The sequence below is a fragment of the Chiroxiphia lanceolata genome, chromosome 2 (genome assembly GCF_009829145.1).
Source record: "Chiroxiphia lanceolata isolate bChiLan1 chromosome 2, bChiLan1.pri, whole genome shotgun sequence".
In the NCBI taxonomy this organism is placed as follows: domain Eukaryota; kingdom Metazoa; phylum Chordata; class Aves; order Passeriformes; family Pipridae; genus Chiroxiphia; species Chiroxiphia lanceolata.
Genome location: NC_045638.1, coordinates 7,837,968 through 7,901,695, shown reverse-complemented (window position 1 = coordinate 7,901,695; position 63,728 = coordinate 7,837,968). Strand labels below are relative to the sequence as shown.

The 63,728-nt window shown below is 41.4% G+C and overlaps 1 protein-coding gene across 2 annotated transcripts; it reads right to left on the bottom strand.

The window, feature by feature from the left end:
* Nucleotides 1–11,810: 11,810 nt before the first annotated feature.
* Nucleotides 11,811–45,905, bottom strand: MED14 (mediator complex subunit 14). Of its 2 annotated transcripts, none has more exons than XM_032679853.1 (31): nucleotides 45,715–45,905; nucleotides 43,652–43,678; nucleotides 40,428–40,533; nucleotides 39,599–39,772; nucleotides 39,040–39,169; nucleotides 37,182–37,310; nucleotides 36,707–36,814; nucleotides 35,741–35,873; nucleotides 35,044–35,194; nucleotides 32,523–32,634; nucleotides 31,758–31,883; nucleotides 30,826–30,904; nucleotides 29,101–29,260; nucleotides 28,547–28,741; nucleotides 27,837–27,971; nucleotides 27,332–27,408; nucleotides 25,713–25,873; nucleotides 25,288–25,434; nucleotides 25,105–25,196; nucleotides 23,774–23,926; nucleotides 23,301–23,570; nucleotides 21,919–22,074; nucleotides 21,276–21,387; nucleotides 20,533–20,664; nucleotides 19,325–19,507; nucleotides 18,421–18,659; nucleotides 17,557–17,736; nucleotides 17,254–17,361; nucleotides 16,717–16,842; nucleotides 15,918–16,107; nucleotides 11,811–12,425 (listed from the first exon to the last, which is right to left on the bottom strand). In XM_032679853.1, exons 1-31 carry the CDS (start codon nucleotides 45,888–45,890, stop codon nucleotides 12,352–12,354), a joined length of 4,341 nt encoding a protein of 1,446 aa, XP_032535744.1. In that variant the 5' UTR covers nucleotides 45,891–45,905; the 3' UTR covers nucleotides 11,811–12,351. The 2 variants fall into 2 exon arrangements, with proteins under 2 accessions (XP_032535744.1, XP_032535745.1); XM_032679854.1 differs by having other exon boundaries at nucleotides 18,421–18,656.
* Nucleotides 45,906–63,728: the final 17,823 nt, after the last annotated feature.

Sequence of the window (63,728 nt, the reverse complement as noted above, 5' to 3'; positions counted from 1 at the left end):
GTTGGCTTTGATGTGTGTTGCTTCTGTAGACAAACAAAATAACCCCTCAAAAATAAGCACAGGTTAATTAGGAAAATAAGCATCATGAACAGAAATAGCAAAGTGGCCCCGGTGTCAACCTGCAGCACAATGGTCACTTTAATTTTGCCTTTGTCCCTTAACTACTATGTTTTATCCAATGGAATGGAAGAGTCAGCACTAAAGGGAGTACAGAGGGAGTCACAGGGACCAGGCACAAGACTGAAAGAAATGGCAGCCCCCAGCCCACTTCTGCCTCCTCACACTTCCCCATGGCCCAAACGGCAGTGGAAAAACTAAACCTTTAGAAAGTGGTTTCAGGGCAGTGCTCTCTCCAAGTCTGCCTCCTCTGCCATCCCAGGGCAGAGCATGAGCCTCCTGTGCTCCTGTGGAGCAGCTAAACTGCCAGACAAGCTGCTCCATCCCGGGAACATCACTTGGAAAAGCAGCCTCTGAGATGTTGCAATAGGAGTCATGACCGTGTCATGAGACCAGCTTCCTGTCTTGGGCCGACTGTCCAGATTTAAACACCATAAGCAACCATTCTGCATTTTAGTTCTTCCTCTTTTCCCTTTTTTATTCCTTTTTTTCTTTTTTAATTCTTATTTTTTTCCTGTTAACCCAGAAGTTCCCAGGAATTCATCAACACAGGAGTCACCTGTATTTCTTCTCGTGTTTGGCCACTTTCACTCCACGAACCTTATTCTTCACAAATTCCACAGCTGCTGAAATATTCAGATTGTTGGCAGTGGTGAAACAAGTCCCACTTTCCATCATTTCCACTCTTTTGTAGGAGTCATTGGTTACTGTAGCCTACAAATTAACTATTTGGCAGGGAAGTAAGAAATCTAAAAAGCTAACGTCTACTATTGCCCGCCAAATTCCTTTACAAATTTCCCTGTAACATGCAGCATAACCTTAGCAGGAAAATAAACATATTTGCATTTTTACCTTCTTTTTTTTTTTCCTCAAGCTCTTCCTCTCTGGTCTCTGTTAAAATTTGGTTTTGGTCACGTTTCCATTTTTCAAAGCGTTGTAGCCTCTGGACTCCTGTCCTTCAAAAGTTCTTTATAATCTGCATCTCTTGCAAGCATTGGAGTAGCACAAATAGACGAGAATATCCTGGTGGAACAACATATTACTACATAAAGTGCCTAATTTTCCAGATATCTGATGTCTAATGTGAAAATGTGTGTTCTTTAGACAGAAATAAACACTTCTGATCTTGGAATCTCCCATGAACTGCAATAGAAATAAAATATAATGATTTTGAAAGCTAGAAATCAGAGCGGGGATCTAGAACAGACAAAAATACAGGACACATCTGAAACAACCATGTTACAGAGATGGCAGGTTGTTTAACACCTCCTGGTGTAAAAAACCACGTAGGCTGTGACTGAGCAGCTCTGGGACATTTTTGTGGCCACCTCTGGGCCATTTCCATGGTCAGCATTTACCACAGGCTGTTGTGAAAGCAGAGGCTTGGTAAGATGTTGGCTGTGGTGCGAAAGATCCAGTTGTTTCTCAGCCCACCAAAATCAGACAAAACACACAACTGCCCTGCTTTGCCACGGTGCTGACCCAGCTGCCCATGGCACGAACTATTCATCTTCTCACTTGGAATCATAGAATTATGGAATCATCTGGGTTGGAAAAGACCTTTAGGGTCACCAAGTCCATTAACCCAGCACTGCCATGTCCCCCACTAAACCATGTCCCCAAGTGTCACATCTACACATCTTTTAAATACATCCAGGGATGGTGACTCCACCGCTTCCCAGCCTGTTCCAGTGCTTGACAATCCTTTCTATGAAGAAATTTTTCCTGATATCCAATCTAAACCTCGCCTGGCACAACCTGGGGCTGTTTCCTCTCATCCTGTCACTTGTTATCTGGAAGAAGAGACCAGCCCACGCCTTGCTACAATCTCCTCTCTTGGAATTTTGGAGAGCAACAGTGTCCCCTGAGCTTCCTTTTCTCCAGGCTGAACAACCCCAGCTCCCTCAGCTGCTCCTCATGGCACTTGTGTTCCAGACCCTTCACCAGCTCCATTTTTCTTCTGTGGCCACGTTCCAGCACCTCGATTTTGTAATTTACCTCCATAACTGAACGTACTGTTGCATGTGGAGTCCCCCCCACCAGACGAGGGGGACAATCTCAGCTGTCCTTGCCCTAATTTTTGGCTGTGTCCCACAGCACGTGGCAAGGGGAATGGAAGCAGAAAACCCCTCCCACACAACATCTTGGTTTTGAAATACTGAAAATATTCCATCTGAAGGGATACTTCTGTGTCCCTACCGAGTACACGCAGTGCCAGAGAGCAAGTAACTGTCATATATTAAATAGTTAAAGGGAAAAATATTTATTTTCATTTTCTTTCTGATCCAGGTATGCCCAAAGTAACTGTGAGGTTAAAAGTGCTTACAGAAATTTAAAACCCACTACAAATTTTAGAAAAATATATGTAATGCAGAGAAAGCTAGGCTGGAGGATATTTTTCCCCAGAAAAATAACACTTCCATTTAAAAGAACATTTCCACTGTCATTATAAGAATTGCTGTTTAAAACAACAACAAGAAGAAAAAACAAGAACAAAAAACACCGCCCCACTTGCTAAAGGTAAAATTAGATTTGTTCTATCAAATAATCTGTGGCAATAGAAGAGTGGAGGAGGAGGAAATTCCACATTTGCTAAAAGCTTGTTTTTAACTCCCGATCTATGGAGAAAAACAACCCAGAGCTGTGCAGGGAGCAGGGCTGGAGGAAGATGTGAGCCAGAAAATGGCACAGACTGCTAAACCCAGAGTCTTATTTAGAGCCGGGAAATGGAGTTCTGACAGCACAGTTTTTGTAACTGTGTAACCAAAATTAGAGGTCAGAAATCACCTACAGGGCAGGCTTGGTAGGACTGGACCCCAGCTATTATTTGCCTTTCTGTTTCCATGGCTCCCACGTCATCTTCTGCCCAAAGACTTCAAGGTACAAGAATGAAATACAGGTAAGGAAAAAGAAATAAAGACCAAATTTGTCTGTGTAAAACATTATCAAAGCAGACAAACACAGTCACAATTGGGACAAGGCTGCAATGTCCAGCAAATGGGTTCACCTAAAGTAAAAATTGTGTGTGTGTGTGTATGTCAAGCGTCCTTCCACTGCTGGAAATTTAAGGGTTAAACATATCTTCCTTTCCCCCTGAGTTCAAAGCCACATTTTTATCAAAAAAAATTATTTTTTTCTCCACAGTCAAAGTGGTGTTCAAGAGGGCTCTGTCCAGCCCTGGGTCCAGACCTGTTCTTGCCAAGACAAGTCTCCTCCTGTGCTCCTTCAGGTGCCAGTCAGGAACAGGCTCCTCAGGACATCTCTTGCTCAAGAGGACACATGAATTAATTCTCCAGGGCTGGTCTGTTCCTGCACAGCTCACACTATCTTCATTTCATCAGCCTTAACCTGCCCTCTGCCAGTCCCTGAACCAGGCTGAGCCCCCATGTTTTAAGCACATGGGACACCCTGGCAAGGACCTGGGATAGGATGGAGGATGTTGCTTTTATTTATTTATTTATTTATTTATTTATTTATTTATTTGAATGCCTGTGCAGCTCATATGGGGAGGAAAATTTAGAAAAGCAAAAAGAATCAGAGTAAGATTTTGACCTCTTTCCTTAAAAATTAAGGCATAGAAAGCACTAAAGCAAAACAATCATACAGGGAGGGCATTTCTGTTCCCTCCCAGTCGCAGGTTGCAGGGTGGGTGTCCCAGCACCTGGGCTTGGAGGGAGGCCATGGGGAAAGAGGGAAGAAGCAGCCAGGGACTCTCCCGCTATCCAGCCCGTGGTGAGTCTTCTGCAGATGCTGAGCACCTCTAGACCAGTCTGTGCTGTACTTCTTTCTCTGGCTCCCTCCACTTCTCCCTAACTTCAAGATTGGTCTTTGAAAGAGTTGTGGCTGGGTGAATTTTGTTGTTGTTCTTTTTGCAAAAGAAAGAAACAAGATGCTTCTAAAGTCACAATTTAACAGCTGCTGCCTGACCGTGGTCCTAACTGCCCAAAGTGACTGGAGCACGGAGACAAGAAGGGAAAAGGGTAGTTTTGCCTTGAATGTATGCAAATAGCACCTCATGCTCACACTTTTCTGTGGCTGACATAATCTCTGTACTGCACTCCAAAGATCATAATGAGGATCTCCAAGAGCCTCATTCCCTGGGGATACTGGGAGGACTTGTGAGTTTAGGCAAAAGCTCGTAGCTTTAAGACAGAGACAGCCAAGTTTATAAACAGCATTTTACGGTGATTGCCTACAATGGTTCCGGATTTGGAGACACAGGAGACTACTTCCAGCCCTAGATTTCTCATGGAATGCAAAGCAGAACCCTTTGTTTCACCTTCTTTTATAGCTGTACAAGCAGTGGCATCTTCTGCAACGCACACAGTGAATCTCAGGTCTCCCTCCCAAAAACCCCTTTGGCTATGAGGAAGAAGAAACATTCATTTCTGCAGGACACATCAGTTCACTGAGGTCTCCAATCCCCCAAGGAGAAGGTGAAGAGCAGCAGCAGTGCCACTGCAGTGCTCAGCACTTGTGCTGCTGCCCACAAACACCCTGCACAGTGTAGGGCTGGACTGCACTACCCGTTAGAAAAGAGGACTCCTTGGAAATACTCTGGTCAGGATGACCTCTATGACTTCCTTTCTGCTGATGTCTGCCCCTGAGGCAGTCCTGAAAGTTAAAAAGATGGAGGAGAACTGCTGGGCTTCACCAAACTAGTCGAAAAACTTTCATCTGCCCACAAGCCACATGAATCTGCACAACAAAACCAACAAAACCCACACGGCTGATGGGTCACCCTGGCCTTCAGCTGCAAACTCTGTCTGGAGTCACTGCCCTACAGTGATGCCACTGATGTTCCAAGGTCATATCATCTGAAGTAAACGAAACAAACTGGAATAATCCTTCTCCAGGATGTCCAGGATGTGCTTTTTGCATGCTGCAAACAAAAGCATGTTTGAATAAAAGGATGATTCCTTCAGACTTAAATAATTCTTTCCCTGTTTGAGCAGCTGACTCTTGGGTAAGAGTTGCACAAGGATGGTATCATGCTGTGCTGAGCTGTGCAGTGAGCAAGAGGTGGGTGGTGTGCAGGCAAACTTAGTTTTTTTTTAAAGCACCCACCTGCAACAAACCAAAGCAGAAAAACAAATGAGAAGTGTGTAGAGGAAACAACTTAAGAACCTGATTCCAGGACTACCCACGTGTGCCTTCAAATCTGAGACAAACTCAAGTTGACTATGACCGGCTGCGGATCGACCTGGGCACCTGGAGCATAGAAAAGAACTAATTTATTTCTAAAGCTTGCCCTGGTCCCTGTCTGTGAGATGCCAGGAGAGGAAAGGCACTACCCAGCACAGCAGTTGCTCCCAAGGTAAATTCCAGCCCACAGGAATCAAAAGGAATGTATTGTTTCCAAGCATCCAGAGCTACACCGAATGTGCATATTATGCCTGTACCTTCAGGACGGAGCTCCTGGAGCTCCATGGAGGTGAGGGACTGAGAGGGGCAGGACCCAGTCTGGGCCTCTGGGACAATCACAGCCCTGAGATAAGCTGGGTTGGTTAGAGCATGGTGCTAATAACACCAAAGTTGTGGATTTGACCCCTCTATGGGCCATTCACTTAAGAATTGGACTTGATGATCCTTGTGGGTCCCTTCCAACTCAGAACATTCCGTGATTCTGTGATCCCTGACTGGCTCACACCCACACACCACACCCACCCTTAGCCAGCGCAGCTTGTGGAGAGTTCTGTGAGAGACTGAAATGTTAATGGTTAATGGTTCAAAACAATCACTCATTTGCGGAGGGTGCTTTGCTTGGGCCAGGTTTTCACCGCCGGAGAAGGAGGACGTTTTTCGGTGTGGGGAGGTAACTTTTTGGATATGTGGAGGTAAAGACAGAGGCGGTGAGCAGCCACCCACCACCGGAGGCTACAAGCCCGGCTTTGAATCAGAGGAGAAGCAGACCCCGCCGAGACAGGATGGTGACTTTTATCATGCCAATTGTCCTCCTTAACACCCCCTGGGGAAGGTTGCACTCAAACGGGACATTCACATTCACACAAAGGTCTGAAGGTACTAATCCCTTCTGATGGGGCATGACTGGTTCAACTACACTGATGTGAGAGGCAGCTGTCATGTCATAAAACATCAAAACCCCCCAAAGAGCCCCCAGACTAATTTCTGGGGCCTTCCACCAGAGGAATGCAAGTGATCCAAAGGTGCTGCAACAGATTCACAGCGTAAATCCCATCGGACTTCGTGTTTCACGGCTTCTACCACCCCCAATGGATCAAGACTGCAATCATCACTTCGACCAACAGACATCAAAAGTGCAACAATCAAGTCTGGTGAAACAATCAAGTCTTGTCAGGGGATCCATGGGTGAGATCTTTCCACTCTTATCCTTTCTTTCTCTTGCTTACTTGCTTTCTTTTCCCTTATACATTTTCTTAAGTGATATTTTTATGCTTTTATACTATATATATTACAATGTATAATAACCAAAAAGGCTACATACCTCTTTTCCGTTGCAACCAAATTGTTCTAAAATGAACCCTATATGTATTATATATAATATATATATATAAAATATATATTATATATTTTATATATATATATAAACACTGATCATTCAGTGTTGTTTCACTCTAATCCACCCCAGGAATGGCTGCTGGAGCACTGCAATGGTGGGAAACACAAGAGGGGTTTTTTTCCATGGCAGCAGCTGCCAGAAGAGCTGCTCAGTGAACAGCTTCTCCTATGGTGTCCTGACAACTGAGAGCTGAACTGGAAAACTCGAACCCAAGAGTGCAGAGTAGGTGGAAAGGGTAGAGCTGGGTTCAAGTACAGGTTCGGTCTCAGCTAGGAGCTGGCAGTTCTCCTCTGGGCCCTGAGGTGACAGCTGAGCAGGGCTCATGACTGAGCTGGGCTCAACCAGCTGCTTCAGTGAGGGGGGAGGATGTCTCAGTAGCATTTGAAGTTACACTTCAGTTCTCACACAATACTGTTACTAAAATAGCTATTTTAACATAACCAAATCCCTAGGAATCAGTCAGCTTTGCAGGCTGTCCAAATAGGCATGTATCCTATTTTACCTTTTCTTTTTTACTTAAAGCTCATTGGTAACACATGTATACAAACACCTCTTTTCTTTGCATTTTCCTAGTCCTTCTTTTGATGGGAGGATCAAAGATAAATGGAATTAAACAAGATGTAGTCTGTCCTGCTCGCTGATGTTTTACACAGATCAGCAAAGTGTTGGCTCTTATTTCATAGCACCAGTGTGTGATAATTGCAGTCTTCAGAGTTGTGGAATAGCTTCTGTGGGGGTACATACACAGTGAACAACGGGGCTTCTCAGCTGTGCATGGAGATCACAACACATTCCTAGATTACAGCACGTCAAAAAAAGAGGCCTGGTAATGAGTATAATGAGGAGTGGTTGGAGGGCAGCCCTGCAGGACGGGATCTAGGAGCGCAGCAGTTTATGGTGAGTCATCAGTGTGTGCTCTGACACCCAGGAGAGCAAACCCCATCCCACTGTACTCTGTTGGGCCCCACCATCTAAGGACGTTGAAGTCCTTGAATGTGTCCAGAGGAGGGGCAACAAATCTGGTGAAAAGGCTCAAAGGAATGTCCTGTGAGGAGGGGCTGAGGACTCCGGACTTGTCTTCCCTGAAAAGGAGGCTGACAGGCAACCTCATTGCTCTTTGCAGCTTCCTGAGGAGGGTACATGCAGAGGGAGGTGCTGATCTCTTCTCCCTGGGATTCAGTGACAGGATGTACAGGAACAATTCAAAGCTGCATCATTAGGAGATGTTTAGACAACATTAGCAAGCATTTCTTTACTGAGAAGGTAAAAGAAGTCAAACATTGGAAGAGACTTCCTGAAGAGGTGGTCAGTGCCCCAAGTGGGGCATTTGGACTATGCCCTTAACATGATTTAACTGAGCTGGTCAGGTAGTTGAACTAGATGATCCTTGTAGACATTCTCTTAACTGAAACAGTCTATCCTATCCTATCCTATGTAACCTCGAAGAGCAAAGCAGGAGCTTATGTACAGAGTAGCACCACAGACACCACCGGCAGCTCCCAGCTCTGTTCCAGGCTGGCTCTGTCCCTGCTTTACGGATTGACATTGCAGGACCACAGGACAGGAAAAGCACAGCAGGACCCAGGCTGGCCTGCAGCCCCTCAGCTGCCCCCTCACTCCTTCTGCTGCAACATCAGCTTCAAAGGATGGGAATGCTTTTCTCTGTCTCTTTTAAATGGAGCTTTGTCAGCTGCTTTCAACATTACTTGTCAAGGAGGAAGCACATCCCCAGGTGTGGCAAAGGAGAGGGAAGGAACCCCTTCTGGCCTGAACCCACTCTGCCCTGGAAGCTGCCTGCCCTACCACAGGGAATGGATGCCTGTAAAACCCTTCCCCACCCCAGAGCAGCCTATTTACATACCCCTTTTTTGTAGTTTCTGACAAGCTCCCCCTTTAGACTCTGCTCTCCAAAAGAGTCCCAGGTGCAGCTGAAATTCCCACTGCTCCAGTAGTTTCAGTCTCGATAATGGCCTTCCAAAGCCACATGTGGTGTGTGGGGGAATCATAGGAGGAGTAAACCCAGTCCATGACAAGCCTAAATACGACTCTTTTCCCAGTTTTCCTGGCTGTGTGCAGCAGGTCTCCAGCAAAGTGAGCGGGGGATGGTCCTGCTCCAGAGGCTCTGCTTCCACCGCCTCCAGGGGCCCCTCTGAACTCCATTTCTAGGGGCAGGAATTCAAGCCGTCCAGGCTTAAGCTGCTGGGGCTTTCCCATTCCTGCCTCCAGCACACGGGAGTACAACCGTTCCCCCCTCAGCCTCTCTTATCTTCCAGAGCAGCAGCCCGACATTTCCTGTCAAACCTATTCAGCGGGGTCATTTCCCAAAGAAGTTAAGTACTGCTCTGGGAGAAGGACGTGAGGGGCTGGGAGTACACGGGCAGAGCGTCATGCAGTGAAGGGGCAGCACAGCACCTGCTTCCCGGGTGTATGATCCTCCCTGAGCCAAAGTTAAGGCTTAAAAACATTCCCCAAAAACAATGATCTACCCGCTGAACCTCAAAGCACCAGCGGCTGTTGGAGCATCTGCAGAAAAGCGACGCGTATTTGAAGTAAAAAAGGATTTAATCTAAATGTGAACGACTCAATTATATTGGTATTACGGGGTTACACAGTCACAGCTTTGTAATTACAGCCTAGATGCTACCTACAGTTCATATAATTCAATTACAAGTTAACTTGTTGAAATACATTCTTACCTTAAAAACATTTGAAATTGTGCAGTAGGTGGAAAACTTGGGCTGGGAGAACAACTATAACCACTTGAGGTAAAATAACCAGTGTAGCACAATTTGTGAAGTGACACCTTTTAACAGATTAATCATAAATCTGAATAACATGACCCAAATATTCTCCTAGTAGTCTATTTTTCATACAGAAGATTTTGCTTTCAAATGCCTGCTAACCACTTTCAACTGACAGATGAAACCGAGCACATGCTTAGAGACAAACTGTAGCTCGTAAAGGAAAACAGCTTTTGGTTTTATGGAGCCTTCTTTTGTCTCAGCAGTTTATTATCAGAACTTGTTTCCCGCAGCCTTTGCAAACTCAGTTAAATATTTGCAGTCTCAAAGGACACTCAAACGTGTAAGGATAACAAGTAATTTAAACTTAGCTTCAAACCAACACCTCCCCACCCCAAAACCTTACCTGGATTCAGCTCCTTGTCTGAGTGTTTGCAGGGCTCAAAAAGGCTTCTCCACTCTTTTCCATATTGAGGAAACCTTTAACAGGATCAGTATTTGTTACCTGGAAAGCCACAAAGCCTGTGGTTGCCATCTGGGATGGCTTTTTGGATACCTAAAACGTATTCCCATTTAATCTCTGCTAACATTGCTATGCCAAAGTTGTGGATCAGCTCAGAACTGCTGTTTTTCCTCTGTATAATTCAATTCCCTCATCCTTGTACCACAGGTGGGTTGATGAGAAACCCAGAAACCTCCTCTAGAAGTATGTGGAGTCACTGCAGCACTTTTAGTTAAACAGATGGACAAACAAATCTCCTGTAAGGATGAAAATCTACAAATGGTCCCAATGCAGCAGATGGATACATCAGCAGGTGGATACACCAGCAAAATGGACTCAACACATGGAAAATTAAAATTAAAACTGCACTTGTAAATACACATAGTCATTGCCTTGAAAGGAACATGTGTCTCTGGTCAGTGGGAAATGCTTTTACCAGCAGCATTTTCCTTAAGATTTTAATTATTTAGGAGAAAGGTTTAAAATGTGATGTGTATCAGGAGTGGTGTGGGTTACATAAAATAAAATTCAATCTGCCCATCACCTCGGGTTTGGAGTGTCAGTCCACAACCCTCTGTCAGTACAAACATGTTTTCTATTCTCTGCCCTGTGGGGAGGCCTCTCCCCTCCCTTTAACTTTCAAGTGCCAAAGCTCTCAGCAGCCACAGGGGAGCCTTTGTCCAGCATCACACTCCCCCCTGCCCCTCAGCACAAAGGGCAGCAGGTACTTTTCTCTGTATCAAAAATCTGCTTTTAGGCATGGGAATGCTCACACCTTGAATCCAGAGCAGTAGCCAGCATAACAGCCAGTCTTTTTCAGACAATACTTGTATCACCTGTTAATTTTAAAACATCGGTTTAGTTGTGAAAAGACAGAAATACAGACTCTTTCCAACTGAGTAGCAAATAGGAACATTTAAAAGCTGCAGGGTTTCACTCCAGGTGATGAGTTCTGTATTTCAGAAGTAGAAACTGCATAACCATCTGTTATATACACACAGGTGAGAGAAGCAGTATTACAGAAGCCACACCCAAAACCGCAGGTTCATGGCTGAAATCTAAACTGGGCACCAACCAAAAGATGGTTTCTAATGGCAAGAGCTTTGAAAGAGACTCAATCATTCAGGGAAAAACAGTGTGACAGTTGTAGGGGCAATGGGGAGCCCTAAGACAGCAAGGCAGGCTGGAATACATCTACTAGAAGATATTTAAAATTAGTTTAAAGTACCTTTCAGCTGAGCAGGGAGTTGAAAGAGCTCTGAAGAGGCAGTGAGGCAGTAGAGCAGAAAGCCACACTTGCACGAAGTCAGGAAACCAACTTGAACTTGAGAAAAATTTGAGAATACTGATCCATGAGGGCAAATGGTTAAATGACAGAGTAATTCCTAAAGATGGTCATTTTATTCAGTTAGAAGAGCCTTTGGTAATCACTGACAAAGTTATTTACATACAACCAATAAAAAAAGTTAAATGTGAGGTTGTTTCTTTTTTGGATCTCTCCAATTTTGTGGTATGCAGTTCCAGCTCCTACTTTACCTGCTTCTACAAATAAGAATCTGTTATTACAGATTCCACGACAGATGAAAAAGGGTTATTTCTTCCACTAAACTTTGCTTTTGGGACGGAACAGGTGTAGTTCCTTGTGACTGGAAAGAAAAGAAGCACTGAAGTGATTAGTAATTATTTGTACAACCAGGAAAATGAACAAACTCTGTTCTACTCTGACTTAGAACAAATCAAACCCACAGAATAAATAAATAAAGGTTTGTTTGGGTTTTTAAGTTAGCATCACATGTGTGTGGTGTGTATGGAACCAAGATCACATACAGAGACAGTCAAGTAAGTGTGTACACACGAGATCTGGCCAGTGGCTACAGTGGAGAGGAATAAATTTGAAGATTATACAACATCCAGTTTAAGATTTTTTAATCCAGTTTATTAAATATTGCTTTTTGGGGACATGTTTACAACAAGCCCAAATAAATTGTTTAAGGATTCAAAGCAGTCATATTAAAATACAGCTTCAATATAAAGTTTGTCACAGTTTTACAGTATTCAAAAATGACAGACCTGCCTTAAAAAAAGACTATTACACCAAAACATAAGAAAAACAGAAAAACAAACAAGTTTGGCATTTTCATAATCTTTATAGTATAAAACAGAATATTAAATCTATTACCAGCAAGCTGATACTTCAATCTATTACCTAGTCTGAAGTGTCTCCCATTAAAACACACTATACAACAGCACTATACAAAAGTCGTGGTGATACTCATGTGATGAAAGTGCATCCCTGAAAGTTTGCCAGTTTATATTTAGCTCTTAGAAAAAAAGGTAAAATTAAAACGTCCTCTTTTAACCGAAGGCTTTATTTTTATTTTTTTTTATATATATATATTTTTTTTTTTTTTTGCTGTTTTGTCTCACTTTCAGCCTTCTTTTAAAAGTGTCTAGGGACGCCCCCCAGGGGGCAGCGTAAGATTAACCATCAAATCACGAACGGCTGCAAATATTGTGCATTCACCTGGAACAGGGAAAAGAGACAGGTTAGCACCGCGCCCCGGAAAGCCCTTCCTCGCTCTGGAACAGGGAAAAGAGACAGGTTAGTCCCGCACCCAGACAGCCCTTCCTCACCCTGACACCCCCCGGGACCCCCGCGGGGCAGGGGCTGAGGCTGCGCCACACACGGCAGATCCCAGCGACCTCCAAGGACTTTGGGATTTGTAACAGTTATTAGCTGAAGTAGCTCCGGCTTTCCCAGAAGGACTGCTCTGGTTGGTCACAAAATTGCAAGGAACTCCTTAACTTTTATTTGCTTTTGAATGTCAGATTGAATCTACGCTAGAATTTATTGCAGTCCGAATTTTTTTGTATGTTATTCATAAAAAGCACCACATCTTGTAAAGAAAATAACCCAACTTTTTCAAGTTTTATTTCTATTGATTATGAAAAGACACTAATCATTTCAAAAGGCTCAAGTCTGAAACAGCTGGAAGATGTTTTCTGTCCTAAGCCTAGTCTTGGAAACATTTCTAATTCCAAGACTGAGCAAAAGTCAGAAATCTGTTTCTTTCAACCACATTGCTCTGGCTCTACCCTTGACATCTAAACTTGCAAAATAAAATACAGAGCAAGTGGACTGTTGTTTCCAACAGCTGAGATCTAATACAGAGAGGAAAATCCAGCCACAGCTACCTTGAGTTTTGAATACCAGCACTTGTTGACAAAAACACACACATTCTGAATAGCTTAAAGAAATTAAAACTGACAGAAGCAAAAGGGTTTAATTAGAACAACAAAAGGTGAAGTATCAGGCAGCTGTGATTTTCATCTACTATTTCCTGGTAAGAGAATACAACTAATAGCTACTATCATACCCTGGTCACTGTGGGCTGAATTTTTCCTGCATATTTCAAGACACATCAATTAGAAGACACTGAATTTTGCTGCTGAAGGAGCAACAGTGTGAGCAAAGAGACAAGAGCAGAGCCTGTTGGGATGCATTAATCTTAACTGCCAAACTAGGGATTCCCAGGATTATTTTGGGCAAGTCATTATCATATCAAAGCTACAAATCTGGGCTAAGTAGCATCCACTGCATCAATGAAAATCAGACACTTAAAAATGTTAGTCGTGAAGTGCGTTAAGGAACATGAGTCCCTTGAGCTCCTCTCTAAGGGTGACCTCCAGCATCCTTAGGGACTTTCATTTCCTTACCAGATTGATGTCCACTACATACTTTGCAGATTGTAGACTTACAGCTCAAGTTTAAACCTATTATTCCAGGACATTGATTCCATCTCAGTTCATACAATTATTTTCCCAAAGTAAAGTACTTTTTCCCATGGAGGCATAGGTAAAGTGATCTCAGAAAGACAGTGTATTACTCACAAATAATCAACATTTTACTGTTAAACACAGCAGAATGTGTTTGCCCACAGATCTGAAAAGAAAACTCTTCCAGGAGAACTTACTTTTCAGGCACTACCATTTTATTAAGAGGAAAATTAAGCTGAATACAAAAGACTTTCTCAGAAAGAGAGAAAGGTAAAAAAGATACAGCCAGAATGAGGCAACACTGATTCCGGGTTACAACAAAAGTGCCAGTAATGTTGTACGTGCATGATGGGAGGCCCTGCTCCTTCCTGACTCCAACAGTGAAAAATTCCCTTGACCAAGCAGGTTGCAACTAGTGCAGCAGAAGAGCTAACAGGGAGGAGAATCCCAGGTACAGCACAATAGGATCAGAAAAGGAAGGATATGCATCTGGGATCTCCCGTGTACTGCTGTTGTAAAGAAGTCTCCCAGCTATCTACTTTCATCTGTTGGCTCCCCTCTCAGCGGCCAAGAAAAGAAGGTATCTTGCTCTCCTTTATCAGACATAATAATGTATATTTTGACAATAAAACCACAGGAAATTGCATTTCAAGTGCCCTCATGGAAGTTTATACTTTGGCTGGTGGTGGAAATTAATCAATCCATACAGACTCATTGTTTCTTTTAGAGTCAGAGGAAGGACTACTAGAAATGTCCCCTGCTGAACCAGCTACGTTCTTCTTTTCCTGGATAAGGTCCTGCTTGGGGCCACAAGCTCTTTTCCTATGCATTTTTCCCCTGTCTATACTCTGCTCCCTGTACTGCATTTCCAAACTGCTTCAAAACTTGCATGACAAACAAAAAATGTCTATTCTTACCTACCTAATGATCATCAGAAAGCATCTCACCTGGGATCTCAAGAGCAGCTTTGAACGTCACTCTCTATGCTGCGGCATTTTGTGGAGGGTTTACTTTAGAACACAACTTAGTACAACAACAAACAGCAAAGCAAGTATCTACCTTTCACCATGCCAGGGGACTTGGTGGGGAAGCACCTTCCAAAAGCAACACCTGAAGTTTAGTTAACCTATTTTGAAATAAAAGTGCTACACAAACAACAGCTCTGTACCACATACAGAACTCCCACAGGGAACCCCACATGCCCTCAAGGCTATTTTCTCTCCTATTTACCTACACTATTACTACATGTTAAACAGAAAAAGCATGTTAATTTAAATCCCATCACAACTTCCAGAAATGTATGCATACCCACACCAATTTAAGATAGACATTGCTCATGTTCTAGCAATCAAAATAATCCATCGAGCAGAGTTAAAATTACCACATAACAACAAGATGAATAATTATACAGAATAGAAGTAAGAGTCAACCTCTGGATTCACAACTTCAATCTATTCACTGGGTTATTGGAAAAATTTTGTTCTTCAGCAGAATTGAAAGTTATTGTTCTTATGAGCCATCTGTGTATTAGGACCCCGAACTACTGCTTACAGACAACATGCTGCCCAAAGAACCTGCTACTGTTGTTCAGTGTTTCATATACTAAAAAAAAAAAAGTAAAAAGCATGACAAACAAGAGAGAAAGCAAAGCACAACGTTGCTCACAGTGCACTACCTACAGGCCAATGAACATTCAGAACAGCCTAGCTCAAACACTTCACAGGATGTCTGGTGGACAGAACTGTATGCGCCTCTGCTGGTGGACACACTGACAAAGGAGTATACAGTCACTCCAATTACTTTTTAATCATTCACAGCACGTGGACAAGTTCTGATAACTATTTCAACATCCCTCTATATTCTACTGTTAAGCTGAATAACTTCATAATTAACCATGAAAACTGACACTTGACCATAGCATATTTCTTGTGACTCACTCTGGGCCCTGTTAAAAAGTGTGACTCCTACCGAGACACAAGACTTGGGCCAACAAGAGGTGCATTCTATCACCTGGGCCGAACAGCAAAACCCAGCCTGAATCATCAGTGCAACCTTCTGCTGTGTTGCCAGTACTTGCTATTAAGTTATGTACTGCCTGTCACAACAGGAGTTTGTAATTACTAAAGAAGTAAGATAGAAACCAAGAAGAATTCAGACTTAAGAGAGGTTTAGTTTTACACTGGAGATTTGTCACAGATGTCTGGGTGAAGAGAATATATCTACTGGACATGTACAGTACCTGGTCGTGGTGAATTCAGTTCAGCAAATCTCTTTAGAATATTGCTAACCATCATTGGAGCAGCAACAGAAGAGTTCTGCTGCCTGGGAATGTCAGCCTGTTGCGTTGTACCCGATGCCATATCATAAATAATTGGGACAATAATACTAACAGCTTCCTGTGGGACTGTTGTTTTCTGTGTTAGCTGGAGCTGTGGGGAAAAAAACCAGAAAGTGTGTTAAATTGAATGACCATGTAGTTCAGTGCAACTTCTGATACAATTAAACACTCCAGGCCTACAGACAGCATGTATTTCCAACCCCTCAGTTTTCAGACATCAATTCTGTAACAGAGAAATTATCAATCAGGTGGAGACTATTTTCTTCTCAAAAGCACCCTGCAGTGAGCATTGCCTCAGAGAAAACACTAATATGGATTTGTTCTAAACATCTAATTCCTGCTCCCAGGACCACTAATGTGCACATCAGCTAATCTAGGTGGTTAGTGCCTCAAAGAAGAACAAAACACACAGAAGTTGAGCGCTTGGAAGATGCAGCCCAGAGGGAGCTGAACTTTATATATTGTCAACATCTCCCCAAGAACACAAAACATGAGGAGCTGCCGTGCTTTTATAAAAGAGAGAATAGGAATACGAACCGAACTCGTTACAAGAGATGCACATAAATCCAGGCTTCCAAACAGCACAACACTTTCAGCTATTACAGCTGTCAGATGCAGTAGGTGTGTGTTTTGCTACCAACCCCTGATGATCTCAGAGACATGCAGCCCACAGAACTTTAAAACAGGTATCTCTACTTACGAAAAACAACATTTTGGATTTCAGCACAACGGCAGGTGTTCCTGGAGGTGCAATTGGCGGAGCACTGGGAGGGATTGTTAAACAGAACTGCACATTCCATTTCAGCTGACTTGCCTGATCAGGGAACTGTTCAGAAAGAGCAGCACAGGGAAAGAAATGCAAAGGTCTCATGTCAGTGACATACATGGCTATGAACCAGGGAAACATTATAAAGCAGAATGTGCCTCTTCAGCTAAACTTGCACGCGTTGCCAGGTTTAGCAAAGTCAGAATATCTCTTAAAGAACTGAGCATGGGGCAAACAAGAATCCAGTCAGCCTATGCATATGTCTGCTGTGCAGTAACATGGCTGCAGATTCCCAAATCATCAGTTCAAAGGAGAAACTTTGGGAATTTCCAGGAGAGCTAGCAGCAAAATGAAATTTAATAACATTAAGTAGTATATATATAAATTTGGAGTAATTCATGTGTTTGTAGATAAAGATACGACAGTTTTAAAAAAAATATAACCAAAGTACGGTGAACTACGTTAACTCACCAGCTCCAGTTTCATGATGTGTACACAGTCCCTCAGGATATGAGTGGGAGCCCCTAGTAATTTTGTGAAGGCTATCAGGGTGTTCGCTTTAAAAGGTGGTCCTGCAACCTAAAGAAAGACCCAGTTCAGTGGTGCCTATTTAGATAATAGCTATACCATTTAATATGTAACCAACATGCATAGCTGTTAATGTTGTATTTTGCAGCCTTTACACATGCCAGTGATCAGCAGTACCACTCCAAACACCACCAGAGATTAAAAGCAATGCACAAAAATTTAAACTTTCACAGTTTGAGTACATACCCTTGTTTCAAAGAACTTCTCCAACACTTGCAACTCCTCTGATTTCCACTGTCCTGTATTTTCAGGTGTTACTTTCAGCTGCAAGGTCTGGTTGGTTTTAGGATTGAGAGCAACCCTGCACTTCAGTGCCTCCGTCTTAAACATAATTACACCTGGTTCATTGGAGTTTATTAACTGTAGCTGCATAAAAAGAAGAACCACAGTCAATTAGTCACTCATTAAGTAGTGTGAACTCACACACACACATACACACACTCTCTCACTCCCTTCCCACAGTGCAGTGTTCAGCCTCTCTTTCCAGAAAGAAACACATGATATTTGAATAGAGGTAAAATTGCCTTGAGAATTAAATTTATGCAAGATTTGGCTTCTTTCTCTGTCACTGAATCCATGCCAAAGAAGTGAAGAGGCACACATTGTCTGTCCCAAATCCTAAAGCAACATTCCTGACCGAGTAGTTCAGTTAATGTCAACTGGTAACTAATTTCTTGGGCTGTCCTGCCAAGCAGTGGTTTCCACAGTAACCCTGTGGCTGTTCTAGTTAACTCCCAATGGACACGCTAAACTCACAGAAGCCATGGCATCTGAAAATCTGGTCACAGTCTTGCCATCATACCAGTTACCCAACTTCACCTCACCAAACAGGCTTTCCACTTCCAATTTGTGTGGAAAAGAAGCAGAACTAAATTATTTTTCTAAATTTAGCCGCTTTAGGTGGCAAAATTCAGAAGTACAGCAAAATGTCTAACAGCAAATAGTTATTATATTTGACGCATTTCGGTTTGTGCCCGATTTGAAAGACATGGGAGTACAGAAGCATGAAAAAGAAGAGTTGTTAAATAAGCTATTAAACTCAAACCGCACCGTTTCCTGTTGTATGATCCTTTGAAGATGCCTCCTCATAATAACCGATCCAAGGAATCGCTCAAGAGGGGAGCACAGGTAGCTGCCAGCTAGTCCTGGCACAAGCCCAGGGGTAGGAGAGGGCAACAGCAGGATATTCAAGGCACTGTGGGTGAGGATTGTAGGAATGGACGCAGCCCAGGAGCGCTGAGGTAGTTTCCGAGGCGGAGGCATGCTAGTCGGCATGGCTTGGGAACCTGCTGGGGCACAAAAAGGACTTGCAGTAAGGAAGGATTTAAGCTGAAACACAAGGAATGTGTTCACTTAAACTGGTGTCACTACACATCAATGAGTTCTCTGGGCCAAAGCTTAATAATTTAAGAATTTGGCTGCCTAGTGATAGGCATCAGATAGACAAAGAGTTAGTTTTGACCCTCCACCCATGCAAAGAATCTCAGTAACACTAAAACCCTACTCCCCTTTCCTCTCTCTGCAGCATGCCAGCGGACAGCAGGTTGGCACAACAAACTCAATGAGACGTAAAGATGGCTAAATCAGTCGTGCAAGAGCAGCATTACAAATCTATGATGTGAAAAGTTAGTATTTGGGTTGGCAAATGTGCCTTATCATTGCTTTCACTCTGAAGACTTTTTCTCAGTCACGGAGCTCAGTAGTTTCAGACTGACTTCTGCACTGCAACAAGAGGTATCAATCCTGCTGACGTTTGTGCTGTATGATTTGGCTCATTGTCAAATTTGTTACAGAAGATTTGAACTAGGATAGAATAAAGACTTAATCTCCTTAGATATTTTACTGCACAAGGGCACTAAGGACTGTTATGCTGACACACAACTACCAAAAGGAACAGAACTAGGAACGTTAAACATGAGTGTTTCACAGTTATAGCACTGATAAAGAAGCCTACTTGTTCCAGCTCGTGGGGAATGAGAGGCATCAGGGACAGGTGAATGAAGGGAAGGGTTGGCTGGTGACATTCCAGGCATCCGTGCTGCTGGTGATGGACCAGAGACCTGGGGAGATCCTGGCCAATTCCCTGCACGCTGACTGGGTGACATCATGGTGTATGGTGAGCTTGGGTCTATGGTACCTACAGATGTTACAAGACCATTGTTATTTCTTCAAAAAGTAAAAGGTTTTCTAATAGAGAAATCTAAAAAAGCTCTTACCAAAATCTGTAAAGTATGAAAGTGCCTGCAAGCTTTTAGACTGCATTTTACAACCACATAAAAAAACGTTAGTGGGGGTTTTCAGGTTGTATTTTTAAAAAAGTAAAATGCAATTGAATGTAAAGGAAAATTGTCACGTTCAACACATAACAGGTTCTAAACTAAAAGGAGCTCTTGCCTACAGACTTGGAATTCTACTGCTCCTTAGTAAATGGAAGCCTCAGCTAGACTGTTCCTCATCTATTCACTATCTGGCAATTATCTCTGCAAAAATATCTTTGGTTTTCTACTCTGCTATAGAGACTGATCAGAACAAGCTCCTTAAACAGTCTGTTGTAAATCTATCTCACTTTGTTCACCTTAACAGTTAAAGTGGTGTGCCAAAATTACCATCTGAACTGTTCATTTACTGCGATCTATAGAACAGTTTCCAATGCACTGTGATTACACAAACAATTGTTTTGGCAGCTTTCCAAAAAAACAACTTAATTAATAAAGGAAACAACCGAAAGGCATGTTGCTCACATATATGTATGTCAAATCAGCCAGACTTTGACAACATTTTCAAATTGCAAATATTTGAATTTCTAACCTGTTCCACTTATTTTTCCAGGAAACGTAAGCAGTGAAAATCCATTAACTAATCTAACAACAGACAATGCTCATTAAAAGCTGCAGCCACTGTTCTGCTACAAGACCACATGGAATTTCCCCACATTAGTAAGCAGAAAGGAGTGACTGATAGTCTATTTTTAAACGTTAGGAACACTTCAACATGCCATGCAGCTTATTTTCACTACTGTTAAGAGTTACACCCTCATACATGAAACCTTGAGCCAATTACAAAACATGAATTTTTCTAAATTAACTTAGGTCTGCCCAAGATTTCAGGAAGACAATCTGCTCTCCCTCTAATTATATATACACCTGTTAGTAAAGAACTCACCATGTGGGCTGGCAAAGTTAGCTGTTTGTCCCATTGTGATTCCAAGAGAGGAAGGTGAAGGAGTTGGACCAAAGGATGCTGGTGATGGTGCTCTTAAAGCCCCGCTAGGTGAGCTTGCAGCATGCAAATTTCCTGATCAAAGATATCACGTCACTTGACATACACATTTCCCATCTTTCTGTTCTAATTTTTTCTATCAGATGCTCCCTCCTTTTTAGGAAGACAGCAAACAAGATTCAAGAGAATTTGTTTTTGCAAAGGCTTAATTTTGTACATGCATGAGTGTTATATTTTTCAGATTGATTTACCACATAAAGGAAACTTCCCAAAATACTTGGCTTGAAGAATGGCATTTCCCCCCTTCCCAGTCCTTCTCTGAATTTAAATATTTTTCAGCTGTTGTGCTACAACAGCTGGGAGCAGAAAGCAGAGCTTTGTGATTAAAAGCTTTTCTGAAGAAACAGGTATTGAAAATTAGCAGTTTTTCACCTTAGCAAGTTATAAACTGTAAGAACAAAACAGTCCCAAGTATTACACAGCTAAAGATGACAGTTTCACTTCATGTTTCTTTTTTTAGCTTCAAAATGTACTTTCCAAAACATGCATGGCGGGACTTTGCTCTTTTTTGACACAGTGTAAAGTGCATTCTCTTGTCTAACTTGGGGCTAAACACAGCTCAAATAATAGAAAAAGCAGGCATGCACAAAGAGCTGCAGGTGCACACAGACTCCCAGCCATCCTACCTGGTGACTGCGTGTGCATCATGGACGGGGACGGCGTCACTGTGTTGTGGTAGGAGGTGGGTGGTGAAGTGAGAGGATACGCTCCCGATGCTCCTGCCTGTTTGGCAAATGGCTGAAATTGTCAACACAGGACAACAAAATTTTTTGATGATTTTGTACTAAAACTGAAGTTAAGCACGTGCAGAAGACTAATGAGAGTTGGGTCTTATAGGTCCACCAACATAAGTTGTTTGATTTTCTGTATCACATTGTTCAGTGTTTGCTATTATTTTCAGTTTCTTCTCAAGACATAACACCTCTGTACCTCGTTCCTTTTATGTGCCACCCCATAAGAGCAAAGCCTCGTGACTCCCCCTCCCATCTTTTATCTGAGACAGTTGTTTTCTCTCCCTCAGTCCTTCCCTTCTAGGCAGCAAGTCTCATGTGACCTTCCAAAGCTGCTGTTCATATGCTATGGGCTGTTTACACTGGAATGAGAAATGGCAAAATAAATTAATACATTTTGCCCGAAGGGGAATTCCACAGCAGAGCAGGTTTATAGTCTCCCTTTCCATTCTGTTACTGCTAATCCTTTTAGAACATAAAGTTCTTAGAAACCTACCGTTGTGCAAGACAATAAACATTTGTTTTGCCTGAAGGGTACCTGTTGTTGTGGTTGCTGTGGTGGCTGCTGGGGCTGAAGCTGTGATATCAAAGAATCCATCATGTCTCCTCCGATAGGAGAAGGTGGGTTATCATCTTCATTTACAGATCGTCTCCGTGCATCCTGATTGCTGTCCACAAACATGTTCAGGAATGTCTGTGGAAGAGTCAGTTTTGTTAGCAATTTCCCTGTTTAAAATTTATTACATAAATGAACACAGTATTTACCGAGTTTTAACACCATCTTTATTATCTACAGCATGTAAGAGACAGGCAGGTCTCTGGAACTAACTACTAGAGGGCATTCATTAATTACAGTATAATTAGTTTTCAAAATATATCAATTCATAAACAGAGACACCTTGCTCATTAACATGAATTATCTCCAGCCAATTGAAATACCAACATTTTTCTTTTCTCCTCAAAAATAGGGAAAACCCTACACCTGCAAATAGCTGTTCCAGAACAACTCTCAAGTAGCCAGAACCTACTGTATCACACCTAAAATTGCCCTGTTTGGGTAGGAACACCCAGGTCACCTCCTCCATAGAACTCTCTTGTACCCAGAGGAACTTGCCAATTCTCTTGAATTACTTCCTCCTCTACCTTCACAATTTCATTCTCTTATACTTTCCACGGGTATTTACAATCCCCTTCCTATTCCCATTAGCTTTCCACTTGGAATTCACGGAAGAGATAGATGTTCAGGACCAGTTAAATGCAGTGCCAGAGAATCAGCATTCCGTTGCAACTGTCAGAAGAAAAAATTAGCAAAATAGCCTGTTTCTCTGTGGGTGCCACTTTCCAATATTTCAGTATAACTAGCACTGGTACAAGTTGCCCTCAGGTATTTTGTCAGCGTGCACAGATTCATTTTTCACAAAGAGCAGACCAGAGCTGCATTTAGAAGTAAAGCCACAGGTTTCTGCCACACACTGATGGGAACTATTTTAAAAGAGAAGTTTCTGTCTAGAATCCTCTGACATGGAGCATTTTCTGACCTGCAACGTATGAGCACTGTACTGCCACACATCATAGTTTGTGAGGAGCAGTTGTTAATCCTGGAGCATACACACAGCCTAGTCACAAAGCTTCACCAAGTTTTAACTGCCTGAAGCAGCCTCTAAGTTATTTTATTGTACCGATAAGAAAAAAAACCACAAACCCTAACACTTGATGTTAGTTTTCTGAAAGGAAATGTTTAAATTAAAACTAATTTAACAAATCTACTGATAAATCACAGACTTCCTTCTGTGCTCAGACTTCTGGAGAGAACAGCAGCTCTTCACAAAACAAGCTTCATGAAGCTCTTCACATCAGATCCATACTTCAAGTCAGAATCTCATTTTTTTACAACATGCCAGAAAACACAGAAACAGTCACCTTTAGTCCAGGTGCAGGGTAAAACCCTTCAACTATTTTGCTGTTGTCAAAGAGACTGTAGGCCCCGTCCCGTATGGCCACCACGCCGCGGCTCCGGCAGTAGATGTCAATGCAGTACATGTTCCTAAAAGCCAGCCTGATGTGTGTGGGGGACTGTGGCAGGATTGAGAAACACTGATAGGCAGTGTTGGTGCGTTGAGTCAGACCCAGCATGGGCACAGTTGGAAGTTTGTTGATGGCATTTAACGGAGCCTGAGTGTCAAACAAAACCTGAGGGAGAACAGATATTGAGAGATCAGGCAGCTTTACCAAAAAGTAAAAGTCAGGGAAAACAATCTTCCCCAAGACACCTTCTGGTAATGAGAACCATACAGAATCCTAACACATATGTAATTTTGAAGTGAACAGTTTAATCAGAATTCAGCTCTTAAATATCTTGCAATTTGCTTGAGAGAATTTTTTTAGAACATTACCTGTAACAACTGCACCACGTTCGGCGTTTTATTAAACATCTCCTGGAGCTGGTGCAGAATTGTGTTGTGACAGTTACTGCAACCTGAGTTTGGGCCAACAGTTCCCAGTGAAATGTGGAACTTCTGGAGTATTGAGTTCCACTGAATGCTGATCTGCAATGTCATGAACATAAAAAGGTCTTGGGAGCTAGAACAACTAGGATGTAATAACAAGAGGTTATAACAAGAAAAGCTGGTCTGATTTAATTTCCCCTCCCCCATTTTTCATCAAACTTCAGTAGATTCCTAATTCACCTTCCTCAAAAGTTGCTGAGGTTTTGAAGACAAAAAAATAGACCTGTTAGCTTTAATATCCATTTAGCCAGATGGATTGTTGGTAACCACAGAATTGGGCAATTATACTAGCAACTCAACCAAAAAGAAAAAAAGTCTTTTCTGCCAAAGGTGAGATGGAGAAAATTAAACTCAAGAGATTTGTGCTGTAGAAAACTGATTAATGAGTTGCTGGAGGTGGACTGGTTTTCCTAAATCATATCACACAAAAATGAAAATTGGACATACTACTATGTAAGGAAGTTACCTGCAAAATACACACTGCTGCTCTGGCTACCTAGATATATAGATATATAGATATGTACACATGCACACACACTTCCCAATAAAATGCTCATGAAAAATTCAGCTTAGAACATGAACACAAAAATCTTCTAGGAAGCAAATTTCAAGTGTGTGAGCTACTTTGCAGCAGTTGCACACAAAATTAGTCTGTAATAAATGTGCACTTACTTCCTCCTCTACCTTGCATTTAAGGCAAGGGTGTGAGCGAGTAATCAGTTATAAAAATAATTAACAAGCTGTAAATTCAAATATTACAGAGGAAGCTAGAGTTCTGAACAAGGGAACAGCACTGCTACAAAATAATTAAGGACCACTTCATTTGAAAGCACAGTACTGCATTTAAAACATTGTTAGAGTCCTCTGTTCTAAGGCAGAACTAGGCACTCAGCTTAAACGCATCCATATATCCAACTAAAGCAGTGACTGGTAACAACACTTAATTAAGTTTGTCAAAAAAAGGCTGCCACATCAGCTTTCACAATCAGAGGCACATAACTGTTCCTTCCACAATATAAAGTATCTTACAGAAATTCTCAAACATTCTGAACTTCTAGCAACCCAGCAAACCAGTAATGAAACATCTTCTATTTGTCTTTTTTATACTCATCTATATTAATTCCACAATAATGTAATACAAGCAAAATTCTGAGAACTCTAAGCCTACCCATTCTATTTTCAAGCATACACTTAAAGTGCTTTTAGGAATTACTTACTGAGCTCCCCTTGGTAGTTCCATAACAAAGGATAAGCTTTCGGTAATTGTAGATACGAACTTCTGAAAAAATGTTTAAGTGGTTGGGTATGTCTTTGAAGAGAGGAGGAAAGACAGTTAGAGTGAGAAAACCACAGTAATCTGTAAACCCATCACTTCAACACAAAGGAGGTGACTTCTGTACCTGGTAAGGACCGTGCAAACTCAAGGACACACTCGTACAGCCGAGCGATGCTGTTCCAGTCATTAAGGAACATCTCCACGACTTTGCGACCTCCAACTGGTTCAGACAACTGGTTTTCATACGTCAGGTAAACGTGACGGGTTGGTCCTGCAGTGTTAGGAGATGGCAAATACTGATCAAACTAGTGTTCCTGACCTGTGGCTTACAGACTCTGAGTAAACTGTAGCTAGTAACCATGAAGCAAATTTTAAACAACAAAAATGCACCAAATCAGCAGTCAAAATTTTGATTTGGGTACACCGTGGTTTATTAGAAACCTCAGGAGCAGACAGCCGTCCAGGAACTCCAAGACATTAAAACTACTGGAACAGACAATGCAAAGCACCAAGAAACAAAAATTATCAGTATTCCTAAATGAAACTTGCCTTGCTCCCTGGATGAAGTGCTATTAAGCGGGCAGTTTGCAAACACCAGCTCGGCCACCCACGTGCGATTATTTCTACCTTGTAATCGGAAAGTGCAATCAAGAAGAGATCGGTCCAGAGCCTTCTGCGTTTCCTCGTTTACACCTTTACAGGGAGGAATTCTATACAAGATAAAACCCAAAACCCCAGTTAGACACAGTACAGTTTCAAAAGCAACAATGGTACCTTCTAGTATTTCCTAAAGGACTTCCAAGTCTGGACATGAAAGAATGAACAAATCAACAGCAGAGGCACCTGGACTGCACAGTGAGATATCCTATTGCTCTTCAAGAACTAAATGTGTCACAAAAGCTTTCTGAGTTAAGACCAATTTTTATATGCATTCAACACATGGAAATTATAAACTGTTAAGAGATCTGTTGAATTGCCCTTCTCTCCTGATGAACTAAGAGCCCACCAATATAAAGCTCTTATACAGAGAAACAAGCCAAAAAAGATGAAAATAAGTAAGTTCTATGGCAAACGGAATTAATTCACCTTGTAGAACAAGCTTGCCTCAAATGCAATGAACAACCTGGCAGTTGTCTTAGTACTCACTAATTTATTCATATCACAATGTGTGAGTGGAGCTCAGGGGACAGACTAAATAAAGCTTAAGTAAAAACATGACAAACTCTTTTTTCAAATCCCTTGAGAATCTATCCAGGAATTTCATGTTCCACCCTTAACTTCAGCTCACAAGTTCTCTGCTCCTATGCAAAGATAAAAAGAGAAGGCCTGATGCATTTAGAGACTGATTCCTTTATGTCAGTACACATTTCTGCAGCATAAAAGGAGTTATGATGCTTTTACTCAAGGAGGTGTCTTCGGGGTTTGTGGTTTTTTGTTTTAAACTGATTTGTTACAGGTCCAGTTAGTAGCTGGTTCTGGTTGGCATTCCTCAGAGTTAACACAGAGGTTAACAATACTATTGGCCTACTATTAATGATTTCAACATATGATACAAAGGAATAGTAAGTCTGCAGATAATGCCAAACTGAAGGGAGCTGGAGGACAGGGCTGCCATTCAGATGACCCTTGGAGGTTGGGAAATGCAGCTGATCAACCCTGCTTTGAGCAGAAGGTTGGAGCAGATGATCTCCACAGGTCCCTTCCACTCTTAAATTACTGTATGGTTCACAGATGTTTCCTCTACAAGTTCTCTACCCTGCAATTGTCTTTTCTGGGATTCCTCACATTTTTCCCTGCAGTATCACATTGTGAAACAACATGTGGAGTATGTAGGCCTCTGATCTGATCTAAAATTGCATGTTCATGAATCATCACTGTATCTTCCTTAGCACTGCCTGGATTCTATGATTGAGGACTGTCAGACTGTTTTCAGAGCTCCCCAGTTAAGGCCAATGAAAGAAACAACTGCAGTTGGCTCTTTTTCTACTCTTATTTATACTCTTCTGTAGCCCCACTTCACATCCAAGATACACAATAATTAAAAAAATCCTAAACCAATCACAACCCCCCCCCCCAAAAAAAAAATCCTGCCCCAGTTCTGATAGTTTTAGTGTTACTCTCCATAACGAAGAAATAATAAAATGAAACACAGGGGGATATCCTCTTACTTTAATAAACGTATTGCATGGCTGAAGCCATCTCCTTCTACTTGTACTCCCTGGTGAGGAATGTCCATATTAGATAACTAGGAATGAACAAAGAAAAATGTTATCCCAAGCAAAAAGTCCAGCAAAGAACCTGCAACTTTTTCAAGGATTTTTTTTCCCCCCAAGGGTAACAGACATTTCACATCCTCAAGTACTGGAAAGCCAAAAAAATGGTCTGTGCAAATCTAGTATCAAGTTGTCTCCCAGTCCCACCCACAAGTGTGTCTTTCATTTTCATTTTCCCCTTTCTCTAGACTTTTCAAGCTTTTTGCAGTGCTTGGTGTTAGAGAACCAGCTCTAACAAGAGGAGAGCAACTCAGTGTAGAACACTGAGTCACCAGGCTCAGCTGGCAGGGGAACTCCAGAGTGAGCACATGACCACAAGCTGGCCAAATAGTCATCTCTAGACACAAGAATCAGGAGTAGTAGAGGGGAGGAAGGAAACAAAGTATTTTTTAACACATACCTCTATCCGAAGCCCTATAAATGGCATATTTGTATCACACATGGCTACAATATGAGCTAGCACTTTATTGAAGGCACACATTTCTCCCGACCGTTTTGGCTTCTTGGGTTCTATGGAACATGGATCTCCAGATAACTAGAATTAAAATAAAGAAAAAAGTTCTCACATATCTGGAGCAAACAATTTGAAGAGATGTCAGAATAACCTCATTCATCGAAGTTATAAATGAATCACACCCTGAGCGCAAACACCTGAAAGGATCTGGTCCTCTTCAGGACTGAAGCAATTCAGTTAAAGACTGTCCTTAAAACAGTACTTATGTCTTACTAAGCCATTTCAGCCTGATCCCGAGAAGTAACTCTTATCAGCCCCTGCAACTCCTCCAAAGACTACACACAGTACAAAGTGTATCACACAGATACCACACCAGCACTCTGCATGTCCAAGCCACTCTGCATGTCCAAGCTGCCTCTGCACAGAGCTCTGCCTTGGCTAGAGCAGCAGAGAATTAAAAGCATGAATTAAAAAGACAACTGTTGCAAAACAGTTTCCCAGCATCTCCCTAGGGAAGAAGTCCAGAGAACCAATACAAGTAAGCTGTCAGCCACACAAACTTTGAAAACAATGCTACTAAAGCTGGCATTGATGCTCAGAACGTGTGTTGACCTTTCATGCACCTTCACTATCCCAGTGGCTCCTGGAGCACTTACCTTGCGCTTGACACCACTTTTCAACTGTTTCCCACTTTTTGTGTCTAGTACCAACTCTTCAATGTTTGGTTTGAACTGCTGTAGTAAAAGTGCAGTAGCAGGGCTGTCATCTCCTTCAGCATAGCTCACAGACAGGAAATGGTATTTGTACTCTAGTTCTGTGGGGTTGCCAGGAACATCAAACATCTCTACAACCTACATTTGAACAAAACAGTAAAACGAGAAAATTCTCAAGCTAACAGTATGTCTAATTCTGTTCCTATCCTCTCATCTTTTTCAACATATTAATACTATGGCTAGGAAAGGGATCCAAGATGAAAAGGGAGACCAAACCTTTAAGAAAACAGAGAATGGGAAGGTTGCTGGGTAATAAACCCATATGTGTTCTCTTCTCTATAAGCCTGAGGGCTTAACAAACCCACTGAATGGCAGAAGGGAGAGGGGAGAGTTGAGGATTACACCAATCACTTGAGTCCTAAAGTTCAGAGTACAACAAAATGTCTGGGATAACAATGACTGGGAACAAAAGACAGAAGTAGTTTTCAGTTACTTACAATGTAGTACTGCGGAAGGCGAGTGAGTTTGATAAACAACTTGTGTTTGGAAAGGTTTCCCACTGGATGGCTGGCATAATTAGCTAGTTGAAGAGTTTCACTGCTCACTGTAGGCAGATGTTTTATAGACTGTTTGCAACGCTGCTGTCCAAGCCAGAACCTTGCATTGAAATAAAGGTATTAGTACCCTGAGACTGGTTTACATTATTCTACTATAGTGCTGCGTAGAGTATTAGTGTCAAATGGTCAGACATATTCAAAGCCAACATCTATCATTGCTGCATGAGTTATATACAGAAAATCACATAGAAAATGTCATTACTTTATATTTCCTTATTACTATCTTTGCATCCTGTCTTCAGCTTAACAGACATCTGTTAATTCGAGAAAAGCCCTGAAATTATTCACTGAATTTTATATACTACAATATGAAATTACAACATAAAACAAAGAAGGGAAATGTTAAAACAGCATGTAGATTACAGTTATTTTACAATCTAGAATCTTCAATTACATTTTGGTACAGAAAACAAAATCTTTGCTCCCATATGCTAGTAAGCAATCCAGTAAAAAAAGTCACCAAAGCTGGATGTTACTCTGGATTATGTTATAAATAAACCCATTCACCTGAATAAGTTTAGACATGAAGAACCATATGCAAGACACCAAATTTATTCTCATGTTTGGAACTTAACTTTGTCCTACTCCAATGGATTTTGGCTATGGTGGCAAGGCCAGAAAGACTAGCTAGGCTTGAAAGGGGCTCAGAAACACTTGGTTTTCTGGTCAAAGTTCCACCGACAACAGCAGTGGAAAGTGTGGGTGTTCAGCATCTCTCCATCACATCATACCACAAATATGCTCATAGACACATGTCAGACACAGCTGTCTAAGAGATATTTTGTGGACTGATGAGCTTCCTCCAAAACTGCAGCACTACCCAGGCCATTATCTCAAGTACATTATTTATAACTAAGGGAGGTTGATTAGTTTCTCCAGGGTGCCAGTGCTTCATGCATCATCAAGCTTCTTTTAGAAGCAGAATTCCTCAAATAGAGATTTCACCCTGCAATTAACTCAGAGCACTGGGAATTTCCAAAATGACAGAGCAGGTGGAACTCAGTTTTCATGCAGATGCAAACTATGTTTGTATTATTTGGTACAATCTCTTACAGGAGCCAAATGTATCTTGTGCTCAAATCTCATGGCTTTATGGTAGGAAGATTAGAGGCTTAAACCAGCAAGGGCTGAAGTGTTAGAAGATAAACAGGTATTATTTAAATCATCCTAGGCCACTTCCTGGTTTTTCCTCTGTATTGGGATAAGGGAGATCATTCTTGCTGAGAAACAAGCAGAGTTCAGCTGCAGAAACAGAGTGGAATAAAGGAGATAGAAAATGAACATGAACAGCAAATGAGATCCTCAGGAAGCAAGTGGTCTGCACTGACTAAAAGTGAAAAGACTTCATGCAGAGTGTGCACACAGCAATGCATGAGGCCACATGCAAGGGGGAAAACTAAAGCAGGATTATGGAATCAACTCCAAGCAAAACCAGAGTTTCCTCAACTGTTTAGAGGAGATGGTAAATACTCAAGGTTGCTTAGAACAGTGAGAAAGTATAACCCCTACTGTGGTAAAACACAAAGCCATGCAAGTGTGATCATCCAAAATACAGTTGTGGTGATTCATTCTATGCAGACTAAGTGAATCATTCAAGTCACTTACTTGAGCTGTTGGAGCCAAGGAATGATGCGCTTCATATCATCATTAACAGACTTCTCTATGTCATCGAGTGTCAGTTGATCTGCAAGAACATTAGGGGAGTAAATGGTCTTAATATCTGTCCTTCAAACAGAATTTCAAACTTTCACTGAAAGTGCCTCATCTGATTAATTTCAGAATCACAAACAGCCCACAGTGGGGCTCGAAATGGGACCTTGAAAGATCATTTGGTCCAACCTTTTGTGGGAAAGGGAGCATAGATGAGATTATCTAACACCCTGTCCAACTGCATCTTGAAAACCTCCAGTGATGGGGACTCTGAGGGGGCTGTTCCAGGGATCAATTGTTTTCACTGCAAAAAACTGCTTTCTTATACTGAGATGAAACTTCTCCTGGTCCAATTTCTAATTGTTGCCCCTTGTCTCCTCCACAAGGCTCATTGTGAAGAGAGAAATCAGGGTACACAACAGATGATCCATATAATTTGTAAGACCACAGTAGTATGTTATTGTGCAAATAAACTAGAAGAACTCATTTTCCTTCTTAAGTAACCTGAAACCTGAAGTTAAGACTTGAATAGTAGTAACTCAAGATTTAAAAGGTCACATAATACAATTCTCAATCAGGTCCGTAGGAAATGACTGCAATCCATTAACAGCACAAGTCAGGAGTCATGAGTCATAAAGAATATGCATTGTATGGACCCCTAAAAATAATTAGTCTGCTGTCCTCTTAAAATATACCTAACTAAACTGTGACACTGAAGCACAAAGATCCTCTTCCCCATTCCTCAAACTCAAGTACCTCAGTGATGACCCAAGCGTGGTGTTCATTTGCTCACAGAACTTTGCAGATCTGACAAAATTGTTCACAGAAAATAACAATGCATGATTCTTGCAAGATATGAAATACATCCTGGCTTTGCATCTACTTACCAACACCATAAAGCATCAGTTGAAACATCCCAGAGTGGAGATCAACAAAGACATGCAGGCATTCTGATCGACCACATGGTTCCAAAATTGGAATTACAAGGGTTGGAAGAGCTGTCTCAATGAATGCTAAAGAAAAATTGATGTTGTCAATTTCACAGAAAATTCAAGTGAATTCAAATCCTATTAAAACTTAGCCTGTTATAATCACAAAACCTGTATGGTTTTATAGAAGCAATCTTCACTTGCACATTATTACACCGTTAACATAAAGAGGAAACTGAATGCAATTTCTATGTGAAAACAGTGACAAGCCAATGAGAGAAGACAGACCAAATTTGAAGGAGATTATTAATCCTTGAATATCTTTTAACTCACTATTTCATGATTATAAGATCACTTCAAATCCCAAAAGTTTCAACAGCAGTTTAAGGAAAGTTTAATTCAAAACTAGTTCAAAACAGTGAAAAATTTTCTTTCAATTCTGAAGACATACAAATTTTACAGTTGACAAATTTTAACCCTTCAACCCAGACTATAATGCTCTACCAGCTTCACCTATTATACTGCACTTAGAGGTCTGACTATTTTACAATTATCAATGTAGAATAATTTAAAGCTAAGTTTCGTTAATTCTGAAAACATTTCACCTCATTTTTTCATTATTTTTACTTGAATTAATGAAAACAAGAAACAGCAAGAAAAAAGGAAACCATTCCTAGACACAAATGGAAATTAACTTGAAAAACTTCAGCAGAAAATACATACAATTGTCATTAACGTTGTAGCTCTTCAGAATGGCTTTCAGCTCCTGGAGTTTTTGATGAGATCTTGCATGGACACTGTCTATTAGGAGTTTTTCTATTGATAGGTGGTCAATCTGTAAGAAAGGGATGTACTTGAGGAGGCTCATATTTGATGTGTAGAGTTACACTGGAACAAAGCTACTCAATAAAACAGTCACTTTAGAAATAATTTGTTTAGAACTGTGGTGAGCCAAATGAACTTGAGTATTTGGATCACTATAAAATACAGCAAGCTACCATAAGCTTCTGACTGAGCAGCAGGTAGTGTGAGGGTTTTTGATCTAAGATTAGAAGAAGATGTGAAAGAAGTTTCACAAACTATGCTGTTACCACTCCCTGTGCAGACCTACTTATTCTGGATCAAGGCTGGAGTATTTTCAGCTTAACTTGCACCCATTTCTAACTTGCTTAAGCTAAAGAAAACAAAACCTGCCCAAACACAGTCCCCCCAAAGCAACACTTTCTTAGGATATGGATGACTCTACACAAACACATATGCAGCTGTAACATGTAATCCAATACACTACATTAGTTTTAGTCCTGACAAAAGAGTAACAATGCAGTGGCAGACACTGAATAGGAGCAACTCTACTGAACCTAGGAGTATCTAGGGGCTTGTATCTACAGCCTGTTGCACTTCTGGTGCTGAAGCTCTAATGCCACCACTTATATGCACTGTAACTTACCTGTGCAATCTAAATTAAAGCATTTGCATTTATATCCATTCACATTACAGTCATATTATTTACATATTTTCCATAAGCAAAGTTACAGATTACTGCAAAACCTTTTTCTAGTTAACCTCACGTTGCTCTGAAAATGAATGAACTTCCCTAAAGACTAGCTTTCCAAGACATGGCCTTAAAAATCAAGTGTTTATCCATTCACAAGAGCATTTCAACTCAGCAGCTGCAATGGGTTAAATCTCCCTCACTAAGCAGTGACTACATGTTCTATAGCTCCATCCAATTTTCAGTAGGTTAATGCAGAATAACCTGCTTAGACAAACATATTTGTTTGTGCCACTGTTTTATACAGTATCTTAAGCACACAGAAACACAGTGTGCCATCAACGTCATTACAGCTGAGATCATTATTCAAACATACCAACAGCAGTGTATAGACCACAGCTGATAAGTTTTTTAAGCTCAGAACAAGTAGCTACAAAGGGAGTCAGCATTTAATTTGATAAATCTCAAATTTACAGAGGCCTTGTATCTTAATCTACAGACTGCAGACTTGAATCAGTGAGCTTAGACTGTGTCAGCTCCAGTGGATCTTCAGCAGATGTTTCAGATAAAGAGCATTTCCCTGGATTTACACATCAATACAGTATCTTCACTAAATTAATTGTATGTTTAGTAGCCTAAATATGCTAATTTAGGCTATTAAATGAGTAAATGTAGTATATATTTACTATACTAAAAGCAGAATTTCTACTCTAGAAGTAGAATAGAAGGCTATCAGGTTTCCCACATCTCTCTGTAGTTAAAACATGGGTAGTTCTCGACATTCACCACACAGAGACTTGTCTGTCAGCCCTGGTACACAAGATGGGCCAAGAGGCTCAAACAAAAAGTAAGTACAGGAGGGGAAAGCCACCATCAGTTGAAAGTTCTGTGAGACAGGTGAAGACTCAGAGCTGGGGAGTTTTTCCCTGTGGAAAAACTGTACTGGAAGTGTGAAGACTACACTGTTCACTCCAGTTTAACTCTCAAACCAAAACACTGTAAGAAATAACGACAAATCAACATCCTAATAATGCATCACAGCCAGATTTGCTGAGGACAGAGGACTTAAAAAACCCAGAGCACAGCTTCTCTTAGCTATCATTAATCAAGATCCAGAATTATCATCAGTGAAGCCTTATCCAAGTAGGAAGTTGACTGCAGTGCCTCATCTTGGATCACTTCAACAATCCCACCTTTAAAATACCGGAACTTGAACATTCAAATAGGCCATATGATATAATCTGGTTGGTGATAATGTAAAAGTAAGCTTCACCTAACACTTGTAACAAGCAAACTACATGAACTCCCTAGCACAAGATTTCCAAGTCACAATGTAAGATTTTCTGAAGTGGATAGCAGTGCAGGGTAACCAACTCGAGTGACGTGGAGAAACTGATTTTCAGAGGAAGTTTTTACAGCATCTCCAACACAAGAAAGGGAAGAATTGTCTATAAAGCATTTCAAGCCAAACCCTAGGAAGTGAAACTTTGCTGTTGTTTCTCCCCATCCTCAGCATTCTGTCTCAGAAGTGGCATATAATGAATGCACTGTGAAGTAGGTGTAATTTTTAAGATGAAGTCAAGGACAATAAATTGTAACAACAATTTGAGGTCCCAACATAAACACAACTAGAAATAACACAACTACTCACTAGAAATCTTAGAAACAGCTCTTTAAATAGAATCAAAGTGAAACAAACTGACCATGCAAAGCACTTCAGTATTTGATGCCTACTGCAAAGCAAACCTTTACCTTCATGGCTCTTTCCATCAGTTTGGAATCACAGGCTGGCAGTGGAGGCTCATGAGATATTTGTAAGGGTTTTGAGACATCAGTCTCATCAATCTTAATAGTGACCTTATGGACAGATGCAGTCCCTGTTTTCCTGCCAAGCACCTGTTGACTTAAAGTGAAGAGAATAATTAAACCATGCAACTAGAATAGCAGAAAATATGTTTTTCAGTAGCTAATTCTTGATTCTGAGTGCTCTGATTAAAAATATAATATTATGTTAGCTGAACTAAAAAAAGCATTTATTTCAGTTTTCATTTTAATGCAGAACTGTTGGTAAACTATAACTACATGAAGTTTTAGATGACTGCAGATTCAACACCACCAGAAGAGCATTTGGATCGCCTTAAAAAATTTTATCTAGTGCAAGTCAAGCAATAAACATAGTAAAAGACTGACAGAGAACTAATTAATTTTTAGGTATCTCTGTAAATACAAACTGATTTCTAACTGTATCCATTGGTCTCCTGTACACTAATGTAAAACCCTTACTTCTTTGCAAATCAAGCAACATGTTTAGGTACTTAATTACAAGAATTTATGAGCCTCAGGTCAAAAAGAAAGCAAAATTTTGAAATTATGGCTCAAGCTTGGTAAATATAACCTCTCCTGTTATTTCATTTATTGTTTGTCAACAGTCCCTTTGAAATCAACTTACTTCCAAACAGAAAGTGAGAGACATTTCCCCGCATGATATCGCTCCACTTGCACAAGGTCACCCCAGCGCTCTCGAATCAGCATTAGTGTTTGTGAATGCAAGACTTCCAACTGAAGGGCTAAGCAGAAGGAGTCTAATGCATGGAGTTAAGAAAATATAAGACCTTTAAAACATCTGTACACTACATAAACCCATTTCTGTACACTACATAAGTCCATTTGTCACCCAAGTCAAACAAGATGCTGTCCAAAAACACACTAATGTACTAATCCAGAGATAAAGACATATAAACAGCACCAAATATTTCTCAAAAGAGTTTTTTTTGGCTTTTTTAAAACTCTTATCTATGCCAGGTTGTTAGACAAGAGAGTCACAACAGCTTTGTTTTACAGATTTTTTTGCTGTCATCTTTTAATGATGACATAGTTACCACTAAACTCATCTCCCACAGTCACCCTAAAATAACATGATTCTCCCTGTTCCTGCAGAAACTGTTTCACTGAAAACGATTTCACACTGTCAAGTGATTTGCCCTTTGCAAGTAACAAATCCCTGCACATGCCTTATCTCCTCTCATTATTCACACAGGTACAATAAGTTAACACATCCCCCTCAACTGCACTTTGCAGTTCTTGGTAAGCAAGAACTGTCAGCTCCCAGAGCTTCCAAGTCAGCTCTGCATTCCATCTCTGAAATGAGCACGTGCAGCCAGCTGATGCTGCACTGACTTACCACACAACCTGCTGCCTTGAGCACCTCACCTTTACCTTCGCTGATTTAGTGTGTACAATCAAATTTTACACGCGGGCACCTGCAAATTATTGTTGCCAATGCCATCATTTTTTACTTCATGTCCAGACACTTTCCCCAAGCTTAATAGAGAATCCATCTTTCTTGACCTCCAGCTACTAAGAAGAGCAAGGCCACACTAAACAGTTCATTCAAAAACAACTTCCAGAAGGATACGTAGACAGTTGTACATGTCCTGAAGTGGCTTTTCATCGGCAAACAGCCGGGACTGGACCAGCTGATGGATGAAGTTGATCTGCATGCTGTGAACCAAGGCTCGACCATCTTTTGAAAATTAAAAATAATTCACATTAGACATCAGGAAACGAGGTGTTTAAAATAATTAAATAAATTCATAAACCAAAAATAAAAAAGGTACAACTGTACCGAGCAATTTCCATACCAGATTTTCTGATAAAACAACAAAATCCTTGGTTTACTCTGGAAATTTCAGTCTATTACACTGTGACACAGTACAGCATTGTTAAAGTATTAACAGCATATAAAGCAAGGCCAAAACAGGACAAGTATATATAACTTCATTCTCTGAAGTTGTGATATGCAAAAGACACAGCATAAATAAGACTTATACAGTGTCAGAGGCAAACATCATGTTAAAAACAAAGTGTAAAGGTTTGATTTTTTTCTTTACCACCAGTTTCCTTGTCTTCAACCAAAATTTCCAGCTTGAGAAGGCGCCAGGGGATGTCAGGGTCATCACCCATCACCGTCAAGGTGGCCTCAAACTCACCCTCAACTCGGAACTTCACACGGCCATTGGCTAAGGAAGACAAGAATGTTTCATTTCACTCAGTCTACTAAGATGCCTCAAAATATCAGTGTGAGAGCCTCTGGTACTCATAATGAATTATTTCCCTAATGTTTCTGCTCTGTTGCACATGTTTCTGTGCAACTCTGAAGACTTCACAGCTGCTTCTCAACAGACTCAGTGTCAATAAGCAGCACGGACAGAGGTACCAAACTGTCCTGAAGTTTACCTTTTAACTCTGATAACTTGTCAACACATAGGCTACTACAACACAGAGGAACACTGAGCTGACCAGCAGCCTGACAAACAAAACATCTGGCTGAATTTCTCCTATTCTTTGCTATTACCAACAATGAATGGTATTCATTGAGTATTTTGAGTACTGCAACAATACCCAAAAGTCATTCAGAACATGAATCTCAGCCCAAGCTGAAATCCAGCCCTGGAAACATATCTCACTGTAAAGTAGTTGTTCAACATTAATATATTATAACTCCATTTTCATGTGAGGAAGATAATATTTTGCATGATTTATATATAAGCACACAAGCGAAGATGATGCACCCTTTTTAATGAATTGACATATATATCCTCACATCTTTGTGAACACTGCTATCAGTTTAAAGAGCTGGGAGCAAAGACACAAGCGAGGACGTAAACAGACTGAGTGGCAGAGCAAACAATTTAAATTTAGTACAAGTCCTTACTTATAACCCAGGGGTCGACCTTCTTCTCAATCACTTAACAAACTATGCCATATCATATACATTTGCAATTAGAGACATAAAAAAATTTTCCTGTAAAAATTTTAACCATTTGACTCATTAAGCCTCATTTTCAAAAACATCCCAGACATGTGCTTAAAACTAACCACACTCCAAACCAGAAACTGATTGCCATTGAAATGTTTAGTTAACTGAAAAATCTCAAGAGCTTAGACACGTATCCACTTACGTTTCTGTTAGACAAAAATATGGCTCTAATACTGATACTGCAAGCATTCACACAGGGACTAGAGAAAACTAGTACTAAGATTTTTCATAAACATCTTTGATCTAGGTCTGTGGGGTATGGCTTACACATGGCTAACCCTCTCAGTTAAAAGCACGAACTAGGCCCACTCCTACCCTATTCTCTGTGATCCTGCAATAACCTAGTCCAGTTTATAGCCATCCTTCTGTCAAAAAGGTTGTCTTAATGTTTACCACTACTTAGGCTAAATGAAAACAGAGATCACAGAACAGATTAAGAGATCTGGCACCACAGTGGCCACAGAAAAAGAGGTATATATAGACATGAACAAATATTATGCCGGAACATGAATATCAAAACTAATTAAAAAAACAACATTAGAGTGACTTGTTTAAACTAAAGTTCAAAGAGTTTCTGCAGAAAGATCCAACAGTTTAATTAAGTGGCATTTTAAAATTAAATTAAGATAAAGTAGTCCTAAGAGTCTTTCATTTGCTGAAAGAGCAAGACAATGTCTACAACCTTTTGCCATTCCCTGCGTAGGATTCCTTCTGGAAAGTAAATAATATTTCAGCAATATTATCACTGCCTTAATTTTTCAAAAGGGGAAAACATATTTTGATGTCATACAGAGACAGGACCCCAGTCTTAATGGATGAAGTATCCTTAATGGTCTCACTTTAGCTTTTAGCTTTGCTTTAGCACTAAAGGAACAATTTTAAATCAGCCTGCAATAATGTATTCTTCAAAAAGCAATTCCAGTTCTTACCAACTGTAAGATTTGCCAGCTGTGGAGGGAGATCTGTAGTCACGAGTCGATGGCGAAGAATCTGGTTTAGCTGATGAAGTGTGGTTTGCTTCTCACTCTTTGTTATTGGGTCAGGAGGGATTATTTTATCCTGTTAAAATAAACACAAACAAGTCTTTATATCTCAAGCATGTATAACACATTGACAGTAGCAATTGTGAAAATTAGCCAGGTCAGAAGTCTGAAAATACAAATACTACAGGCCACTACATGGTGAAGTTTTGTATCTTATACTCAGATTTGTTTTCTGGTTGATTACATTTTACTCAAGACTGACCACTGAATAAAACCACTAAATTTGGCTCAATTAAAAAATCGGAGGGAAGATTTTACTGGGGAAAGTGTGATTTGTTCAAACAGCAAGTGTTCTGCATGAAAAACTGTCACTACAGAGATTTGGCACTAGGCCTGTAGTGAACTGCAGTTCATCTTTCACCTAGACAAACAGCTTCATTAAGGTGCATTTGATGCTGTACAGGGGATTTCCCCCCCCCACCCCCCACATGGCAGTGGTATTTACCCTAATGCAGGTGGGCAGCCGCGGGTAGGATCCAGTTGTCAGGACATCAATAGCATACGGGATAGCAAAACTGGGCAGACGAGCATGGACCAAAGCGTCCCTAGCTAGTGATGCCAGACGATCAGCAGTGTCCACAAACAGAATGGCCTGCTGATCTAAAAAACTGGATATCATCTGTAGAGGGCAAGGAGCAAAAGGAAGAAAGAAGTATGTGTTCAAAAAAATGCACAAATCAATGGCCCTTTATATTCAGTTTATCTGTCTCGCTTTCATTTCAAGTAACTACATTTACAAAACAAAGAAAGAATGGATATTCTAGCCCTGTCTTACATTCACATGCAAGGACACTTTAAATCCACGTGCCATTCCTGATGCTGTGTGGGATCTGTACAACCTCATAGCTCTTTATCTGCTGATTGCCACTGGAATGCAACCATACTTGTTTGTGAGCACCAGGGGCTTATTTTCTGCAACATTCTGGACTTTATTCTTATTTAACCAAGTGTGGGATGAAAGTGATAATAAGAACTAACACCCTGAGATCACCATCTTCCCGATCCTGTTACCTTCCCTACCCCAAAGCACTCCTGAAACTATGTGCAAACAAGCCTTTCATTTTTTGCCACTGCTGAGTTTTCGGGAACATGAACAGTTAAAAGCCTAGACTACACAATTTCTAAACAGGAAGAAATTGGTTATAACTGAATATTCATTTGCCTATGAAATGGATCTTAAAAAAAATAATTCTATAGTAGGAAGTAGTCAGGGTGTACCAAGATGCCATATCCCCCTAGAGATCGTTTCACACCAAACTCAGTCACTAACTTACCGCACATTTTTCCACCTTTCCAGCATTATTAGCCCATTTGACCAAGGCTAACAAACGAACAAACAGCTGACGAGTCCGACTTGCAAACTGCACTATTTCTATTTTTCTGGAAAGAAACACAAATGTACGTTAAGCCAGTGTTCAGATATAAATGTAGCTGCAATTTGACTGTGTGGTAATAAAAAAAAAAGCTGCAATGATAACTTCTAATTTTGTTAATGGAGGCATCAGTAATATGTGGCTTGTTTGATTAAAACATGGGGGGGAAAAAAGCTCACTGTTGTGACTATCTAAATGCTAAGCAAGATACATGGATTCTAACCAATCAAGACTGTCTGGGGAAACAAAGAAATATATTCATATGAATTAATCACTGATTTTAAGAGAAACAATTCCACACTGAACTTTTTTATAACTTTTATGGGATTTCCCCAAGGCTTATGATTAAACTTAAAGTGGGAAAAATACCTAAGGGTTACGGGACCTGACAGTAACATTACACTGACATTCACTATCAATAAATAAATCAATCAGATAATAAACAAAAAAATCACTCCAGCAATTTTACATCTTTACATAGTATGTTACAATATGCTATCATTTTGCCAGGAAATGTGGTGGTGGGGAAGACTGCAAAAAACCCCACCCTTCAACTTTCCTCTCCATTCCTGCCTTGCAAAGAAATTGAGATAAGAAGAACTTACTGTCAATATTCCTCCCAACGTTCTTTGTATGAGATAGTCAAAATGAAGGAGTGTATGTCTGCACGTCTTAGAGGTCGTTTTTTTAAAGAGAACATAATAGGGTCACACACAGATTTTCACCCTTCATTACAGACCTACACTGTAGATGCATTAGATCTACAATGTAAATCTGTAATACTGTATGCTCTGAAATACCATTTCCTCTACCATTTATAGAAGGTTTTCTCCCTTTCTACATATTCAATTTACTAATTTCACCATGGTTTTCTAGTTACTTTGAAAAAAGACAGAAACCCTTAATTTCATACAGTTTTTAAGCTACTTTCCTCATACTGTTTCCTAAGGTAACAAAAGCATTTGGACAAAAAGAACATTAATCAGTGCAGCAGATATCGGTCTCTACCGAACAGAAGTTGCAACTCCTGATCCCAATCTCTAAAACACATAATATAGACAGAACTCATAATACAGATAGAGCCTGTTCCTGCCCAAAGTTCTGGTGTAGTGATGTTAACTCTTTTGTGATAGAAGCATAATCTGCTTGTAGCAGATGAACACATAAGGCCAGAAGCACCACTAATACCATCTGGTCCTGCTCCTTCCATCACACACTACAAGAACTTGGGCACTAAGCCAACAACTTCTCTGAGTTCTAGAGCATATATTTTGAAGTAGCATGGAGCCTGATATTAAGATTTCAAGTGCTGGACAAACCACTGTACATACACACTGATCTAACAGTGAGCACACCATGAAAACAAGATGCTGAGAATTTTGAAACATTCAGAAAAATTTAATGATCAACAAACTGCCTTCTACAGGATGAACTGATCTGTGATCAAGGGGAGATCAGGAGATGCATTTACACTGACTTTTGCACAGCTTTCATCAAGATTGCCCACAGCCAACCTGGTGAGACAGGGCATGGGTAGGTGGACTACAAGGGAGGTGAAAAACTGTCAGGAATAAAAGGCTACAATTGAATTACTTTAATGCTGGTTACTAATGGTGTCCCTCAGGGGTCAATACTGGTGCCAATACAATTTAACACCTCCATCAACAACAGGCACAATGAGAAGAATTGCACTCTGGAAGTTTGCCAGCAATGCCAAACTGGTGGGAGCAAACAGAGGGACCTCAGTTGGCTGGAGGAACTGGATGAGAGGAACTTAAATTTTATGTCAACTTTATTAGAGGATAATATCATCACATCTTCATTGAAGTATATATGCCATGTTACCAGGCTCCTGCTTTATAAAACAGAGCTTAAAACCCAACTACTGCCGCCATTACAGTTCTCAAAGCTAGAAAAAATATGGATAATTAAACTAAATTCCTTAAAGATTTCCTCCAAGAGCTGAAAAGCCATTTCACCAAGAACACTTGTAAGTCAAAGCTAACAAGGATGTGAGCATTTAATTTCAAGACAATTCAATTGTAGGACATCTTATTTTCTCTTATCTATAATCCATTACGACTTAGGTTGTTGCTCCAGATCCATGTGTCCCACAAAGCAGATTCCAGCTTTAGCAAGAAATGCTAAACATCTAGATGGGAAAAGCCCCCTTCCCAGCACAAGGGAGCTCTGGACCTAAGCTGAATGTAATTCCCCAGTACATAGTGTGATAATTAAAAAACCAGCAAAACAGAACCCAATCAAAACCCACATTGTTTCTCTTAATAAAATATTATGCATAAGGAAAATGGGCAGAAGGTATCATTCCAGTTTATAATTCCCTGAAAATGGGATTAATTCCATAACATGTTATGAGAATTTTGGAAGATTTCAGATAATAATTAATGATCATCCTGGTGCACAGAATTTTTTATTAACATTCTTAGGAATAGCACAGCTGCTCCACGTCTCTAAAGAAATTGAGGTCAATTAATATGTCAACACAAATAAAGGGAACAATTTTCTGACAACTTTCATAAAAGTTACTCAGAGAAACAAACAAGAAAATGGATTTTTTTCATCTTGGCAAGGGCACTGTTCTGGTCTCTTACATCTGTTCTCTAATAATCTTCACACTTTGAAACCACATAGAGCAGGAGCAGAAAACAGTGCTCACGATAGGAAAGATCAGGTAATATTGGACAAAAGCAGAAAAGACCTTTTTACCTTCTTTTCACTGTTGAACTGATTCTTCTTTCTCTATCACACTACCTAGAATCTATTTAAATTCTCCTGTTCCCTTTCACATCAGCTTACTGTCACTTCATTGCTTCAAGATTCATGAAGAGAAAAATGCCCTTAAAGGGTTCGCCTACTATAACAGCAACAAAAAAAGCCCAAACAACTATAAAAGCAAATGTGAAAAAACCCAGTAATGTCAATGATGCTAAGAAAAATCTTGAAACTATGTAGTGACAGTAAGACAGACATGGCTTGTTTCCTTGCATAAAATCTAAATTAGGAGAAAAATACTTTAATATTTAAACAGTTCTATATTCACCTTAACATCTTAAACAAAGTTCTATATTTTAACTTGCATAACAGATTCTCTTATCACAACTCACCTTTCCATATCAGTCTTTCTTGGTAATCTATTTGAAAGAGGAGGGAAAAAAAAGACAGATTATATATTGTTCTACTACATTTCAGACAACTAGAAATTTTGTTATCGACCTTCAAGTACCAGAACCTCTACACACCTATAAAGCATAAAATAAATAGCACCACAGGTCACCTGCCACTACCCTGTACAAAGTAAGCTGGAACTGGTCAAATTAATTGATGAATCTTGATCAAGGGTGCTGAAATTCCCAAATTTCTGCTAATCTAGTGAGCCACACCGTATCACTGCCTGTGCTCTGTAATTGCTGACTCTTGCTAAGCATCCATGACTAGAGTCAATTAATTCATAACAGCAATCCCAGAACATCTGCGGAAGATATTAAAATTGGCTGTTTCCTGACTTGACTGAAATGAGTTTCTCTTTCCTTTTTGCTCAGTCTAAAAGTGGAGAAATGCCATATTTGAGAGCATATTCAATGACCTGTGTGCCAGATACTATTGCAGAGAGGGCTCTGTCTTTCTGTAATGTTACACAGCTATCACAGGCACCTCATTTTAAAATTTATTTTTTTATTTTACGACTAGACCGGTCCTGGTACAAGAACAAGATGTAATTTTACTTGACGGAAGGAGGAGAATACTTTCCAGAATACTTTCTACTACCCAAATCCATACTTTATGGTGAAAATACAGTGAAAAATCTATCTCCCTGCTCAGTGAGGGGACATCACGTAGGTTGTAAACTACTTTGAATCGCTGGAATACCGAAAGCAGTGCCCGTGTGCTGTCCACACCACCCATTTATTTATTTATTACTCACTTAGGTGAAAAGGATGGGCTCTACACCTTAAAAAAAGAAGTCACTCCAGCATGTGCTCCTAGAAGAATACACACTGTGCCATTTACTGTCTACACACACCTTAAACATATAGGAAAGGTTTCTTGACTGACACTTTGGAAGTTCTTCCAAAGAGAACTCAAACTCTAAAATTCTCTGTACTTTCCAAAGTTTGGACACTCTTAAACCCAAGTCAAGCAAAACTCTTTTTGCACACTCACCATGGTACCACACATGAGCTATACCTATTTTTTCCCATTTGTTCTGTATGTCACTTCTTAAAACACACCAGATTCCCCACAAGAACCTCTATGGTTAAAAAAAGTAAAAGGGAAACAGGTTTATTCAGAGCTCAAATGCTTTCAGGAAAGTTTTTCTTGGCCCAAAAACATTCCTTTGTTTTGCCATAAACACAACAACATCGGAAGAGCAGACCATAAAGTAAATGTAAATAACACTTTTCAAAAAAAAAAAATCAAATGTTACTTTAAAAAGCACGGGGGCAAGTCAAGCAGTTGTAGCATCTGAAAATATCTGTTTGACATGTTTCAGTTTGATGTATTTTGATGTCCCAACTACAGTTGGGATTTTTTGGCAGTAACTTGGGGCAAACTTAAGCATTTAAGCAGCCAATCTGCAGCTGCTCTCACTTCTCATGGTCATTTTCTCCCTTTATGACAGATCACTCATCAGCTTTCACTGCACCCCTGGACACAGTCCCATGCAGAGACCAACCTGCATGCACAGACTGGTGATGATCTGGGATAGGAAATGATCTGGGACAGGAGAATGGGAAAGACTATTTACAAGAGTGTGTAGCGACAGAATAAGGGGGACCAGGTTCAAATTGAAAGAGAGTTGGTTTAGATTAAATATTAGGAAAAGATTCTTTACTGTGATAGTGGAGAAGCACTCGCACAGGTTGCCCAGGGAAGCTGTGCCTGCCCCATCCCTGCAAGTGTCCAAGGCCAGGCTGGAGGGGTCTCTGACCAGCCTGGTCTAGTGGGAGGTGTCCCTGCCCTTGGCGGGGGGCTTGGAACGAGAGGATCTTTAAGCTCCCTTCCAACCCAAACCACTCTGTGATTCTATGAATGAGAAAGAGCAACCACCTCCCCCCACTGCATCCCCGGGTGAGCTCCGGGACAGATCCCTGGCGAGGCCTCCGCATCCCGCCGGGATGCCCCGGCAGCCGCGCAGGGATTGACGCGCGGGGCTCGCGGCACTCACAGGTCGGCCAGCACGGTGAGTTCGGCGTATGTGCGGTGCAGGAGGAAGTCGATGAGGGTGCTGAGGCGGTACCCGGGGCTGGCGGCGGCTGTCACGGCGCCGGGGGCCGGCGGGGCCGGGGCTGACGCGGGGCCGGCCGGCACCAGCTGGGCGCTCTCCAGCTGCACCGGCGCCATGGCGGCGGCGCCTCGGCCCCGGGCAGGAGCCGCTGGGCAGCCCGGGGAGCGCTCCCGGTGGCGCCGGCACCGCGTCCGGCGCGGCCCGCGGGGAGGGAGCGCGGGGGGAGCGGCGGCTCCGGGGGATCCGCGGCGCTCAGAGCCCGCCGGGCGCGGGGGCCGCCGCCATGATGGGGCACGGAACCGGAAGCGAAAGGGGAACCGTTCCGGGAGCGCGGGCGGGGCGGGGCAGCGGGGCTCGGGATTTTGGGATACCGGGATACAGGGATATAGGGATGGCGTTCCCAGCGTATCCCAGGATGGGGTTGCCAGTGTATCCAGGGATGGAGGGGACCACAGCGGGTCGTCTGGTCCGACCTCCCTGCTCAGGCAGGGTCATCCCAGAGCACATGGCACAGGGTTGCGTCCAGACGGTTCTGGAATATCCCCAGGGAGGGAGACTCCACACCCTCTCTGGACAGTCTGTTCCAGTGCTCGGTCACTGCACAGGAAAGAAGTTCTTCCTCGTTTTCAGGTGAAACTTCCTGGGCATCAGTTTCTGCCCATTTCTCTTGTCCCATTGCTCGGCACCCCCGAGCAGAGCCTGGTCCATCCTCTGACCCCTCCCTGCAGACCCTGACAGACATTGATGGTTTCCCCTTTCAGTCTTCTCTTCTAAGAGATGCTCCAGTCCCCTAATCGTCTTTAATCATCTTTGTCACCCTCCGCTGGATCCTCTCCAGGAGCTCCATGTCTCTCTTGTGCTGAGGAGCCCAGAACTGGACACAACACTCCAGGTGATCCTCGCCAGGGCTGAGCAGGGGGACAGGATCACCTCCCTGTCCCTATATCTGTCCACGTTACTGCAGTTCGGGGTGAAGGAGGAACAGGTTACAGACTTAGCACCTCAAAGAACCTTTGATGCAGTTCTTGAGGCTGTCAAGGAAAACGGGGCTGTGCTGGGAGCTGGGCTGGCTAATCCCCTCCTAATGCCTTGGGAAATGTGAAGCATTTGTGCAGGTGCACAGCAGTGCAGGTTATCCAGATGAGAGGTATGACCAGTAAGATCCTCCTTTAAGATCACTGTTTAGAAAAGGGAGCGATGAGTAGCAGAGTGGTCAGTGAGATTGGCTGACAAACACAAAACATTGGGAACTTTTTATGTATTTCCATCTTCCAGATTAACTGAAGCCTCTGAAGGAAGAGAGGGAAAGGGAAGGTCTGTTAGCAGCAGAAGACAGATGTTCTACATACTGGTTACCAGAGGGGACTATGCCAGGAAACTCTAAATCCTGGGTGTTTTGTATCATGATTCACTCAAGTGTTAAATCGTAAATTCATGCCTTATGATTGCAGAGAAATCCCTGAAACAGACACATTGCAGACAATAAATACCCAAACTCCTTAACCTTTTAAAAAAAGGAAAGGTCCTGTTTGTTTTGTATGAGGAGCAGACTTTAAAAAAAACCTCTTCTCTTACTCATATCTTTCCAAGGAAAAAGGAAATTATAAAAGCAAACATTTTTCAACCTGAGAAGTGTGTAATCAGTTTAATAATAATAATAACAACGACAACAATAACAATAACCCATCCAGGTAGGAAGGGCAAGGTCACTACAGCTATGAACCATGCCAGGTTTGTGTGTTGCTTCAGTGACAGGGTAGTTAACCTGTGAGCCTTAAGAGCAGAGAGTGGATGATGATGGTTGGCTGGGAATTTTTTACTGCTAAAATCATCAGAATGTGTTTATACTTAAGTTTTACCTTTTTTTTTTCCTTTTTTTTTTTCCCAGTACCAAGTGAAAGAAATACTTACTTTTATAAGTAAGTACTGTTTATAAAAATTAATCTATAAAGGAAAGAATGATACATACTGTCTGGATCATACTGTGATATAAGTTATTAGCTTAGTTTATTGTAAGTTCTTGCCTTCCCATTGCAAAGATGATTTTTTCCCAATGTATGAATTTTTTTCTCTCTTGATGCATGAAAAAATGCAATTACTTATTTTACATCCACCTAGTTGCACTATTGAAGAAAATACTGACTTACATTCGCAAGAATCTGAATAAGCTCTCTGTCAGAACTATAACTTAGAAATACAGGCTTTTTAGGTATTGTTTCACCTTATTATCATCTTTTCTGATTTAGTCCATAGTAAATGAACTAAAGTGCTGTTGGGATACTTGGCAAGTTTGGTTGTTTACACAGTAAGCTGGAGTTAAGCATTAGGAGTTAAAAAACCAGGTGACTGGCCTACATAATGCTCATGCAAAAGAAATATTTAAGTTTCCTGATTCTTGTTGCCTTTCTGAGGTCAGCAGTGCTACCATTCTCTGATACAAGCGCTTCTAGGAAGGATGAGCATCAAAAAAATTCAAAACCCAGCTTGCAGGAATTAGAAGTAGGCTCCAGAAGCCTGTTGGGGTGGCAAAGACAAAACTAAGTGAGGGAGAAGGCTGGGCCAGTGGGGTTGCTGGAAAGTAACAGGACTTCTGTGGGAGAGAGGGCTCCCTGCACATGCTACTGTGTTTTCATTTGTATTTATTCTCTTCATTCAGCAGGTTTCAATCTTCTGCTGTTTAAACCTGATGACAGATTTTCTGGTAGCAATGAGAAGAGAACAGGCCTTGTAAAGGTCGTGCTTGCAGTTGGCTCTTACTTCAGGCTTTCCAGGTGATCCCTCAGAGAGAGGCTCAATGTGGGATTGGGACACCATCCAGCTGACTGACCTGATATGTGGGCATGGCTGGCCCATACAAAGAACCACAGAATGTCGTGGACTGGAAGGGACCTTGAAGATCATCCAGTTCCAATCCTCCTGCCATGGGCAGGGACACCTTCCACTAGACCAGGTTGCTCAGAGCCTTGAACACTTCCAGGGATCGGGCAGCCACAGCTTCTCTTGGCAGCCTGTGACAGTACCTCACCATCCTCACAGGAAAGCATCCAGCTTGATGACCAGCTCTACCTGGCTCATCTTGTCATGAAGCATGGACAAGGGGCCTTAGAGCTGCAGGGGAGTGCCTGGCAGGAGGATGTGGTGGGCACACAGGGGGTTGGGGTGATGGCCTTGCAGGGGCTGCCCAGCATTGCAGCTGGTCTTGGATCAGCCTGGCCAGATCCTGGTCTGTGTCCTGCTCTGTGACACGATATGGTAAAGGGCCTTGAGGGGAAGCTGTATGAGGAGTGGCTGAGGGCACTTGGTCTGTTCAGCTGGAGAAGAGGAGACTGAGGGGAGACCTCATTGCAGTTACAACTTCCTCGTGAGGGGAAGAGGAGGGGCAGACACTGATCTCTTCTCTGTGGTGACCAGTGACAAGACCTGAGGGAATGACATGAAGCTGAGTCAGGGAAGGTTTAGGCTGGATATGAGGAAAAAATTCTTCACCCAAAGGGTAGTTGGACACTGGAACAGGCTCCCCAAGGAAGTAGTTGCAGCACCAATCCTGTCTGAGTTCAAGAAGCATTTCGACAATGCCCTCAGGAACGTGGTGTGACTCTTGAGGTGTCCTGTGTAGGGCCCAGAGTTGGACTCAGTGATCCTGATGGGTCCCTTCCAACTCAGCATATTCTATGATCCTATGATTCTGGTCTGGCTCTGTATGTGAAAAGCCCTGATGGGGAGTCCAGAAGTCTGACTTCAGGTAGGGATTTGTTGGTCGATCAAAACCTGTTGCTATTTAGCCGTGGAGCTGACAGGGTTAGAGAGCTAATGGGAAGGACAGCAGATGACTTCCCTGTTTCCAGAGAAGTTAAACATTTACTTCTCTTTGGAACTGTGGGATGAATGTTCAGTGGGAGGGAGCCAGAGCATATCACACTGTGCAAGGCAGCCTCCTGCCTGTCCTGTGTTTGTGTGTTTTAGAGCTTGGTCATTCCGTTTCTCTCAGGTTTTTTAATCAGAGAAATGTTTAGTCACACAGGTACCTCCTGGAGTTGACATTTAAGCATTTTTTTTAATTATAAAAAATAATAGCATGCAAATATAGTGCAAAGATTTCTTGTCACTTGATTCATACAGTATTGCGACATTTAGCAATGTTATATCCAAATGCCTATATAAATTATGAGTAATAAGGGTTTGATATCTTTCATTCTTTTCAGAAGACATCAGAGAATTGCATAGTGTGGGAGAGTTCCCACATATAATCTTAGTAATTGCAGAGCTGCATATTATAAACTTATAAAACTTACAATTCAATAAAAGCCAAGATAGGTATTTAAATTCTAATGAGATATCATACATCAGTGTTAGATCAAACACATACCAATACCCAAAAAAGATTAGACTTTTCCATTGTAGCGCTTGCATGAATATAAGACTTTTTTCTGTAATGTTATGCTAAAAGTCCAGTGGAAAAACATCAATGACCTTTTAGTCACAAATGATTTTATGGCCTGCATCTTTATTAGTGATTAGTTATTTGTTGACAGTTCAGTAGTTCAAGACACAAATCACTGGTTTGTGAATTGTACAGGCCTGTTGCACCTAAAATAGTGCATTCATTGCAAAAATGTGTGTGTGTGTGTGTCTTAGAGGAAGAGGCTTTGTAGTTGGTTACTGCACACTTGCTCTGCTTTTTTCCAGTTTATTAAAAGGATCACAGAGGGAGCCAGTTAAAAAAGCCTCCGACCTAAAAGCTTTAAAATGTTAAGTCTCTTTTTTGGTCTGCATTAGGATTAAGTTTGGCGACTATTTTTTTGCATGTTAGAAAACCTGTAGTAACAGATTGAGAGTTCTCTGTCAGTCACTCTGGTTTGTGAGACTGTGCCACTGTGAGAGAGAGAATCTCTTGTTTGGCACTTAGTAAAGTACACCATAGTTCCAATTATATGTTGTGAACAACTTAAGAAAAGAAACATTCTCCAAGTCATAAAATAGAATCTTTGATTTTATCTGAATTTACAAAAGTCCCTTTCTTATAATAATGCAAAATGGTTTATTTTTTTTAAATACTGAACATAGCTGTATTAGTCTGAGCTTCTTTTTGGGCTTCCTTATTAACAATGTTGACATCCACTGTAAATTTAATTTGTCTCTGTCAGACTGAAACTGGAGCTAGCTAAAGGCCTGGCTATCCTCAAGAGACTGTATTTTCATTATTATTGTAATTAAGTTAATTACAACTCAATTTACCATTTTAACCATACAAGCTGCATTTTTTTCTGTGGGTGAAAAAATGCTTTGTTTGCAAGTAATTCTGAAATGTGAGCAAAACAGTGACATCCTTTCTGGACCCTGCATCTTTGAAACACTAACAAAGGAGAAAGAGCCCCTGATCTGGCGCACGGCAGTGAAGTGATGAATTGCACTGTTCAGTCATTGACTTGAACAACTTGACAATACCATCCATACCCAGTGATTTCTCCTTGTCTAACCATCCCTGGGTGTTACTTGGAATTTGAAAAAAATACACGTGTGCTGAAAAAAAATACAAAGTGAGCCCTTATTTCAACATGAAAGTACTCTTGGCTGAAAGGATTTATCTGTGCAAACACCTAAAGAGATGGAGAGAATATCAGAGAAGTAGATCTGATTAGTCATACCCAGTGGGAGAAGGACTGCAGCTGTGAGGTATTCTGTCCTGACCTTAGGAATAGACAGCTTGATTGTATTTAGCTGCTGCTGGGTAATACATTCAGACAGAGCAAACTCTCACGCTCCTCTAAAGACAAGGGTGGGTACCAGAACGTGCTTAATTGGAAACTCTTTGTAGGTCTCAGCTGTGGTCAGATACCGTTTAAATGCTGACCCTCTGTCTCAGGAGTATGGACACACAGAATTGTGCCTGAGCTGCCCTTCTGCACCTGGACTTCACGTGTGAAGGAAGGTGATGTCTGAGAAATTTCCTTCTTGAACAGCTTCTACAAGGGGATTCTTTTTTTCCCCAGAAGGGATAAACCAGCACTTTTTGTAGAAGTTAGGAGAAACCTACCTAAACTCTGCCTGTGTCACAAAGCTCCAAGATGTCAGCTCTGACAAAAGAGAATGACAGAACAGGTTTGGCTCCAGGGCTGAAGAGCTGGTTACATGTTTAGCTGTGTGACTGCAAACTTGCTTGACTTACTGAACTCCAGCAACTACTCACTGTTCCTTAAAATTGAAGAGTACAGTGAAAAGGCAGAATGTCACATCTGTAGCAGTGCAGGAATATTGGTCCTCTAGTGGATTATAGGATATTTTACTAATGAGCAAGAGGAGCAGGTTGCTCTCAGATGTCACAGGGGCATCCACACAGGCAGCAGTTCCAGCCAGTGTCAGTTTTGGAAGATCAGAAAATGCAGGTTGAGGGTGGAGTCACCTCTCTGCAAGGATTGTATTTCTCCTGGAAGCACAAACTTCTTACGTATGACTAAATACAGCCTCTTGTGCCAGAGTAATATGAAGTGTTTTGTGTGGGGTCAGGCAGCACCTGGCCAAGCAGTTGTTTAGAGATTTTTGTGGGGCACAGATCATATCCTGAGATCTGCATGTAGCCCACAATTCATGCAGCTAACAATTTAGCTTAGAACAAGGTTCCCAGCCCCAGTGATTGCAGAGGTAAGTAACAGCCTGTGGCTTGTTGCACTGCTGTGCAAAATGCTAAAAATTGTTACCTTTCTGCACAGCTGTGGAATGCAGAAGGCACAGAAGAATCTCAGTAAATCCTAGCAACGTTTTATTTTCACTTGATATTCAGCCAGGAAAGCTGTAGCCCCTTCTGTCCTTTGTTTGGTTGGTTTATAGGAAACGATCTGATCCTGAAAATGGACATTTCCTGTGAAAATACCCTTTCACCAGAAAGCACAGCACTGCCCAGTGGTGCCACATTCCCATTGAATAAATCGGATGGGGAAATAACTGAGTTTCACCTCTGGACTTCACTTATTGAAGCTGGTTCCTTCAGGCTTGAGAGCAAGATTGGAAAGAAGAGCAATAGCAAAGTGATCTCTCTCCCTCTAGTGCCTACAGAGCCAGACTTTTCAGAGAATGACAGCTCAAAGAAAGACTGAAAGAGATTAAAAAAAAAAGAAAAAGAAAAAGAAAAAAAAGCTATCTTTCTGCAGTGCATTTAGGACAAGCAAAACCACATTCAAGCAGCCTTCAGAGTGCAGTACAACACCTTATTAACTCAGTTGTACTTAATCTTCGCATTCTGGTATTTTTAGAAGCCATCATGCAATTCAGCAGGAGTTTCAGCCCATGTCTCCTTTGTAATGGATGACACTGTTCTGTTTCCCATTTTAATTTAGAATTAGCTTTCTGACAATAAGCCTTGCTCACGTAACACATACTGCTTTAATTAAATTAATTTAGAAATGGAATTAGTTACACATGCACCCTCTTCTTTCCCCCCCATTCCTAAGGTGGCCTTCATACTCTGGGTAAAGAGTGCCCTTTGCCTCCCTCTGCATGGAACTGGTAAAGGCCTCCCTTCATCACTTGTCTGTCTGATCCTCTGCAGCAGGAGGAGAGTTTGATCAGGTTGAACTTTTTACAATCTGAAACTGCAGGAGGGTAAAGGCATCTTCATAGATTTAGGGTGTTTTGCCAGAGGGCTGCCTCTCTTGGCCAGTTTTGTAGTGAAGAATCCCCCACAAGTACCAGATGGGGTTTGAGGCTTTTGAAGTCGGTGTGTCTTCCTTCGGTGGGTAATTATTTTTTGATCGTGTGGGAACTCAGGGTATGACTGTATCAAGTGTAAACAGCCCTATTTTGTCTGTGCCTGGTTTTATCTTGATCCAGTATCTCCCAGCCAGGAGGCTTAGGTTAGCTCTGGGCTGCCTCTAATGAGCTGCAAATGAAAACAAAGTCCTCTAACCCATGGTTTCTCTCTGTTATGTGTTATCTAATCAGGGCTCTCTGGAACAGCCCTATGGAAACCTGTTCTCTGCACAAGCATACGAACCAGACTTATCAGTAGTTTGTGTTAAGGCTGCTCTGGAGGAGAGAGAAATTTACAGAGGTATTTTTTATGATTTTTTTTCCTAAATGTATAATATGCTTCTTACAAAGACATACGCAAAAAATTCCTCCTTCTCTTTAACATCTTGTGGAGCACTAGTCAGAGGTATTGTACATAAAATCCCAAGAGATAAGAACTGAACATCTGGAAGAAAACAAGGAATGGAAACCCAAACCAATTCCTCTTCCTTTGATTTGTTAGAATGTAGATAAAAAAGAAAACTAACATTTCTAGGAATAGGTTTGTGTACATGGGAAAGCTTCTGAAATTAATGAAGATGTGTCCTAAAAAGCTGATTATTCTGCACTTTTCCCGCATAGATCCTTTCATACTGTACAAAGAGTGTCCTGCAGTTCAGATTAGTCTGTTTCTAAAAGGTGAAAAGAGACCAAGTGGTCCTGTAGTGCAAAATATCTGCTTCAGAATAGCTGGTCAGACCCATTTCTCAGTGCAAAGAAGTTCTAGTTTAATTACGCTTAATCCAGTCAGAAAAGAGCAACAAATCTCCATGCATAAGAGGTATTTATCAGTCTAAAATGTGACAAGAAAAGAATGAAAACTTTCCCAGAGACTGCTGAGTCTGAGCTCTCATCTGGAGCTGTCCCTTCATTTTACCCCAAAGTTTGTCTGTTGAAGAGATTCACAACTTATGTCTGTATTATGACACTTCTGGTTTTGTAACATTACATTACATGAGGAAATTGTTTCTAGGACTTCACTGTGCTGGTGAATTGTACACCCACATCTTGGAGAAGGGAGTGAGTGACATGGCAAGTGTTTATCAAGTGTGAGTATTTTATTTGGGTGCCTGAGAACGGGAGAACTTCAGCTCCATGTGCTCTAAATTAACATGCATCTACCCTTGGAGCCAAAGGAGTTAATGTAAAGAAAGCCCAGGCAGAGGATGTGGAGATGTGTGTCCATGTTCACAGCACACAGCAGCACAGAGGGCTGAACGTGGCCAGGGCATCGTTCCCTCCTGTGATAAGAGTCCTAAATCACAATATTCAGAATGTGCAGGAGAAGTAGTGAAGAGCATTGAAGATGTGGGCTGACATCCTCCCTGCCCTCCCCCAAGTAGAAAAACCTATCTTCTAGCCCACAACAATTTCTTTCAATAGTTTGTTTAGTCCTTTCTTTCAGAGCACTGTTTCATTTTCAAACACAAAACTCTCAAACTATCTTGAAATCTTGAAATGTTTAACCCCCCTAAGCAAAGCAACCTTCAAATGATATTTCTCTCATCTGACTCCAGCATCTCAGGATGTCAGAAGGCTTTCCCTGCTCTCCTAATTTTTTAGGGAGTCATCTATGCTCTTTCTTTTAACAACTGATAATCTTCTACAACCTAAAAATAACTGTTCTTAAAACAGGTCCATCTCTGAACAGATGTGGTTTTCCTTAACGTGTGTGGTGCTGCAACAGGAAACCGACTTGCCACAGAACCAGAGTCACTATTTGCAGTAGTTCTGGACCATGAGTAGAAACGTGTGACAAATTTTGGCTCAGAAAAAAAATATGTTAGTCATAGGAAAAAGGGAGAAAGTTAGAGAAACTGTAGGAAGCCAGAGGAAGCTTTTAAATCAAGGCAGGAGGAATGTGATCCATAGCTTGTCTTGAATGATGGCAATGAGAGCTAACTAGGATACTGATTAGACCAGTGGAGAACTCTGATGCAAGGAGTCTTACGAAAAGATGCCTATTACTAGGGCAGGCACCTACCTCTTTAATATCTTTAGTTCAAACTATATTTAGCTGCATGCCTTCTGAATGTAAAAAGTTATAAAGAAGACAGGAAATGAATGTATTTCTGCTTAACCGATGAAGAGAGGCCAAGAGCCTTGCTGAAATAAAGTGTCTTCCACAAATTTTGCAGTCAGAATACAGGTCTCCACATAATATGTAATCTTGCATTCTTTGGAGTGTTCACTCTGCATGTGCTTCCATCACAGCCTGAGCATGAAGGGTCAGGGCAGAGTACCTAATTCCTCATGTCGTGGGAGAAGCAGAAATGACAAAAGCATTACCAGAACATCACTAGGAGAATACTGAGATGTCACATATACATTCAAAAATTACTCTTCTAAACAGAGAGAGGACCCGAAATTTCTGTAATTGCTGGTTTGGTGCTCGTGTCCGCAGATCAAAAGAAATGGAGTTCTACTCCTGTTAGGTATGGTGGTATCAGTAGGGATAAACTGCTAATCCGAGGTGAGGGACATAGGGAGATGTCCTTTTTAATTTGGAAGAACAATGGGAATTGGTTATGCTTGCTAACCAAAACGTCTTGCTTTAGTATCTTTTCTTTTTTTCCTTTGTGTAATCAGTGCTTTGCAGATTTATGGAATATAAGATTATCTTCTTTGACTTCCTGGATGTTACAGAACTTTCAGTTTCACTGAACTAACCCTATTACTGAGCATAACATGTTCAGTTACCTCATCTTTGGCAGGTACTTTCTTTGAAGAAAGGGCCCATTCTTGGCCTGAAGGTACCAAAAGATGGAGCAGCCAAGGTTTAATTTCACTGTCACAGTTTGACTTTCACAGTTTGACATCTGTGCTGCTTTTAGCTGCCCTTATGTGCTTCTCCACTGGACTCCATAACAGGGCAGGTCACAGTTGATGCTTAATGGTTTTCAGTGTTTCACATATTTGGGATACATCCCAAGGGATAGATTTTCTAAGCAATATAGAGCTGCTGTGCTTGAAGGGGGTCTCTATAACACTCTCAGGCTATGAATTGTGGTAGAACATGCCAGCTGAGCATAGAAGGGAAAGAAAATGAAATATAAATTCATTACTGCAGAGCTAGAACAGTGAGGATAAATTCCTTCTATTTTCAGGCATCTACTTTATATTTCCAACTAGGGATACCATTAGTGGAGACAAACTGAGCTCTTTTGATCACTTTCTGCTGTGAAAAGGGTCAATCCTCCTTGCTCTTCACACTCCCTCCTACATGATCCTGACTCACCCTTGGGCTGACTTTCATATTCACTGAGCTGATGCAGCTCATTAACCCATCAGAAAACTGTCCTTTTTTTAATTCTCTAGATTTATTTTCTGTTAGTTCAGTGAGCTGAATCAGCTCAGCAAGGGGTCAGGCGAGTGTCAAAAGTACTGTAAGGAACATGGGAGGGAAACAGAGGTGGAATTAGGGAAAGGAAGCGGAAAAAAGGCAGGAAAAAATCAAGTAAGACAAAGGAACAAGACTGCTTCTTTAAATAACAGAAAGCCTTAAGATGAGCAGATCACACCTCGTCTGATTATATCTTTAGGAAAATTTTTTCCTTAGAGTTCCTGTGGGGTCAGCATAGAAAAGGGAGTTTCTTTAGAGGGTGGTTAAAAAGGAAACAAAGGGAATTAATCTAATTTAGACACATGGATCAGGCAATGTAAATAGGCGTGTTCTTTACTGCAAAGACCCCTGTGGATTAAAGCTTTAAAACACAGTTAATTACTAAGTGACTAAATGCATGGAAAACCAAACCAATGGTCTCTAAATGCAGAAGTAGTTTTCAGAGAGCTCTGAAAGGCCTCAAGTACAATCAGAAAGACCATGCAAGCCCAGAGAGCAGAGCACAAGCACGAGGTGGACTGGCTGTGTGAAGTCAGTGTCGAGCAAAGGCTGGTGAAGCTGATGTCACTTGGAATTTGCTCAGGACCTGCCTGAGGAGAAGATCAGGAGCAGTCCTCTAGCGTGCATCTTGTTTTCAGCAGAGCATTGTTTCCCCTGCCATTCCCTGTGTGCCACCAGGTCTCTCCCTAACTTTGTTTCTCTTTTCCTTTTTGCTTCCGTCATTATTTGTAAAACTACTATGGAAAATGACCTACATAAATAAATAAATTGAATGAATAACTCATGAGGGAGAGAATGAATGTGTGTGTGTAGGTGGATGACAGAGAGAACAAGGCTGGTGGGAGCAGCAGGAGCCATCAGTTCATTTGCTGTCAGTGGCAGAGCCCCAGGGAGGGTAAGGACGTTAAGTACCTGATTGTGCAAGGTGCCAGTGTCTTCATCTTCTGTCATTTTTGGAGAGAATCACAAGCGTTTCCAAACCTTACCAGTAGAGGCTTCAAGAAAGGAAGAAGTCAGAAGCCTAAACCTGAGATTCTCAGCTTTTTTTTTTATTATTTTTTTTTAGTTTTCAGGTCCCTAAGGATTTCTCCCCCATAATGAATCTTTTCATAATTACCTTTTGTGGAACCTTTTAAAATAATCAATGGACCAATTGGAATTCAACTGGTTGCAGTAAGGCATTTGCATTATTTAGTGGATAACTACAGGGGAAAAAAGTGGTTTAGTTATCAATGGTGTTTGCAGTAAGTACTTAGTAATCCTGATACTGCAGCAGTCCTCTCTCTTTTTTTCCCGAAGTAGTTAAAACCTTTTTATAATATTTCCAGAATATAAAGTTGTATTACCATACATTGATAGATTGAGCAGCTTTTTAAAGAATTCTTGGAAATGTGTGTCCATACCTGTATATTTTGTATGTGTACAATTCCTTCTCACTCCTTTTCTAAGTATGTGGCTCTGTAGCACTCATCGTCCGACTCTAGGTATACCTTACAAATGGTAAAGAGTAGGGTTAGAACTGAAGACATTGTCTTGAATTTCCCTTCAAAACAAATGTAGCTTGTTCCTGTCCACTACTGAAAGATCCAGTTGTTGCCCTGACGCAAACTTTCTCTTTACAGTTGTCCATTGGAGCTGTTGTGGGAGATCCAAATGACATGCTGGGCAGCCAGACCTTGGATAGATTATGCACTCTCCTGGAATGGAGCACTGGAATGGAAAATAGGATTTTTCAGTTTTTTTCAGTATTCAGGGTAGCAGCAGTGGTGAGAATGGGATATAAAGGATGAGGTATTGTTGGTTGCAGGCTGTGCCTTTCAGATGTGATGTTCTGAATCGATTTTCGCTTTAAACTTGGCAGTTGTATATGCAGGAATAGGGAATTACAATAACAAAGTTTGGAATTCATAAGTACGCTTATGACTCTGGTCAAGTGCAAATCCCTCAGGTGGTAAGAAAGGGGCACAGTCTGCCTATCAGTCACAGGCAGGGCAGTCTCCACAGATTGCTCCACCGAGATTGATCTTAATCAACCGTTTATTCAGCTGTGAGATGCTGTTCACATATAAAGTAGGCCAGGCTGTCATCTGACTGTTATTGACAGCCAGGCCAGTGACTGAGTCTAGAGCTTGTTGCAGCTGTGTATGTAAGCCCAAGGTTACCTAAGTTAACGCAAGAAGGAGAGAGTTAAAAGGAAGATTTGGGCAGTTGCACCAGAAAACTCATTATTATGAACCTGGGAGTCTCCAGACTGACTTGTGAACATCCCTGCCAGGTCAAACATCATTGCCCTCCATTGCTGCAGGAGGTACTGCTTTCTGTAGGACCTCATGGGTCAACATCCCTGGCAAACTGCATGAGCTTGCTTTGTGCCAGGGCTGTGCAGCAGCATGGCCAGCCCTTCCAAGTGGTTTTGAGCTGCTGACCATGGACCACAGCCAGGACTGATGCAGGAGCTGTGATCCTTGCTGCCCTGGACATGACACCACCTTTCTGTATCTTTCCTTGCCTTGGACATCTGTCTTTCCTCACAGCATAAAGTCTTGAAGCAATGGATGAGAAAGGGAGTCTTGGCCAGAGGCTGATGTGGGCAGCCATACAAGTGCTGCCCTGTCAGAGATTCTGCACTATAACTTCAGTTTGATCTCTTTTTCAGGTGTCTGAAAACAATAGAAATTAAAAAAAAAAAACAATTTACATGATGCAGAAGCATCCATCCCATTTTCAGAGGGAACTGAGCCACATGACTAACAGTCAGTGGGCTGGATCTTATAGACTGGAACGTGGAAGAACAAACATCATGGCTGGGGGGGATTTCTGAATTATTTCATTACTTAAGGTTATCACTGATTTAAGAGCAAGTGCCTAATTGCATAAGCACATTTATAAACCTATCAAGTGTGCATTTGTGTGTGTAGATGTCTAAATATTTACTTTTGTATGGCACTTAGTAACTCTGAAATAAGTCTTAACTGTCCAGTTCCAGCCCAGAAGTCTGTACGGTCATGAAAACATGGCTCTGCAAGAGGTATTAAGTCTGGCACCACATGGATCTAACTCAGACATTTGGCTTCTCAACCAGAACTGCACTTGGATGCTTCTAAAAATCCTACCTTATTCAGCTACAGCAAAGGAAGTGGAGTTAGCTCACCACCCTGTCAGTGCCCTCCACTCCTTCGGGTAAGGATTGTCTTCCTGTCCCTGTGTTGAATACAGCATCCATGACAAAGAGCAGAGGTAGCTGCTCTGCACTCTTTCCAGGTATATCAACAGCTTCTTGGTATGTTTCTCAATACTCTAATCTAAAAAAAACTATTAAAAAATCTTAAAAGGATCAGAGATAACATTTACTTGCTATTTACACACCTATTCAAAGTCAAATAATTCACACTGTCTCAGCCACCTTGCCTCATAATCAGGACAGGATATGGAATAGTCTGTGCTTTTGCCTTTCACCTCCACTCTCTCCATCAGTGCTGCAATCCAACACCTAGAGCTCTGTCCTGAATACAGATTTTCTTTTTCCTGCTCCGCTTATTTCCTTTAAGGCTTTTTCCCCCCCCTCTTGTGGCTTGACAGACTTATCAACACCAGCTAAGATTCATTTAATATGCCTAACATAAGCCAAACAGTATCCTGCCCTGTCATTCCTTATTCTTTTCTCAGAAAGAAATGGTTTTAGCTGCAATTATTTGCATTATCTGCTTAAATATTTAGCAAATGAAATGGTTTGGTAGGCAGGTGTTGCCGTAGCCTATTCTGAATTTTAAGCCTATAAACCAGTTCTGCAGCTGCCTGCTTGGATTTTTGTTTTGTTTTTCCTCCTGGTTATGATGAGACAATATCCCCAGGAAACAGGAAAACAGCAGCACCTGGGGCTGGATGCTGCACTCCCAGTGCCCGCTGCTCTGGCAGAGATGTGGAGGGGGATCCACACGCAGCAGGCCTGCAGAATTAATCCCAGATGCCAAATGTGGAGATCAGTATCACATGGCAAGGCTTTGAATTTTCACTTTTCATTCATTAAAAGGCAGCCAGAGAGAAAGAGGCTCAATTCTCATTCTCCTAGATGCTGTCACACTCACTCACATGTGCACATACACTGCTGCCTTTACAGTTGATATCAAGGGGTGTAATGGTACAGTAAGCAGAGAACTGTACCAAATTTCCCTGAATTATGGAGTATATTTGCAATATATGGAGTATGTATTGCAAAAAGATTGTTGCTTTTTTTTTTTTTTTTTTTTAGATTTTAGTATTTTGCAAAAGCACTTCTTTTTTCTCTGTCCATTTTAAAATCTTCTCTGGCATTAGGCAAAATGTTTCTCTTATTAATGCCCACCAGTAGTTTGCTGCAGATTCTCTGTGGATGTCCTGGATTTTCCCCCAAATCATCACAGACTCTTATTCTGAATGTGCTTATCTACCTGTAGGAATTCTCTCCTGGGCTACCACAACCTTCTTGTGGGCATGACTTGGTGGAGCAGCTGTCCCTTGGCACTTTAGAATCATCCCTTTAATCTGAGGTTACAGGCCACTTTCAAGTGCTGGTGGACAGAGTGCAGGCAAGACTGTCAGAGGTGCCAGCTGAATGCAGAGCAGTCACATGGATATCACCTCTGGCTGATAACAGCAGAGGAAAAAAATGCCTTTGCTCACTGTAAAGACCGTGGCAAGGCTTGCCCAACTCACCCACAGTCCTGAAATCGAATGAAGAAAAGGAAAGACTTGCACCTCTCTCTCCTTACTGTTTATAAAACTGTCTCTAACACACCCTAAGACTCCATATTCCATTTCTGATAGATATGCAAAAGCCTGCAAAGGGTAACTTTGACCAGCACCCAAGCTAACAGAGGGCCATACCTGGGACATCCTGGGGTTTATGCCCTTGATATTGGCACATCAGAGTATGTAACATCAGAGAATATCCTGCCAGCAGCTTCCCAATGTTACTGGAAAAGCTTTTGTGGAAGAATATATCTTTTTAGGGAGTCTGTCACTGATAGACAGTGGTGACACTGTCACTCTTAGGGAAGTGACGGTGTTCCTACTTCAACAGCATGTTCACCTTGGTACATGTGTTCCGACTTCTAAGTTTAAAAAAGCATCTTAAAGAAATTTTCCTCAGTGTATTATACCGATGTTGGCACATCAAGGACACAATTAACATTCTGCTCACGTGGATGGGAAATGTTAAAAAATAACCATCCAGCTCGTTCCTAGTATTTTTTATTTATCATTCACCAAATGTACACTCTTATACTTGCCTAAATATAGTATGTTTTTTAGATTGTTTTCAAAGTGGGATTTTTTTCTCCATTGGCATATCCCAATTTACAGACAAGCTTTGTTTCATTCTGGTGGACTATGCCCAAATTTAACAGGCATCTCCTGGGAGGATGACGATGCCATTATCGGTATGTACTTCATTTATGAAAGCAGCAGTCTCAGGTCTCAGGGACAGCCCTCTCTCTGCCATTAAACAAGTGGCTTGAGAAAGTCACCACACAAGGCAAGTCACTTAGTAGCACACCTTTAACATTTGAAGTTACAGGGTAGTGTTCAACTTCTTTGTCAAAAGCTGTCTCTGATCTTCAGGACAGCATTTGAAAGTGCTTACAAGGCAAAAGCAAGGAGCAATTCTACTCCTTGTAGTTTGCAGGCAGATACTCGTCCCTTGTAAAAAAAAAATCCTCCTGCTGCAGGAAATCTGTCCCAGGAATCTAAGAACAAGCAAATCCTTGAGCTATAGAGGCTCAGAAATGTAGGGAATATGCTTGCCCTCTTCTTCTAAACTCTTGTAGGCATCTGGGTTTGGCCGTTATTGAAGAAAGGGGTGCTGGACTAGGTTGGCTGTAGGTCTAACTGAGTGGGATATTTGTTATTAGAAGAGGTGGTATTTGTTATTATTATGATATATGATATTATATATTAGGCAATATTATTGCTATTAGAAGTGGTTAATGCCTGAAAGAACCAGGTAATCAGGAAACCATTTTTCATGCATTCTTTTTGCCTCCATTGGCTTCAGCTGAGATGATGGGTCTCAGATCAGAATCGAGCCAAGGGCTGAGCAGTGTTTTTCCAGTACAAGCAAGAATTTTCTGTTCCTTTTTTCAAGTTGTATGAGTCCCCTGAACAGCCTCTGTAACCTATTTCCCCACTGAAAAACACGTATAAACCACACACTGGGGATGACATATTCTGTCGTGGTCCAGGGGCGGCAGATGGAAATGAAAGCTGGTTAAGTAAACAATTAGGAGAAGGTGCTTGTCATATAACGAACAGGAGTGACTCATGTTATGTCCCCTTCCCCCTCCAGTCACTACATGAATCACCTCACCTGTGTCCAAGGAAAGGTCAATTCGGTTTCTCAGTTCTTGGAAGTGTTTTCAGTTTAAAAGTACTGCAGGATCACGACAATCTTTAGCGTGAAGAGTTGTACAAGCTCTTATTCAGTTTTAGCACGGGACTACAGTACAATTCCTTTAGGACTCTCTCTCAAATACGCTCAGTGTGATAAACATACATCTTGACTAGCTCTCACTGCCAACGCAGACTTTCCTCTTCCAAACCCCTTTAGTGCTCTCTCTTGCTCTACCTTGTTATTTTTAATTGTTTGGCCTAGAAATAAAGAGCGAGGGGATGGAGGAAACTACATTCTTGCTGGAGGAAGAAGCACAAACTCATTTTAAGAGGGTCAAGGAACTGGGATTAATAAAGAATTATTCTTCGTGATATCAGCTGCAAACCCATCCCAATTAGGCTAATTAGGGAAATTCACTCTTTTTTTGCTTCCTCACATTTGGGCTCTACTGGCCTCTTCTCT

Coding starts and splice junctions, on each gene's coding strand:
- MED14 (XM_032679853.1), bottom strand. CDS start 45,890: ATGGCGCCGGTGCAGCTGGAGAGCGCCCAGCTGGTGCCGGCCGGCCCC. Junction 20,665..21,275: donor GATGCACACGCAGTCACCAG/GTAGGATGGCTG, acceptor ATCTTTGATCAG/GAAATTTGCATGCTGCAAGC. Junction 16,108..16,716: donor AATCCAAAATGTTGTTTTTC/GTAAGTAGAGAT, acceptor TTTTCCCCACAG/CTCCAGCTAACACAGAAAAC.